A 72,089-nucleotide genomic window follows, 5' to 3' on the forward strand; every position below is an offset into this window, starting at 1 on the left:
TAAGAAATTAGTTATATTTGAAATCATTTGACAAAACATTTAATAAGACTTCTACGATAGATGTACTGATGATAAAATCTTAAACATGGAGCTCTCGTTTTTCTGTCATACTCAATATGTCCTTTGTGAGCAACACAGAAAATATTTTATGGGGCCTACATTTACTTAATTTTTGAATAAACTCATTTGTTTTGAATTATTAATGAAAGGCTTTGGGGAATAAGGGGTACTTACTAAACGCAAACAAACGAAATTAAATATTTACTTGTTTGAAAACACCTACCTACGTAGTTGTCATTTTCAAATACAAAAAAAGAACTTGAGTGGATGTTCAATGAAAACTAAGTCTTCCTATCAGCTCCTTTTTGAAAAGTATCAGAAATAACCTTAGATAAGTACAAAACAAAATATAAGAATTAGTACATTTTAAATAGTGAAAGAAAATGTCTGGACTATACTTTTGCTCGATAGCAGAGTAGTTAGTTAGCATTGAAAAAAAATCTACGGACTATCTTAAATGAATTTGAATGAAATCATGGATCGATAAGTGTTAGACCACCAATGAAAAACTGGGAGTACTGAATGGTCGTTCCGTCCTGGTGTGGAACTCCTGACATATGACTTAATAATCATGTGAATATTAATTTATTTGGGTTCCAACTACTTTACTGATAATGACCCCCTACATAAAGTGAAGTAAGTAAAACATAGTTCAAATCTGTAACCTAGTAGTTAAAAGTTCAAAACTTTTAGTAGTATTTTAACAACAAAAATCTACAGTAAGTATAAAAATATACTACGTAAGTGGGGTATTAACAAGTCAAAGTAGGTAGATATCGAATTTCTTTATATGTATTTTTCATAGTTGAAATCATGAGTCAATTGAGGCTAGATCACCATAGAAAACCTGAAAGCACTGGACGGCCGTTTCGTCCTATTGTGGGACGCCTCAGCAGTGCGCATCCACGATCCCGCCTCACGAGATTCGAACCCAGGACTAACCAGTTTCGCGCCAGAGCGCTTAACCACCAGACCATGTTTTCCATGTTGGTCTAGCTTCAATTGACTAATGATTTCAACTATGAAAAATACTGAAATCTCTACAAAACTCCTTCTGATTCTTTATATGTATTTCTTTCCTATGAGAACTTGAATAAATACTGACATTTTGAATATCAACGTTTTTACCGGATCACAATACTCATCATATTGCTTAATTCATGAAATCAACGTATACACACAAAGAAATGTACATAAAATTCAATGTAACTCAATGAACAAAACTATACAATAGATGATATAATATCTATCGTAATAAATATTCATGGGAAATAATTGATAATGTTACGTCATTTAGAGTATTGGTATGATATGTTATACGTAATAATAATGTATTTATCAGTATTTATTGCGGTGAACACTTTTTACAAAATATCAATAATCTGTCCAATGTTTGATTTTTGTTCCATCTTCATTTGAGTAATTTGCCTACGCATATACGTACCCACGTATTTAGCTATCTTTTTTATTATATAAAAATGTATTTCTCTGTTGATCTCCTGTAACTATGCAATTGCATTCTCTTCAAGTTACCAATTGATATATGAATTTTCAAATAATCTTACTGAAATAAAATACAAATATATGAAAAAATTAGTTCGTTAGACAGCATATCAGATAATAAAGATTAAAAATAAATCAGAATTGTGTTATTGATACAGTTAATTGTAATTTTGTGCAACAAAAGTTGCTATTTTAATGCCTTAATTTTTAACAAAAACAATCTCATTTTTTAGGGAAAATATAGACGTAATTAGATTATGTATGATGTTACTGGAGTTCTTCTTAATAACTATTGCGGCCTGCTCGAATATCTGGGCTACCTGTTCCTAACATCTAGATATTTCAAAACGTCATCTGTTTTTTGTTCGTATAAACACATCATTATATCTATTAATCTCATAACCTATTCAGGTGCGTTTATGAAATGTTTACGACTTATCTCTGTAAGAGTTACAAATAAGTACAATCAGAGACATTGTGGTGCCTCGCAATATGCATTGAAAAGTATGAACATTGTTCAGATGTCGATTCTTGAACCGCTCACATCTAACTGGCGATCATTCCCTATTTATCGTCGGGATCGATCAAGAAATAAGAGAAGGAAACTTGTTGAAATACCTTATGCTGAGAATTCTTTATTGTACCAAAAATATAATGTTGAATAAAGCCACTTATAACAATAATGATAATAATAATAACTTTAAAAAAACAATACAGGGATTTAAAGAACAAACAATGAACAAAGTGTAGGGTCAGTGAAATGTGGCTGAGTCCTAGACAAGCCATCCGGTAAGTGGGTCACTGAATATCGGACAGTACGTTGATCCCCGTCAACGTCAAGGACAACCAACGCCTACCATTTAATTACACACCATGGACTGGCCCATGTGGTGATGATCACACTTTCGCTTGTATCTACTTTAATTAATATATTTCTGTAATAACGTCCTTTGTGTTATACGGTCTTCAAAGCAGCAATATTACCTTGATACGACAAAGGGGTAAATCTCGTTAGGTGCTGACCGTGAGGTGTGATTTTGAAGTTAGCTGTTAGTCACACTATTCCCATCTAACTCGAGTAGGTCCCCAATTATTCGATATAGATGATCTAAGTTAGTGATCTACAAAAGAAATAAAATAATGTTTTTAAGTCAACTCTACCCATTGGATTAGTGTGCTTTATTACGTCAAATTTCTTACTTGTATAAATGTGAACAACAAGGATATGAATAGACATAGGATAAAGAAATAACACATTATTTAATTTATTTCGAACGGCAACATATTGAATTTCTGACAGATTTGATAACCCATTTGTTAGCAAAGTTATTGATAAACGAATTAAATATTTCAATGGGATTCCTAGGTTCAAATGGATATTTATTTAGAAATGTTTCAATTTACTGGTGTCTCGACAAATAATGAGACATAAAATTAGAAATCGCAAAACGGATCTTCTTCAAGGGCCATTCTGAAAGGATTTTATAAAGTCTGTTTGATCAAGTGCATCTTGATAAGCGTTTGAACATGAACTTTACCACTGGCTACAGATTACAACAGAAAACGGAGTGCTACTCTCTTTTAAAGTTCAATTTATTTTAAATTTTGCTTTTCATAAGCTTGAAGCCATTCAGCATAAAAATTTATACCAAGAGAACATCTTACTGAATAAACGTTCCATTTTGTTGAACTGTGAGTCATTATTTAAGAAGTGTTGTTATGTATTGTAGATTCTCTAATCATATGACTGATATTGTACAGACGAGTATACTCTTATATTCATACTGCACTAAAACCAACTTTATGTTTACTCTTATCTTTATCCTTTAGTTAACATAGAAGATGGACAGCTTAGCTTCAGAAACAAAGCCATTATCGTTTAGCTTTGAAGTTGACTAACAGATTTTAGCGCTTCTCTAAACTTGTCAGAGAAGAAAGTGAAATACATCGATCCAAGTAATTATGTTTGCATGTTTAGCAAATAGTGGGTAATGAAACTCTTAACATTGATATTGCATCATGGTCCTTTATATCCACTCAACATAACGAGAAGTCATAGCAATCCACAACTTGTATCACACAGTATACTACCCATTGTTTGCACCTAGAACCTTTGAAATAGTATAGGCGTGCAGCAATCGAATCCCTGTTTAAAAAGGTGTTAAGATATTTAGACACAGGTAAAGAGGAATATCACACTCATGATTTTCGTTGATTATCCGCCCACAGTACAACTACGTTGGTTAGAGCTATTCATTTAATCATGACCTGTAATAAATTAGGACTTAGAGGGTTTGAGGAGATTGTTGGATACTATTGAGATTACAAACCACTCTAAGATAGATCAATAACAGCTGGGAGATGCTGGATAGTTGCTTCTGTCTCGTATGGGAATACCCAGAATAGCAAATTCACGACCACACCTTAGATCGGGCTCAGGACTTTCAGGTTTCCCGGAGGCAGAGTAACGTTTCGAGCATGATATTATTAAAAAGTTACACATTTGAGACAATGGAAATTGTAGCGTAATATTGTGAATTGACTGAAGCTAGATAAATCAATCACTGGATGTAGCCTTAGTGCTCTAAAGGTTAAGCTCTTGCCTTGAGACCTGAAGATTCTTGCTTTGCCACCTGGTAGGTGTTGTGGATGTTCATGACATATTCGTTATCTTTCAGTTAGGTCAGTGAGACTTCACGAGCTCGGTAAAGAAGTTCAAAGTTCATAGATGAACGGTATCGTAGTGACAAGCCGTTTTTCCTACCGAGTGGTTATGAAGTAGTATTTACGCTATCGATTGGTTTATTAAAAAAAAATAAGACTTATTACATACATAAACATATGAAATCAATGAATTCAAGCATTTTAAACTTCTACTCTCAAACCGAAAATCTGAAAATATTATTGATTTATTTGTACTTTGTTTAATTTATGATTAGTTTATGTGCATAACATGAATAATGAAGATATATATCGTGTCATTTACAAGATAATAATTTTTGTATCTCCAGTCTTGTCTTCAAGAACAAAACTTGTATAAAATAAGCCTACTTTGGAATAACATCAGCTCAATAACTAACTAGATTCGGTTTTCGTGTGTTAAGACTGATTGAAGCAGTGTCTTCTAATAGAATATCAGTAGCCCAGAAGTCAATTTTTCGTCAAGAGACTAATTATACCATGTCAGATTCCTGGTTGAGTCGTACATACATACTGCTGAGGAGTTCGATTCTAGGACGGAACAGGTGTCTAATACTTCCTGTCTTTCGGTGGTCGTTAAATTAAAATAAGTCTGTGACGTAAATTTTGAAAATTCAAAAATCTCCACAAGCCCTCCTACACAAATACCATTAAATTTGTTTCGTTCGCACCTGAAGAACATACTATAATTATTAATGAATATTTATGAAAAGAATAACAGATATCCAACATGTGCATTATAATTTCAAGACTAAGAATTTTCTAAACTACATATTTCATCGATGGCTTAGTGTGACTGAAGTTAACCTACAGTAGACAAAGAAATATTGTTCAAAGACATCTAGATATGAAGAACTTTTTAGTGCAAACATATATGTTTAGTGTTTAACGCTAATGTTTCAACTCATTGGTTATTGGTTTGCATTAACAAGTGATGTCACACTCTTTAGTCATAAGTTCAAGATTCAAAAAGAAAAATGTTCGGTAGGTCGATAATAAATAACAAACTTGTAATGAAAACTACGATGCTATCATAAACATCTCATTTGTTTAATTAGTTTCGTTCTTTATTATTTATGTGAAATACGTTTCCAACTTTAATTGATTCGCGTTATAACCCAACAAATATCCAGTATGAATAATGATACCTGTCTCTTGCTAAATGTGGTTGAGCTCCGTTATTTTTAAGTGAGGGTAATGTTGTTGTTACGAAACTAGAAGGTCCTCGATTCGAATCCGTGTACGGTTTTGAGTGTTTACTGCTAGAGTCGCCCTTATCCATAAGAAAATTGCTCTTTGATGTTCCTTGGTTTTCATTGGTTCTCTAACTGATATCATTTGGCCGTGAAAGGAAACTTTTGCATGAGTTGGTTGTTTAAGGATATATTTTGATATAGACCAAGAAAGTAATGGCTTAGCTGAACGTATATGCATGTGTTTATTCGATTATTAGGTGAGAAATAATTAAAATTGCTTGCTTCATGTCTCTTGCGCTCTAATGATAAACAATGAAAGAAGTTAGCAGTTGCATCGATATCAATCCTCATAGTTTACGTGGGAACCGATTACATTGAATATGAGAATGGGTCGTCATTATTACAACTGTTGATCGCCATTGAATATTTGCACCTGACTAAAGTTCAAAACTAGACCCAGCTTAGTGATATCTGGTAACATAGAACTTATCAGATCTGCAACACATAAGAATAGCAGTATCCAATGCTCTTGTATGTTTAACCTACTATTCACTCCCCATCGATTTGTATGTAGTGACTAAATGATGTCAACATTTATCTATTTGTTTCTCGTCAAGTTTATGCTTAGTTAACCTGTTAAAACATTACTACAAGATTAATGCAAACCAAAAAACTTAAAAATATTCGGTCGTCACTCACAAATCTTATCATGGTCATGGGAGATAATTCAAAGTCTCCCTGAGTGTTATTCAACATTGAAATAATAATCAAAACTTTCTTCCAAATATAAAAAAATAACCTCATCAGTATAATTTTGATCTCATTACATCGGTCATATAATGTATCTGAACATGAAGAAATAAATATTTTGACTTTTGGATACTTTTTATTGACATACTCCAACGAATTCCCTACGTTTAACCTTGAAATGTTAGAAATCTAGGTCAGTATGAAATAACACTCGTATTTATGCATGCTAATCAATGAAATCATGTGACTGAAAACAATCAGTTAACTTATTCTAGATGAATTCATTTGATTGTTGATAATTTTTTGTTGTTCTGTTGTTCTTGTTGTTCACGTGTTTCTTTCTCTTTTGTCGTTTGTTATTACGCATTAATTCCTAATCAAATCTATTCAATTAATTATAGTCTATGCTCTTATTCTTACTCTCAGTATCCGTATAAATTGTGAAAAAAAGGGGAAAAATAGTGAGAGAGTGTTGAATAATTTCCCATCTAGGTATCTGATAACCTGAACTGTCTTTATTTTAGAGAGTGAATGAGAATATTCAGTGTTTTTTGAATAGTGAATTATTTGCTTACTGTTTCATTAATTATTTGAAAAGTAAAGAACTGTATGTTTGATAGTTTCTATGCAAAGATTCATACAATAACTGTTAAACGCTTTTTCAGATATTAGGAACAGTATCACCTCTGATCTTGCGACTATCCGTCAACAGTTCAGCGTAGTCAACTTTGGCGTTCAGATTATTATTAAAATAATTCCTTAGAATTTGAATACAAAAATGCTCATGTAACTTGGTCAATATATGATAAAGAAGGTCTGCTTCTGATTTTTTTTGTGTGTGACAATATTGAAATGTACTGGTGTGGAGTAACAAATATATGATGTACCATTTATTTAATTCTGCAAAATGTTCAATGACTAATTTTCTAATGACAAAAAGTGACTTTAAATCCTTTGAAGTGATTAATCCCTTTGATAAATTTGGATAGTGTAATAAGACGACGAAGATTATTAGAACTATGTGATGATAGGATAAGCGCAATACATTTCGAACAAGCTGATCATACATATACTTGTTAAGAACATTTATACATAAAAATAAAAGGTCAACTAGACTAGAAATGGGTGGAGGTACAAGAAGACAAAGATAAGAATAAATTCTCTCTAATGTTCTACATAAATTTATTCTTTAATAAAAAAAACTGTATGTGTTATTACTAGTATTTTTTACAGAGTTGATACTATGAGTAGTGTAGTCAACAAAACACGACTGGGGACAATCGAATGTATTTAAGAACAAATTACAGACTATCTCACTAAATTCTGATAAGCATACAACAAACAGTTAATTTCCAAAATAACAATCAATTGTCTCAATTTTAACTGTTCCTTCTGAAAATATCAGTCCGTCTTCTCTGATTTCATTGTTCATGCATTTTCGTGCCGACAGCGCTTCATTCTTGTTCGTTCCTTCTCGACCTTTTGCCAAAATACATTCTATGTCTGACATCACCATATATGACTTCTATGGATATAAGTAGACCACACTACACTAGTATGATTTGATTTATTATTTGCGCATTTTTCTTAAGAAAAAATACACTAACAATTTACACAAAATAATCATTCAAATATTGGATACTTTTATTAAAAAAAATATAAAAATCTTTTAAATGATTGAATTACAATTATTTTTTTTATTTTTTTTTCTATTCAAACTCATAAACAGTTTTTTCAATAGCATAAATTCACACTTTCTTTTCAATTAGCTGTATCACGATGTTGTTGTTTATCATGTCAAGATTATTATCAGAAGGGGTTTTGTAAAAATCGAAGAGGTGGAAACATTCAAGTACCTGGGAAGCATCATTGATGAACAAGGAGGATCTGATGCAGATGTGAAGGCGAGGATTGGCAAAGCAAGGATCGCATTTCTACAATTCAAAAACATATGGAACTCAAAACAACTCTCAACTAATTTCAAAGTGAGAATCATCAATACGAATGTCAAGACAGTTCTACTGTATGGAGCTGAAGCATGGAGAACTACTACATCCATTGTCAAGAAGGTACAAGTATTTATAAACAGATATTTACGCAAAATACTCAACACTCACTGACCGGATACTATCAGCAACAGCGTTTTATGGGAGAAGACAAACCAGCTTCAAGCTGAAGATGAAATTAGGAAAAGACGTTGGAAGTGGATCGGACATATATTAAGGAAATCACAAATGTGCATCAGGACTCAATCCCTAACTTGGAATCCGGAAGGGAAGCGGAAAAGAAGAAGGCCAAAGAACACATTACGCCGGGAAATAGAATCAGATATGAAAAGGATGAATGTTAACTGGAAAGAACTGGCAAGGATTGCTTGGGATGGAGTTGGATGGAGAATGCTGGTGGATGGCCTTTGTCCTCCACGAGGGGTAACAGGCGTAAATAAATAAGTAAGTACGTTTTGTGGATATTATAGTAATTTTAATAGTTGAGATCATGAATCAATTGAAGCTAGATCACCATAGAAAACCTGGAAGCACTGGACGGCCGTTTCATCATATTGTGGGACCCCTCAGCAGTGCGCATTCACGATCCTGCCTTACGAGATTCGAATCCAGGACCTATCGATTTCGCTCACGAGCACTTAACCTCTAATGTCTAAGTTTGTAGAATTTTGAATAAAATAGTGTGACTGAATATTTACTTTTAGATAGATTAAAATTAAAAAATGTAAATAACGTTATTGGGATAAATAGATTTATTGTGTTTTCAGAACAGTTACTTCATTAACAATGCAATGAAATTATTATTTCTAAATATGAAATTAAAGAAAATACATATATTTATGAGATTAGCAGTTGTTTAAAGTATCAGTTAATATTACATGTAAGATTTTTTTTTGAAGATTCATTTGGATAGGGAAATATGAACTCTCAGTTGTTATTTAACTTTTCGAATCAATCGACTGGAAAACCTTGTACCAGTTCTTAATGCTGATTTCATTTCATCGACAATAAGTGTCTACAAATTTTAGCAGAATTGATGCTATTGTAGACCATCAACGTTGATGATCTATGTCGAATGATTGGAGGCCTACTCGAGTTAGACGGGAACAGTGTAACGAACAAGCTAACTTCGAAGTCACACCTCGCGGTCAGCATCTAGCCTGGATTACCCCATTAGACGTATTAAAGTACTATGTTTGCTTTAAAGACTGTATAACATAAAGAGCGTGATTACGTAAATATATTAGTAAGAATGAGTACAGTGATTTTAATGAGACTACCACCGTATGAGTCAGTCCATGGTGTGTAATTAACTGATGCGCGTTTTATTGTCCTTAACTTTAACAGGGATCGATGATCTGTTTGATATTCTGTAACCCAACTCTCAGATGATTCGGCTAGGGCTTAGTGACATTTCACTGTCCCTACACTATCACATTAAATTAAAACTGCATCACTTAGTGATGAAGTCAAATAATTTACTGTTGAAATACTTAACTTTAGGTATTTGTCAATAATGAGAAGGTAGAAACAACGATTAACTGTTACTAGACGAATACCGTCTAATAGATAAAAAATAGTGAAGTCTTTTTATGATGATTGTGGATATAAAACCAAGAGTAATAATCAAAAAATAAAAACGTAGGCGACGTTACTAAGAGAAAACAAGATGAAGAACATCTAAAGTGAATTACGTAATAAGTTATGGGAAAATGTAAAGATATTGAATATTTCCATTAGAGAAAACAACAAAAATAAATTAAAAACGTATTTCACTTGGTAAGCGGATAGAAAAAAATGACTTTCGTCATTGCCTGCTCAAGTAATATATACCTACTGACATCATTCTACTGGGCAGGTATAATAAATATTTTAACTAACTAAATCAATATTTCCCATTGCCTTACAAAACAATGTTGGCAATAAAATTAATGCTTCCACTTTTGATATTTTATCAATTAAATATTCTCTCTTCAAATGTCTGTCAGTATGTCGTGACTAGCCAACTGTGTTTTAACTCTATTATAAATAGTTTTTTGAGAATAAGCAAAAACAAGCTTCAATGAAATTACTTATAGACAAATCTGTGGATAATTCATTATTCTGAATTGAACTTTATCTGTATATTGAACTATATAGAATATCATTGAAATTCAGTTGCACGATTAAGAAGAGTTTGCTGAAAGTTTTCAAGGATTTGAATGAATTTCCATTTCGATCAGATATTATTTAGGTTAATGAAAATCACATTGGTATGTACAGGCAATTGTAAAAGTATTCGCACAGTGATTTTACCTAGATGAACTATTTAAATACAGTTAGGATAGCTCATTAGCAATGCTTCATATTACAACGCTGAGAACTTCAGGAGTTACGTAGATGTAACCAATGATTTAACGTTGAGAACTATGAAAAGTAATTGTCAGTCTTTCAATAAACTACCACCAAACATCCACCATCTGAAAAGTAGTGATGATGATAATCTTCAGAATGCGGTTGTGGAGATTGTAGAATATAACTGAAATCATGAACCAATCAGTGTTAGACCACCATTGAAAACCTGGAAGTACTGGACAGTCGTTCCGTTTGTGGCATCTTCATTGGTTAGCCCGACGTGATCTGGCACACCAACTTACAAACTGTAAGTCTGTTCCTTTTTGGAATTTCATAAATCATTGCTTTATTTTAATTTAGACATTAACTCCATTGGATTCTGCCTCAGCGGTCTAGAAGTTAAGTGTTCGCGAGTGAGACCAAAGGTCTTGTGTTCGAGTCCTGTGTGCAGGATCGTGGTTGGGCACTGGCGAGGAGTGTCATACTAGCACAAACTGGCCATCCAGTGGTGGTGATCGGACCATTGTTTCAATGAAGTTCAACAATTTCTACAACCTCATACTGAAAATAAACAATCGTTTTAGTTTACTAGAAACTCCAACAATTTCACTAACCTCTAATCATAAATTTACCAAGCATGACTCATGTAACACTAGTCATTTATCACATGATATTGATTTTATGATCTAATGTTAACTTCATATTTTTTAACAGAGTTCACTCATAGATTTTGACCTTGAGTATGTTGCACATAAGATCTCTTTATCTGTGTCAATGGACAAATCTTTCGTATTCTAACCCTTTGGTTATAAATGATATTTGCATCTGATTACAGGGTATAATTCTGTTATAGTTAAATACCTTTAGTTATTTGCATTGAGATGTTTAACCTAGTGGGCACGTTAATAAAATGTACTTTAATATTTCGTAACTATAGTAATTTCTATCGTGTAAAGATATTTGTTGTATATGACATATATTGAAACTTTGAATACATATTTATCAGTAAACCAGTTTATCGATTATTTTTGTTCATAATATTTTGTTATATTGTGTTTTATTTTCTCTCTTTTTATTTATATTTTAATAAAAATAGAATGTTTTTACTGTTATTTACTCCACTATCTAACCATCACTACTACCAATATCATAATGTCTAGCTGACGGGTTCCAAATAGGGCGAAAGGCCCGTCCTGAACTTCATTACTATACACTATTCATTTCTACTTATGTCATAACAGTTTAACAAAAAAAATAATACATACGGTACAGTTATCCCCGATATTATTTTAAATTAAGTGAGGCGCTGATAGAAAGAATTACATAAATAGCGATTTACACATCGATTCAATATTCCAGTTACTCTAGTGATTGGTACTATTGAAACCATAAAATAATATAACATTTTAACCGTTGTTTATGATTTAGTTAATCTAATTGGAAACTCACTTACCAACATACAAAGTATACTATGTGGAATAAGTAATAGTATTGAACGTAGTATATAAAATAGAAGACCTAACTGAAACATTCTAGCATGTGCGAATAGAACAGGGTTTGAATATGTCCAAGGACTGTGAACTTACGTAGAGTTGTACCAGGATTAGAATAAGGTAAGTTACAAACCATGTATCGATTTAAACAAACACATTGTCAAACAGTAAATGGACATTCGAATTTTTGTAGTTCATTTTATGAACCTTATGAAATTTTATTAAATGTATAACAAACTCAGAACTAAACGTAACATCTGTATAATTTAGAAAAGGCTTATTAACTTCTGTTTTGATGATAAAAATCAGAACAAATTTACCTGTGTTCTAGAAAAATTTCTAATTGGTATAGTGTTTACTGTAGCAGAATCATTGAAATTCAGTATGTTCTTTAGAACGCTTCCGTAGATGGCTGGATATCATTTCCATAGCACCGTGTAACCTATGTAGACTACAATTCATATTCGAATGTGATGACCTAACCCTTGATAGTTTTTTGAGTTTGTTCAACGGTAGAAGACTTATGTGACAGAAGGAACTTATCTGATCCTCCCTTTATATCTTGGGCTCGATAACTGTCAGAGTTTTAGTTGTATACAGATGATAAGTTTGGAATTATTACGATATAATGATATATCACTTAATTATCAATAACTTTTCTGACATAAATTGATTTCGATTGTATTCACATTAATATTTTTGTTGGTTTATTTAAACACCTATCTGACTAAACGGATATTTATCCTGCTAGGTATAAGCTATTACTATTATTAATGATGGTTGCAAAACAATTTACGGTAGATGTTCTTCATTGAAAAAAATTTTTCTTGTTTTCTTTATCTCAATATGTATGTAGGGCCAGTGAAATGTAACTGAGTCCAAGACAAACCATTCAGCAGTCGGGTCACTGAATATCGAACAGTTCATCGGTCCTTGTCCAAGTCAAAGACAACCTACGCTCATCAGTCAATTATACACCATGGAATGGCCCATGAGGTGCTGAGTATTTGTATACAACAAGTAATCTGTCATATATCCTTTATTTCAAACTGACTAAAAAGTGTTTTTAACAATTTGATCTCTTCTTCATAACTTCTGTTATTTTGCTGGCAATAAATCATTTTTAGCGTTATTTTGTTTTCATGAATTAAAAAATATACACGATGTTCGTTCTAGAAGATTTAATTTGAATTCTATGAAAAATTGACTGTTTGTTCAGTTTTCAATCTATTCATCTATCAGCATAAGGTCAACCATATAAACTATTTCTGAAAATCTTTCACAATGTATCTAACGTGTAATAATAAAAATTTCAATTACTTGTAGGGTCAGTACAATGTAACTGAGTCCTAGCCTAATCATTCAGCAGTTGGGTCATTGAAAATCGATCCCCGTCAAAGTCAAAGACAACCTACGCACATCAGTCAATTACACACCATGGAATGGCCCATGAGGTGGTGGTCTCACTAACTTCTCTGTACTCATCCTTACTAATATATTTACGTAATAACGCACTTTGTGTTATACAGTCTTCGAAGCGGCAATAGTACCTTGATATGACGAAGGAGTAGTTCGCGTTAGGTGCTGACCACGAGGTGTGATTTCGACGTTAGTTATTGGTCACATCATTCCCTTCTAACTCGAGTAGGTCCCCAATCATTCGACAGTGATAATCAACGTTGATGATCTTCAGGTATATTATGTTTATCTAAAAAGAAAAATTTGCTAAAATCAGTATTTTTGTTTTTCATTATTTTCATTATAAACTGAGTATTTTAATGACTGATAGGTTTTGGGTTCGAATCTCGCGAGTGCGGGATAGTGGATGTGCACTGCTGAGGAGTCCCACAATAAAACGAAATGGCCATCCATTACTTCCAGGTTTTCCATGGTGGTCTAGCTTCAATTGACTCATGATCTCAACTATCTATAAAATAACTAAAATCTCCACAAAACCCCCTTCTGAAAATATTATAAACAATTCATCTACTTATAAATAAAATTTTTTGATCTGATTATTTTTTGATTTAGTTTTTATTTATGAGTAAAGAATATTAATGTTTAAACAAGTTTCCTTTGTTTAATTCCTTTGTTTATCTGTTACACCTATTAATAATGATGATGATAATAATAATGGTGATTCACAAATGAACGTCTTTGTGTTCAAGATTTGAAAAAAAAAGTTAAACAGAAGTTGATGAAACCAAAACAAAAGAAACATCGAATTGTTTGTAAAAAATTGTATTGATTAAGTTTTCGATAAAATAAATAAAAAAATTTTCTTTTCTTTCTATTACATATGACTAGTTTCCATAGAAGGATATTGATCTTTATGGATATGTTTGTTATTGATAATGACGAATATCTTGAGAAAAAAAATTGTCTTTTTCCCAACTGTTCAATAAATAAAATTACATATACTCGGTTTCTTTATAATACTATAAACATTATAACCATTAAACTCATTAGCTCAATGGGTTAAAGCATTATTGTGAACCCCAGTAATAGGATGAAGGCACATCCAACTAGCGAGTGTCAAATACAAAATGTGAGTCTTGGATTTGACAATTAGCCATAATTCTAATCTACTAAAAATTATGTAAAATAGATCTATACCGAGGCAATTTAAATAGACTGATATGATTTTACCCCTGAAGTTTAATAATACGATAATTCAAACTAATTAAGAAATTATCAGAAGGGGTTTTGTGGAGATTTAGTAATTTTCATCGTTGAAATCATGAGTCAATTGAAGCTAGACCACCATAGAAAACCTGGAAGCACTGGACGGCCGTTTCGTCCTATAGTGGTACTCCTCAGTAGTGCGCATCCACGATCCCGCACTCGCGAGATTCGAACCCAGGACCTACCAGTCTCGAGCCAGGGCCCTTAACCGATAGACCACTGAGCCGGCATCCAACGGTGTTAATGTCTAACTTCAACTGATCCACGAAGTTAAGCTACTGTTCACCAATTGTCTTCAGTGAGTTGATGGTGGTCTAGCTTCAATTGACTCATGCTTTCAACTAATTAAGAAATCATATGTTCGGAATAAGATTACATTGAAAATTGTAGCTACGTTAAAAGAAACATCAGTTAAATATGTACTGATAACAAGTTTCTCAGTAGTAAATATCAGATAATTGTTGTTTATTTAAAACAATAAGCCTGATAATAAGCTATTTTTTTGCTTTTATTCACCGATAATAAAATCAATAATCATTCCTTAAAAATAAAATAACATGAAAAGAGTTATTAAATCACGAATTTTCTAAACTCTAATCCTATACATATCTATCTAAGTTGTTTCAGTAAATCCATCCCTTATGTTAATTTGGTAGAAAATCAATAGATAATATTTGAAACCTAATCGATCAGTAATTTGATCTTAAACTATTAATAAAATAATAACAGTGTGAGTTCTTTTAATTTAGATGAGTTACCGACAAACAAATTTCCTAGCCATAGAGTTAACTAATTCCTAACTCAAGTTGAAATGAACTTAGAAACTCTATATTTTCAAGTTTATCGACTTGCCAAGTTCAGTGTCTAGAAGCCATAGAAGAAATCCTATTCACATAATGGAATCAACGACATAAGAATGAAAATGTACAAATTAACTAGAAAACGTCTGATCAAAAACATGTGGTTGATGTAAACGTTATCCAATTACAAATGTCATAACAATTAAAGTTTGTTAAAACTATATAGTAATGATTATATGTTTTGGTCGAAGATATTTTTATAGATTGTAGTATCGTAGTAAATATTGTTATGATGAGTAAAATAGCGCAAAGGAGATACAAATAATTTCAAACCTATTTATTAATAACTATTTACATTCTGATGATATATAGGTTTGAAGGAAATGTGTATGTGAATGAATGATGAAAGTATAGATGAGATTCCTTAAATTTGATGTAATAATGGTGAAAAGTACATTCCATATTTCAATAGGTAATGTTATAGGACAAATGAAATTTAACAACGAGAGTTATGCTAAATACTAACCGATACCATATTGCTCATTAAGTAAATTTAAGTGATGAAGGTCTATCGACTAGTTGTTTTAGTTCTTAACAATCAACGAGCCCATAATTAACCGTGTAATCGAATTCTAAGCGAAAACGCCTGATTTATTATAACAAATCCAACTTTCGTTTAAATTACTCCAAAATCTGTGAATAGCATATCTAAAACGGAAACCTGTATAGCTCAATAAAATCTGAAGTAACGAAATTCAACATCGAAATTGAAAGTTCTATTAATTATTGCGAATATCTCAATACTGATGATGTCTTGCAAACTCTTGGCAGGTGTTATCTTATCAGATACTAACCATCCGCTTCATTCATATCTTTCTGCTTGTATAACTTCTGGTAGAACGAGACGTAAATACATTAAGATCCATACACGCAAGCAAGTCTATAAAAGTTCTGTAATACCTTACTTAGCAAATTTACTTTGTGACGAACAGGCTGTTAGAGTTGACCTAGTAAATAACCTGTCTTCTTAAGCATATTTCAAATTTGATAATTTGTATAAACTCAGTTTTTCTTAAACCTTTTTCATTCCTTTTCTGTTTTTTTTTGGTTTTTTTTGTTTTTTTTTGGTAAAAAACTTGTTGAAATAACTCGTGCTGAGAATTCTATATTGTACCAGATTATAATATTGAATAAAGCCATTAATAATAAAAATAAATTTAGTTGGTTAGATACTTACACTATCATTGCAATAAGTCAGTACATCTTAAAATTATCGTTTATACATGGTTGTTAAGATTGTGTGGCTCCACCTATACTAACAAAATTGATCACTTATACATCAGCTGTAAATCATTGAAATAAAATTCATGAAGTATGATTTACATTAAATGATTTATTCATCCTAGCAAAAGCAAAAACCTTCTTCAGACAACATGAATTTTCAATCAATTTGACTGCTTTCTAAAACATTCTGATCATGAAAACTGAATATCATGGTGAGCTTATCATAAAAACCAAAATCAGATACATTTTATCATACTAATTACATTTGCGATCGTATCAATTAATGGAATTTAATGCACATACATCGTTTTGTTTGATATTCATCAGTTTTATGGGCACATATCTTAAGGTTCATGTTCCAAATGAGATATTACTACATTGTTTCAAACAACAGTTCGTCAAATGCCATTTTTAATAACATGACACATTTTTTACAACTCTATCAACATTAGAATTTTCATAACGAAAATCATAAATTGTAAGCAAAGATGGATAGTGGCTAGCAGTGGAACCCATGACTCGCGTTTCGTCCTATTTGGGACTCGTCAGCTGGATGTACTTGTATCTCAGAGTTGATGTTCACTCTGGGACTCGGAACCCAGTTCCTTTTCCTTCAAACGCCATCGCGTTATCCACTGATCTACTGAGTCCTGATAGCCACTTGTTTGTGCAGTGGGGTGAAGTTTAAATTCACTTAGTATTGTTTGTTTGAATCTTCCCATTGATGTTTAGAACTGCAACTGGTCATAATTTTATTTTCCCTAATTACTAATCAGCTAGAAGTGATTTTATTTGATACAAAATTGTTATGGTAAGATAAATGAAACATATAAACGGAAATTTTCCTTACTTTCGTTTTGTTTGTTTGTTTGTACTTTATTTTACTTCACAATGACAGATAGAACTTTATGTAAATAATTTTGTTCTTCGGTAAAGTTTGAACGTATTTGAATATAAATCATTAATATATATGTATGTATGTAAATAATTGTGAGAAGATAAATTTTTCTAGGGTAAGAATATTTACAAATGAAATATTTATCATGTGATTATTTTATTAAAACTTTCATTAAAATCACTAAGGTAACTCTAATCATGTTAATTCATACTACACTAACTTTCCTGCTAATTCATATATTGAATTATAAATATTTATGCATATATTCAATGTAAATGATCATGTTTAGTAGGGATTTTTTCAACGGAACAAATTCATTAGTAGAATTCTTGTTTTTGAGAAAGTGGAGAAGATATGTAGCTCAGGTGGATGATTTTGATGGAGTTTTGTTCTCTGAGCTCGGATGCTTTGGTCGTGAAGTTTTCATCGTTATTCTGAATAACATCATCAGCATAAACTTAAGACTTCAGATTTCTATCTGAATGTTGTGCTGATGATGTCATTTAGAGTAACGATGAATACTCCACGACCAAACCATCCGAGATCAGAGAACAAAACTCCGCCAAAACGTCTTTCGACAAAACTACTTCAGTAAATGACAACCGAGACAAAGCAAACCAATAGATTTGGTTTCAGTTGTCAATTCATGAACTCATATTGGAAAAGGGGTCCTAAAATCTAAAGTGAAAAAACTTGGTTAACATCCCTTAATCTCTAATGATTTCATATGTGGTGTCAGATCATGGTGAAAATACCTACAAATAATATGAAAATTTTTCACAAAAATACCTCTAAATCTTTCTTTTTAGGCTATACAAATGTGGAATTCAAAGAGACAGTTTATAAATGGAATTGTAGATAACGAATACTTCCTATATTAGTGTGTAGTTCACCAATATACATGATTTACGTCGAGTGGTTGGGGACCTACTCAATTTAGACGGGAATGATATGAACAATAGCTAACGTCGAAATCACACCTCGTGGTCAGCACCTAACGCGAACTACTCCTTCGTCATATCAAGGTACTATTGCCGCTTCGAAGACTGTATAACACAAAGTGCGTTATTACGTAAATATATTAGTAAGGATGAGTACAGAGAAGTTAGTGAGACCACCACCTCATGGGCCATTCCATGGTGTGTAATTGACTGATGTGCGTAGGTTGTCTTTGACTTTGACGGGGATCGATTTTCAATGACCCAACTGCTGAATGATTAGGCTAGGACTCAGTTACATTGTACTGACCCTACAAGTAATTGAAATTTTTATTATTACACGTTAGATACATTGTGAAAGATTTTCAGAAATAGTTTATATGGTTGACCTTATGCTGATAGATGAATAGATTGAAAACTGAACAAACAGTCAATTTTTCATAGAATTCAAATTAAATCTTCTAGAACGAACATCGTGTATATTTTTTAATTCATGAAAACAAAATAACGCTAAAAATGATTTATTGCCAGCAAAATAACAGAAGTTATGAAGAAGAGATCAAATTGTTAAAAACACTTTTTAGTCAGTTTGAAATAAAGGATATATGACAGATTACTTGTTGTATACAAATACTGAGTCTTAACTCAAGAATAACCAATACATAAAACTCTGTAAAGTATCTATTGACAGTATATATTGACTATAGACAATGTATTTTATTGGAATCAGAGAATGTGTGTGAATTGATAATTCTATACAAAGTTGACATAAAAAGAGGACATGTCCTTATGTACACATGAAGCAGTTAGGTGCTTACAGTTGTTTATTATTCTTAATCGAAAGTTACATAACTTTCCATGCATTCTTCCAAACCCCTGTGTTTATGTCCAGTTTAAAATGCTTGATTTATTATCTGTATTAGACATGTAGAAGAATAAATAACAGGTTTTCCATGGCGGTCTAGCTTCAAATGACTCATGATCTCAACTATTAAAATTACCATAGTATCCACAAAAACCCCTTCTGACATTAACCTATATATATATATATGACAATATTTTTAGTGACTGTTGAGTAGTGAGATGATGAAGGTATACATCTTAAGTGAACACTCTAGGAAATGTTGCTTTATCTGAGCTAAATGACTTAATTGCGAATACCTCAATTAATCACATATTTAAACGAACATGTCAGTTAATAGGAATGCAAGGACACATAAAGGTAGTAAGGTTTGAGGTAGCAACCAGTCACAAACAAGTTAATCAATATAAAATGACTAAGCGCTGGTGGGATAATTTTCAAAAATATTCACATTTACTTAGAGTAGGAGTTGATAATGTTGACCATAATGACAGTTACAGCCACGAAACTTAATCGTTCAGCTCAGTGAATACGCCTAGTGTACTTTTGGTTTCTATCTATCACGTGAGGCTGTACTACAATAGACATGTTCATAGCAAACAGTTGAGAACAACTTCAGTCGTTTGATGTAAAGTCTTTAATGAAATATACTCTTCTGAGGAACATTTACCTATTGAATGAATGGAAAGATGACCGGAAGTGTTGGATGAAATACACCTAGTGGACATTTAAAACTTGTTGATTAACCTTAAACAAGCAGACTTATTTCGAAAAGCTGGATATTTTGGAAATTCATTATTTATTTACATTGACTAATACAATTTGAAACATGATTAGTGCTATTCACCTCTGTAAAACCTACGTCTTGGTGACATCTATCGAAAAAAAAGGTTGGGCACCATACATTTTATCATTAATTTTAAACAAGTTTTAAAAAAATTTAGAAATAAAGTTACATCCTTGTATAACTATTTTTCAAACTGACGTAGTCTTAAATAGAAATTTTTGTAAAGTATTTGCGGTCTACATTATCTGATCGACTGACGTTTATATCTTATCGATTATTAATGGGGTTGTAAAAGTATGAACATATAAAAGTGTTCTTTTTCTACTTTAAAATGTAAAGAATAGGAATATCATTATATTTTACAATGAATATTAATAAGTGATAAATATTACAGCAAAAAACTCTCAAGCGATAACTGTTATTTTAGCTGTAAAATGATTGAATACCATGAAGAAAATCACAAGGATAGCAACAAACGAACAGAATTCGTTAGTAAACGGTACATTTCAGTCTGGTTCGAAGAATGTTAATGGGTAAAAAAGGATACATTGTTGTACGAAATTCCGTTACACTATTTGATGAAAGATGATGGGATGTAGTGCCGGACATCAACAAAGGTACTAATTATTTAATGGAAGCGTATAATGACTTTGTATGTCTAATTCTGTTTGGATCATCAATTGCATACGAGTGAGATCTTGGAATCGTTTGTATTGACTGAAATGTATCGACTTATTAATGTTTGTACTGAATGATCTTAGATTGTCGGCATGAAAGAGGTTTATATTATGAATTAATTTGTACTTATTCATTGCAAAAGCAAGTATATATATATTTATGATTAATAGAAATATTGGAATATTTTCGATTTATACATTTAGTTAAAGAGTTCAAAGGTTTGTATAATAATACAAAGTATAAAAACCACATACAATCTCCGTAGTTAACTTTGGAATTTATTCATTTATGATTATTTGGTAAAACCTAACATGCCTGAAATAAATCACAACAACAATAATTATTTTTGATGAACATTAGATTACAAACTACTGTAATTATGCACACAAATTTATCATACTATTTTATACCACTTTAAACTGCAACTTCCAACCATCTATATTAATGACATTTCGAAGTTAGTTCATGGTACAGAGTGGGCACTACGAAATCTGGTACATAAACACATATGAGAAAATACCTCGGAATTAATAAACAAATTCGAAGAATTGGGAATACTAGTTATTGAACGATACTGTTCACTTGGGAAAATGATTTTACTGGATAAGATTGAAGTCTTATTTATCGACGATTTACTGTATATAAGGCACATGTGGACGAGAAATCAGTTAAAAATCACGTTCCTAAAATAATTCAAACTCCTTCGATACACGACTATTAAGAGCATCACAATGTTAGTATTGTGTAGTCCTGAAGTGTAGGACAGTAAGTAGATTGTCGAAACATGTATCATCTAGTTCAATGAAATAAACAACACTTAGTCACTCATGATGAGGTTATGAATCATTTTATTATTGTTAGACAAGTTACACAATTCATTTAATGGAGAGAGATCATTTGATCTTACACCGATTGATAGAATATTGTACACCATGGTGTGTTTCCAATATGTAGCTTTGTAAGCAACAAAACAGTCCAACTTATCACCAATCTTAATATCATGGAGAGGCGAATTCAAATATTTGCACATAACCCCATACCCACTGAACAAGTTTGTATCAGACCATCTGGACATGGTATCTCATTACATGATGGGTTTTTATTTGAAGATGAAGGTGGTGGTGTTTATTCTGAATGTGAATATCACTACTGGAATATAGCTGAATTTGGTTGAAACGATACTTTTATTATGGTCTCCATTGATAGTCGCATGACAAATATAATATAACATTCAGTATAGATGTTCATGGTTTTTTACTGATCACATGAAAACAGTTATGATTATGTATCATATTGATTTTGTCAGCCATTTATCTCATTCTTTGTTTGTCCATCTGGTCAACTTACTTATGAAAACGTATATTCGTACACATACCATACATAAATATGCGAATAAATTAAGAATAATTACACTTTATATTAATAATCAACCTTAAATAATAATGTTTGTTTATCCTCTACACGTCTATCATTAAAACGCTTCAATCTTAGATACCAGAGATTCATAGATACATATGTTTTAGTGTGTGCGTGCCCTTTTCACTATCCTTTTTTTAAATGAATACGAAGTAAAGAATATTAAAACAAGCACACACCGCGTTAACTAATATATTTATTATTCAATATATGAATAACAAAAGTCAATTGAAATACCTAGGAAGTATTTTCCAAATGTTTATCTAGTTTTCGACATATTTACATGACTTTCTGTAAGCATAAGTTTAATTTTAGCATCTTTAGCTCGAATTGTAATGATTATCGTAAGGAAATATCTAACTACTCTAGTGATTTCATATTTTGATCCCAGAGTGTTTATATTGAAAAGACAGTGATAAAGTATAATGAGAAGAAACCACGTAGATTCTAAATGTTGTACAGTGTGACAGTTAATAAGCATTATTCTTTGAATGTTTTCATAATAATTAACAAACATAGCGATTCAAACGTCTTTAATTACTGAAAGATACTAGTTATTTGAAGGCAAAGACCGAAGTTTACAGCTGATAGATGAACTCCTTTAACAATAATTTCAAACTTATTTTTCCAACTGTACTATCCAAATTGATCAGATCTAATTATTGAAACATCTATATAATTTCCTGTTCATTGGATGTTAACTTTGTCTTTGACTTAATATCTTGGACTTTGGTCTTACAATGCCGTGCTTAATTTTGACTTTTCCCTAGAGAAACGGTTTTACAGAAACTATTTGATTATATAAAGCATTATAAATTCTATTTCATCTAAAGTTTTTATTTCGAGTTCACTAATGAGATCATTTTTCGGATCCGTTGGCCAGACACTATCAGCAACAATCTACTGTGGAAGAGGACAAACCAGATTCCAGTGGAGGAAGAAATCAGGAAGAAGCTCTGGAAGTGGATAGGACACACATTGAGGAAATCACTCAACTACGTCACAAGACAAGCCCTCACATGGAATCTGGAAGGTCAAAAGAGGAGAGGAAGACCAAAGAACACACTACGCCAAGAAATGGAGACAAGCATGAGAAGAATGAACAAAAACTGGATAGAACTAGAAAGGAAGGCCCAGGACAGAGTGGGTTGGAGAATGCTGATCGGCGGCCTATGCTCCATTGGGAGTAAGTAATGAGATCATTTTAATTAATCGAATCTCATGTAAATGTTCTACATCGTTATCTTTCATTTAGTTGTAAACAAGGTCACTAAAAGTATCATAATTTTTATTGCATTCAACAAAACTTAATCATTTAGTTATACTAGAATTGATAGACTGATAAAATAAAAAAAAGAAATGTCAGCAAATAATTTTTGTTGTTAAATATGAAATTAGTTATGACGTTACTAATTAATCTATTTGACGTCATATAAACAGTGATTAATTTATATAAAATCTATCAGTTTTATTTTGTTTTAATCTCCAGGTTACATTTCTCTCTTATTTATTTTGAACACTGGTTTACTGCCATTGTTTAGTTTCCTTTTTATTTATAATCAGTTGTGTGATTTAGATTGATTTTCAACAACAACAAAAATACACACCTTTTTCTACTCACACTGACTAAGAGCACGACTAAACATGTTTCAGTGTAGGATCAATGAATGAATGAGTGAATGAGTGATATGTATGATGGATGAATTAGTAAGTTTTCATTGGATGATGGTCATAGTAGTTCAATTCATAATGCTGGTATTTTTTCAAACACAATCCATACAATTCCTAACTAACAATTAAATAGATGATTTGAAACACTTTGCTATGTTACTCTCTGTCCATTAGAGCATAATGGAAGTGATTGATACGAAATGGATTATAATATTTCTGTCGAAAAGATGTAAAATGATTTTAAGCATTTCAGTAGCGGTTAGACAACTATTCAATACAGAAAGCTACAAATATTATTCTGTTCAATTATATTTTTTATTGTCTACTGGACTGTAACACGAAATGAAATTCATTTAATGTTGGTAACTACTAAATTAGAAATTAATTTTAAACGCTTATTGGGAAAACTATTTATTACAGCATGTAATGTTATTTCATGAATCTTTGTGATACTGTAGCTTAATTTGTGACATATTAGAAACTTGGTGGTCTAGCTTCAATTGACTCACGCTTTCAACTATACTAGAAACTATATAACATTAAAGATAATAATTATGTACAAGCCATAAATTCAACGTGCCAGGAGGTTCTTGGTCCTAAGAAGCATCATTACAAGGAATGGATCTCTATGGGAACCCTGAACAAAATTCAAGAAACGAAGAACAAGAAACTAGCAATTAACAACAGCCGAACACGAGCAGAGAAAGTCAAAGCACAAGCAGACTATGCAGAAGCAAACAGGGAAGTGAAGAAAAGCATTAAGGCCGACAAACAGAAATACATGGGAGAACTAGCAACGACGGCGGAAAAAGCTGCAAGAGAGGGGAATATGAGACAACTATATGATACAACGAAGAAATTGGCAGGGAGATATAGTAAACCAGAGAGACCAGTCAAGGACAAAGAAGGAAAGACAATCACTGAGACTCAAGAACAGGGGAAAAGATGAGCAGAATACTTCGAGGAACTGCTGAATAGACCAGCCCCATTGAATCCACCGAACATCGAAGCAGCCCACATTGACCTTCCTATAGATATCACTCCACCAACGATCGAAGAATTCAAGATGGCCATCAGACAAATCAAAAGTGGGAAGGCGGCAGGACCTGACAATATACCAGCAGAAGCACTGAAGTCGGACATTGAAATAACTGCAAACATGCTTCACCTTCTATTCAAGAAGATTTGGGAAGAGGAACAAGTGCCAATGGACTGGAAAGAAGGATATCTCATCAAGATACCAAAGAAAGGAGATCTGAGCAAATGTGAGAACTACAGAGGCATCAGTTTGTTATCAGTACTAGGAAAAGTTTTCAACAGAGTGCTGCTGAATCGGATGAAAGACGCAGTAGACGCCGAACTTAGGGATCATCAGGCTGGATTCCGTAAGGATCGGTCGTGCACAGACCAGATTGCGACACTATGGATCATCGTTGAACAATCAGTTGAGTGGAACTCATCACTATACGTCAACTTCATTGACTATGGAAAGGCGTTTGACAGTGTGGATAGGAGAACATTATGGAAACTTCTTCGACACTATGGAGTTCCTGAAAAGATTGTCAACATTATCCAAAACTCATACGATGGACTACAGTGCAAAGTCGTGCACGGAGGACAGCTGACAGATGCATTTCCAGTAAGGACAGGAGTCAGACAAGGCTGTCTACTCTCCCCATTCCTCTTCCTTCTAGTGATTGACTGGATTATGAAGACTTCGACATCTGACGGGAAATACGGAATACAATGGACTTCTCAGAATCAATTAGATGATTTGGACTTCGCAGATGACCTAGCCCTCCTCTCTCATACACACGAACAAATGCAGATGAAGACAGCAAATGTAGCAGCAGCCTCTGCATCGACAGGCCTCCAAATTCACAAAGGAAAAAGCAAGATTCTCAAATGCAACACGGAGAACACCAACCCAACCACACTTGATGGCGAAACTCTGGAAGAGGTGGAAACATTCAAGTACCTGGGGAGCATCGTTGATAAACAAGGAGGATCGGATGCAGATGTAAAGGCGAGGATTGGCAAAGCAAGGGCAGCATTTCTACAATTGAAGAACATATGGAACTCAAAACAACTCTCAACCAATTTCAAGGTCAGAATCTTTAATACGAACGTCAAGACAGTCCTACTGTATGGAGCTGAAACGTGGATAACTACTACGGCCATCATCAGGAAGGTACAAGTATTTATAAACAGTTGTTTACGCAAAATACTCAACATTCATTGGCCGGATACTATCAGCAACAGCGTTTTATGGGAGAGGACAAACCAGCTTCCAGCTGAAGAGGAAATTCGGAAAAGACGTTGGAAGTGGATCGGACATATATTAAGGAAATCACCAATGTGCATCACGACTCAATCGCTAACTTGGAATCCGGAAGGGAAGCGGAAAAGAGGAAGGTCAAAGAACACACTACGCCGGGAAATAGAATCAGATATGAAAAGGATGAATAGCAACTGGAAAGAACTGGAAAGGAAGGCTCAGGACAGAGTTGGATGGAGAATGCTGGTGAGCGGCCTATGCTCCTGGACGAGGGGTAACAGGTGTAAGTAAGTAAGTACAGGCCATAAAGTCGAATTTCTTCAAGTATATAATGAAAAAGGTTTTAGTGAAACAAGAAAAAAATGTTAAATATCTCTGTGGTTAGAACTGGATCCCAATACATTGTGTTTACAACTTACTAACAAGATTCACGTATATTAATTATACTAGATCTTGGTACTAATATAGAATTTGCAGCTTAAGACTTTAAACCATGTCAAATTCGATTGGACTGTCACGTAAATGTGTACAAAAAGATTGAAAAAATTGTCAGGCATTGTCTAGCCAGTTTCTCAATACAAACTTTTATTTAAAGTTACAGTTTCAGACCGACATAATGATTTGGATTACATTGCATTCATTGAAATTATTTCCATTGTTGGTTCACTTAACTAAATTAATGAAGACTGCATAAGCTATGACAAAATTAGATTCACTGTTGAAATAGCAGAAGTTACTGAAATAAAGATCGGCTCTATTAACCATCCAGGAAGCATACCTAAATTTATTTTATAGTTCACAATTGAAATTTAACGAAACATTTCGAATTCAAGCTAAAAATCTCACCAGGTTTAATAGCACATTCAGAAAAAAGATAAAAAAATCTTGTGCAACTAGTGGACATTTACCATGCGTCAATCTAATTTTACACAAAACATCTTGCTTCTTAAAAATGTAATTTGATGGTCCCTTCACATATCATTTGTAAACTTAAAAAAAACCAGTAAGTTTGAACTAAAGGTGTTGGATTTATGGTTAAAAAAAAAGAGTGAAAAACTTAATGTTTTGCGATTTTTTTTCTGTTACTAAGTGCCAACTATGAATCTAAGATTATAAATTGCAGTCAAAATGATGATATTTTCTTCATTAAAAAAAGTTCAACCAGTTGTACAAATGACTAACTATTAGCTGAAAACAGGAAGATATTCACCACTTCTAAACGGGAATATTTTTCCCCTTAAACTGAATGATAAAATGAACCATCGAATACTAAATTTTGATTAGTATAGTGTTTATTTTGATAACTTTATGAATAAGATCCGAAAACTCAAATGACATATGAACTTGCTTGCTCATTTTCTCATAATATCCACCTGATATAGTAATAAAACAACTCATTTTGGTGTTGAATAAGAGGTTTTTACCTTAATGAAACCAATTGATTCAATCGATAAGTCCAGAAGATTGCCATTTCTTACCCCAATATTTCATAAGAAAAAAAAATCAGAACTATATCACAATCCTTAAAGGGATTTCTATATCATCCTTAATTCGATTATAGTCTTTTTTTCGATTTCTTTCATTTCATTTTGTTCGTTTTCACTCTTTCCACTCTTTAATCCGTTAGTATGATAAAAAATAATGCTGTTATATTTTAGATTTGTGAGATTTATTATTTTTAAATTTAGTTGTTATCCGTTGATAAACGGATTTTCAATCATAAAACCTATTACCGGTTAACCATCAATGTGACTGATTAACTTTACGTGATCTTAACCATTTAAAAATATAAAAACCAGTAAGATTAAACAGGTTATTGAAATTGTATATCACTTTGTTTATTTGTCCCACTATGAAATAATTATTAATTCAATGATGACATATTTATTTTGACATAAATACAGTCAGCTGAACGTTTTTGGGCCATCTACAAACTAATTAATCATTGAAAAACGGATATGTAACCGACGATAAGTTAAGTTGTTCTCACTTATTTCATTATATCAATAAAGGAGTGTATTTGTGTAATAATATAAGCTTCGGGACATTTTCTTGTAATGTTGAACTTCAAAGTATTGAAACTGGTTTCCGAAAACTCGACAATATTTCTTGGAGTTACAAATTTACAATTATGTGTTTCTATATCCAAACAGTTATTGAAGAGTGTATTCAGATAAAACATAACAAAAATATTATTTCTGTAAACTACTTTCTGTGCATTTTCAATTGTTTCCATATGAAAGAACGTTTAAAATGCAAACATATATTGTGAGCGATATCCGTTTTTAAACATATACGGAATAGCTCACTTTAAATAAAAATAAATATTTTAAATAAATGAGATACTGCCGACAATATATTTATACTAGTTTTACATTTATCCAGAGTTATTAAAGTGTCCATTTGATTGTCAGAATTACACTAATTAAAAAGAAAGTCTTATGTTTTAGTTATACTCAAAGAAATGATATAACTGAAATTTCAATCTATTATTTATTGGCTAAAATAGTTAATTTATTAGTCAAATTCATGGGTCAATTTAAGCTAGACCACTATTAAAAACCTGGGAGTACTGAAAGGCCGTTTTGTTCTAGTATGGGACTCATCAGAAGCGCATAACGACGATCTCGCATGTGGGACTCGAATCTTTGGTCTTACGCGCGAACGCTTAACCTCCAGACCACTGAGCCGTCATCCAATTGTTTAAATGTCTAACTTCACTCAATTCACGGTATTGCGCGACCATCTTTCATTATATGAGGTAGATACTTGTCTCTACTCGACACGGATTGGGCTCCAGTGGTCACGGCTTTCGATTAGAACTCCAGGAAATTCATCTTGAAGCCAGTCACTGGTGTCCTAATGGCGCACTGCTGAGGAGTCCCATACTAGGACGAAACGGCCGTACAGAGCTTCCAGGTTTTTAATGTTCGTCTAGCTTAAATGAATTCATGAATTCAACTATAAAAGTTACTACAATCTCCATAAACCCCCATTCCGATAAAATTATCATTGCTGATTTGTTATTAATAGAGGCCCTACATGTTATTCAAATTCAATAATAATATTAACAGTCAAAACATACTATTACATCATGACGTCTAGTTATTGACTGAAACATTAATTTCACTAGATTGTGGACTGCGTAAGCATTTATCATCCACCGTAACAATAAATCAATGAATTATTATTATTTCTTCAATCTATCCATGCATTATCTGAAGGAAGTTTACGAACTTATCATGTCGGAACAATGCACAAATAATTAGATGCATAAAACTAGATTCAAACAAAATATGAGTTTATCTAGTTATGGACGTTACTATTAGGGTATCAGTTGAAAAAAACATAGACAATCAATCGATTGTATATTTCTGGTTAGGAACAATGATTTATAGCACAACTAAACAAGCAGTATGTTTATCAAACTAACTAATAGGAAAAATTTAATAGTTAAATTCATGAGTCAATTAAAGCCAGACGACCGTGGAAAACCAGGAGGCACTGGACGAAAAAAAACTGAACACCGATAATACAATAATATATTCAGTGTTCTATGATATTTGTACTTATATCTATTTGCATTTAATCATTTGTTTTTTCTATATAATTCAATAATATAAAAACGACTAATTTGAATTTCTTTTAAACGAAAAAACACCTATAACACAAATACATAGATACATACACATAATATACAAAGAAAGAATCCCAAAACTGGTCGCGACAGTATCATCTACGTAAACACTTTTGAACATACTGAGTATGAAAAAAGCATTGAAATCTGATAGAATTGTTTTATCATAAGAGTATCTGTAACTATTAATTATACTAATGTGACGTTTCTCAACGTATCATGCTGTCGTAGTGAACGAGAACACAGGCGCAGATAATCAAGTATATTTCAGTACAACATTACAGAATATCTTGATAAAATCTGTAAAACATATAGTAATACGTCATTTGCAAAATATTCAGACTTTGTTGTTCCTCCGTTTCCATACCAATCATTCTTTGTTCTTCTTTTCTTCTCTTAGATTTTCTCAACCTTCTGCCACCAGCCATTTCACTCTCGATTGTTGACACAAACTACTTATATCTATCGACACCAGTAGCACTCAACACAATCGTCCCACAATTTTAAACAGTCATTCTTGCGGTGGTTCTGCTCGCCATGTCACTTTCTTCTAACCTGCGGTCTGTGCCAGGCTCACTGTCAAAATGTCTAGTCTGTGGCCCGCCGACTTTCATAGCTCCATCGAAATTTGACGTACATCCAGGATCCGGGACGTCCAACACCTGCGCTCTAGCAACCTGCTGAGCCATCTTCACCCAATGTCCACCCAACAGCCTCACGTTCCATCACTTCTCTCCATCGACATCAGCCTCTTCAGCCAACACCGCCCCCACCAAACTGTTACAAGTTTACATGAGTAACATGTATAAATATGCCTGTTTGACTTCAGTCAGCTATAAATGTTTGAAAGATAAATAATATAAATATCATCACATAAACTCTGAATATGAAATAAATTCTAACTCTGATGATTTATATCCTTCTTCAATAGTTGTTTTTTGAATTATTAATCTTCAAACTAGTAAGGAAACAACAATAAAATTGTAAATAATTTCAGTCTACAATGTTCAACATCATTATAAAGATATGTACTCAACGGTTGTACATTATCTCTGAATGGAAAAAAAGACGTTTTTAAATGTAGAAAGCCAGGGATAATGTTTGAAATTAGTTCAGTGTTTTTGTACAAGGAGAAAGGAAATTAATTTTAACAGAAGGAAGCTGTACATAAAAAAAGCAACGAAATATCAAAAAGAATGTTTCTTTTCATATATGCGAATCATTTATTCTTTTTAAAAAAACATAAACTCTAATTGTTTTACACCTTTGAATTATGGAATACAAGTAGAAGCAGCTGTTTCTATGTAAAATCTACCGAATTTCTTGATTTGTTACATTAAAACAAGAAACGATAATATTTAATTTATTTCAAATCATGAAGTGAATTCAATTCAAAGTAGAAATATATACGATAATGCAGTTGTTCCTATAAATTATATACAGTGAATATTATTTTCAAAGATAATACAATATGAAATTTATTTATTAATCAATGTTTAGCCACTGTAATCTATCGAAAGAAAGTAGACTATTGATACCTATAAAGTATATAAAAAGTCTATGTTCAATCGACAGTATATGTAGTGATTGGATGGAGGTACCCTGTATAAACGGTGACTTTCATTCTAAATGACTGACATTTAGTGATATTGCAAACATAACAATAGCTTGCTAGTCTGTGAGTGATATCATACGTAGAAGTTCGCGACTTATCAACATTATCAGACAAACTAGGCATACACAAAAGTGATTTCAGGGGTCACTGTTAGAACAAACAGCTCAGATGTGGTACATATTTAGTGTTAGAATGTTGCGGCATTCAAGCTTCAAGTCAGGAATACAATTTCATTTTAAATTCGAACATCAAATTTCATAAAAGTGATAGGATTTGTAAAGTGTTAGGTAGCATATTCAATATTTGTAAATAAACTATCCAATATACACTAAGATTATAAAACTGTAATTTAATACTAATTGGTTACTAAAGATCACATCCATCAGGACTCTACGTATTATTCAACAATTGGAGGACAACAGATCAGCAGCAAGAAGGATAAACTGTAACAGAATTAATCAGAATCATAACATGATGGTCGCTATCACCAGTGAAATTTAAACAATACTCAATTTATGACTGTCACACGAAAATCTGGACCACAAATGCAGAAAAGTCAGTGTCGCATTCAAACACGTATACATACACGTATATATATATATATATATATATATATATATATATATATATATTATCCCAATGAGCAGAAGAATTGTATTTCTGACGTTTCGTGACTTAATGTAGGCCACTTCCTTTAAATTTACCCCGAAGAAGCGGCTTACATAAAGTCACGAAACGCTAGAAATACAATTTTCTACTCATTGGGATATAACAAAAATACATTTATTATTAAATCTCTACCCAATATACAAATAATTTAAAACTATCAAGTTCAAGCTTATTATTGGTACCTATACATTCTTACATATATTTAAATGGACATCAGATAATTAATTTGTTGGTTTTGAAGAAATATTAATTTACAAGTTAAATAGAGAACAGAAAACCATAAGAAGGACGTTATTCATGTAATTGATTTTCCAGTGATATGTAGAGAGAATGGTTTCTAACGTCTTCAACAATAATGATATTAATGACAACACTTGAACACAGAATGAATGATGAAAATAACAACACAAACTCATGTGATGTCTTTTTAATAGTTTATATGCAAAAAGATAAGATTTATGGTGTTATTATCATTGTTGTTCTTGTTCAACGTGTGATGAAATATTTCATAAGGATAATGCAAAATATATCATTTTGTTTAGAAGACAGCTATCGTGCAAAATATTCAACGTAACCATCAATACTCTTAACATGTGAAAGAAACGTGCTATCAGTATCAGTAGTATTTCCGAGTTACGTGTCAGTGTGATTCACACAACACGGTAGGAGTTCCAAGGTCATGTCAACGAAATAAAACACCGTTGTCAGAAGTGAAAATTTAATCTTCGTAATTATGAGTCAGTGAGAGAAAATCGAAGCCAGATTCATAGAATATTAACTGTTCATCAGGCACATGTGAATGAAAAATCAGTTGAAATCACATTCCTAAAATAATCCAAACTACTTTGAAACCCAACTATACATATATATATATATATATATATATATATATATATATATATCCGTCAGTCATGAACCACTGTATATTACAAAACGTAATAGTTCACTTTTTACTACTCGTCTCAGATTTTTCTATCGGTGTTACCTCTTTCTTAATATTTTTGGCCACGAATAACTATATGTAAAACTCAGTAGCACAATATATGATTCCACAATAAATCTGTGTCCCACACGTAGTCTCAGTAAACTCAGTATGTCAGATATATCTTACCGATTAGTGTTTTCTGTTGATTGCATCCAACTATTCAACCATTTTTAGATATCGTTTAAAGATCCCCATCATATTAAAAGAATAATATTTAATATCTTTAGATATGTTGTATCCGGAGTCAGTTTTCTGATTGGCGATTTGTCACGTGATATTTTGACGGGCTATAGGACACAACAAGGCAAGTGACTTAATTATGTATTAATCGACAGTTTTCAATCAGTTCAATAAGGTTGACCATCGAGATGTCATTTAACACCTCTTGGTCTATAAGCTCAGATAATGTGTTTTTCGAGTTAAACATATCACTTAAGAAAATCCTAATCTGCTGGTTCAGTCACTAATTACTTTAGAATGAGTGTACATTTACTGTTGTGAAAATAACAACGATATAATTGATTATTTTCTTGAATATAAATAAGAATAGACGATATATATATACATATATATGTATATATGGTTTAACTGTTTGCATGTGGACATGTGTTCATTTATGCTTATCTGTGGACAATGATGTATATTTATTTATATACTCACAGATATATGATTTTTAGATTTACGTCGACCAGAAATAATACAAAGCTACAAGAAAAAAAAATAAGCAAAACAATTGTCACATAAATAGTAAGAGAATTTTTTTCAATTTCTTTGTTTATTTTTTTTATCAAAAAGTGACGATTCAAAATTTTTCCCAATCAAAATATATCTATAATCTAAGATGGATAGTGGCTAGCAGTGGAATCCAGGACGCGCGTATCGTCCTATTTGGGACTCGTTCGCTGGATGTATCTGCATCTCAGAGCTCATGTTCACTCTGGGACTCGAACCCATTAGCTTTCGCTTCAAACGCCATCGCGTTATCCACTCAGCTACTGAGTCCTGATAGCCACTTGCTTGTGTAATGGACTCAGTATCTGAGTGGATAACGCGATGGCATTTGAAGCGAAAGGTACTGGGTTCGATTCCCAAAGTGAACATCAACTGTGAGATGCAGGTATATCCAGCCGGCGAGTCTCAAATGGGACGAAACGCGCGTCTTTGATTCCACTGCTAGCCACTATCCATATTTGCTTATAATGCTTGTGAATTAAGGCAATATCGAGGCAATATGTACAGTATGCACATATGCCAATTAGAGACTAACCAGTTGCAGCTCTAAACATCAATGGGAAGATTCAAACAAACAATACTAAGTGAATTAATCTATAATCTATTTATTTGTTCATATGAATTCCTATATTTGTAATATCATAATCTATAAGAATGAAGACAGTATTAATTAAAATTCTCATCTCAACTTAAAAGATAATCGATCATACCACAATGATCTGTTCAATAGTTACCTGTTGAATTCTGAAAATTTCACTAACATCAGTGATTTGAAAAAAAAGAAACACGGAGGTAGAGACTAGATTATTATTTAAGTGAACTACTAACTTACATTATATCAATTAAGGATTCAACTAAATTCAAGTACAATTAGAAAAGAAATTATGAAAATTGACTACTGTTTCTATCATGTAAATGAAGTGAAGTAAAATGTTTAAAGTATTTGTAAACTATTTTTCAGCTAGATGGATGAGAGTACACTATTGGAAACGGATTGAATGATTATATAATTCGTCATAGTTTCTGTAACATAATAGTTACATTTCACAATGACACAACTACATTCGAATCTGGCTAAATAAAATAAATAAACATCATTATAATAATATTTACAGCATAATAATTCGTTTAAATACATAATCTATTCTCAATATTTTATCTAGTAATTAAAATACCATAATAATGATATTTTGAAGGTAATAAATCCAAACCCAAAAAGTGGTTACGCAGATGGGAAAGACGCCAGTACACTTGAATTCTTTTACATTGAATTTACTTCAATATGAGAGTATATACACATAACAAGAAAAAAAGTATATCAGAAAATTATAACCATAAGTACGCCATTATCATATAGATGTTAAAGTGAATCCAGATTTTCTTATGCACAGTTCTAGATATAACTTGAAAATAGAAATTCAAATTTACATATGAAGACATAAGGGTTTACTTGAGTTGAGTTACTTATTTAGATCAGAAGAAGTCATAAACTGATTTCACAGTCATTTTTATGACTTAAGTAGTAATGGTGAACAATTTGAGCTTCGAAAGTAGTTTGCTCACTGCAAAGCCGGAAGGTTTGGCGTTCCATCACTGTGATGAACATGGGTGTGGAATGGAGAAAAGCCTCAAATCAATACAGAAAGCTATTAAATACTTAACGACTGTTTAGCAGTTTTTCACCTAATACCACTCTGTGATAGAGAATTGGTTCTAACGGCAGAATAATTTCTAAGCTAGAAATTCTACCAATACAAAATATAATACTTCTCTATTCTAAGATTTTATCTATGTAATGAAAATCTGAAATTTTTAAATATAAAATAGTATTTGTTTTCGAGTGGATTATCAATTCGACTGAAAAAAGGGGATTAAAGAGGCTTTCTTAATAAATATACCAATAAAAAATCAGGTTAATTCGTAAACATACCAAATATTTCGTGAACAGAGAAAAAGTAAAACAATTAGAAACTGAACAGAAGGGATACCTAGTTAACCATTTATCATAAAGCACAGCTAAAAGGTTTTATTGAAATGCTTAATAAAAAGGAAACCGATTTCATTGATCATTGTACTACATATTTATTACAATAATATTGTAATATTTGAAATGACAGTGTTTGTATCTAATGGATGTCAATGATTAGACCAATGAATACTAATGGTGTAATTTACTTCTCAGGTGATTACTTCATTTGATTTATATCCAATAAAAGATATGTTTTTATGTGGGGATATTTTTTGCTATTGATTGAAATGAAATGAATTATAGTATCAAAGTCTTTCAGACATGAATTATTGCCAATATTGGATATAAGATAATCGCTTATAATTGTATTTTCAAACAACTCTTTACACATCAGAGCTGGAGATGATTCATTTTTTTATATGAGTAAAAGAAAAAAGCGCGTTTGTATAAAACAAAACTTTGTTGAATTGACTTACAATTATCACAGGTTGAAATCAGCTTAATAAGTATTAAATTCCAAAGAGCGTGAAACATCTGTTTCATGCTATATCAGGATTCTTCAGTGTTGCTTACCAACTACTTAACGTAAGACGTAACTTCAAATATTCATATCTACAAGTACAAACTAATCTTGTAGTTGAACTTCCCGAAGTTCTTATAGAACTTAGTCAGGTTGGAAGTGACACAATAACTCGTTAAAAAGGTCGGGTCAATATTATTCTGTATAAAACATATTAATTAAAGTTGACAACACAGACTAATGGATTCATATCCAATGGCTCAGCAGTTTGTTTTTATGAGCAAACCATCGAGTGTTTTGATTTAAGCCCTCTCTCGCGTTATAAATACAAACCATTAATCAGTCCTTATTATCGACTAAATGACATTCAAATGTTCCTCGGTTTACCCTAGTTGGTTTCAGTTCGTGATGAAAATTGCTTTCAACGTGCAGATAGTTTCTATAAGACAACCTTGGTGAATGGAGAAGAGGATATTTTTCGTATATTTGGGACCATTTTAATCTTAATGATCAATGAATAAACCCATTATATAACCAAAATCACTTCAATTTAGGCAGCATTCAAATATTTATCATTACGTATAGGCATAGGATAAGGTCAATAATTGTTAGCCATTTTGTTTTTCTAAATAAAAACTACATACTACTGGTTATTTTTGTTATTTGTAACATTTCACCTAAATGTTTGTCTTGTGATAGTCTAGATGTCACATGACTGCCTCATTTTATCATTGTTTCTTGATTCCTGTGTCTGGTAGACTACTCATCTGTTATGTGAGTGCAAACTTTATTACTTAATAGTGTGGCTTGTAGAACATATTATCAGTGCTCACTTTTTTTTAACCTTATTTTTATGACGTCAATTTTAATTACATTCAGTATGAAGAAGCTCAATTACGAGGTACCAGGTCTACCTTCTTGAACCCTTGTTAAGTGATTTTTAAATATCTTATAGTCAAAATTAATACTCCAGCTTGTTGAAGGTAGGATCTTATAGATTCGAATTAATTTCATTGGTTGTTGACAAAATTTCCTACAATTTTAATTTTCATCAAATCTTGATTTTCTAGAGAGTTTAACAGACTTTTATTGTATTCGATTGTGTGTTACAGCTGCAATCTTCAAGGAAATGAGAAACCGTAAATTTTTGGTTACTTTAATCTAAAGATTTTCACAAAAGAATAATTGAGTTAATAAAAACATGCACAATTTCACCATGCACGTTTTGAATTTTGTTCCAATTTCTGTATACCGTCTAACTTATTATGCGATGAATATTCTTCTTAGGCTCTGTCAACTTATTTTCCAAATTAGTAACCGTCTCATATGAAGTTCTGTTTATTAACTAAATCATTTGTATATCATTTATTACTGACATATCCTAGTTAAACTTTCAATTTTACTTAGATGGTTAATGTGTATGTAGAATAATCTGTATCAATAGTATTTGTTATCACTTGAGTATTTAGAGTTTATGGTTACAAACAATATGCAAATCATATTTGTACCAGTCATTGAGTGAAAAAAATTATCTGTTAGCACAATATTGCCATTCTGTTATTAATTTGGATTTTCTACAAAACCGAATGTCTTTTTGTTAGACAATTACGGAAAACCAGGAAGAATTGAATAGACGTTTCATCCGAAGATGATCTGATTTGTTCCAAAATAACAATATGAATCTTCAGGTAATTAAATTGTTTTTACTAGTACAACTATACAGGGACCAGACAGATTATGCTCATCCATTAGTTGTTACAGTCATATGGATTAAAAAGTTCAACAGGTCACCATAGTTATTTACCATTAGTACAATCAAAGAGAATGAGTCTTAACTCGTCGAATATACTTTTCGAAGTACAAACCATAACTGTTTTCGTAATCGACATATATGTTTAGATATGTTTCTACGTAGATCTGTATAACATGCAGATGGTATCTGTCATAGAGAACTGTTTGTTCTGAATAAGAATTGCCATATACAGTTAAGTATTCAGAGATACTAAAATAAGCATTGACATTTTTACTAACCTATGATTATGACATAATACGTGCTCTTTATTTTGAAGTAATAAATAGAATTACTCTAAAATAGTTACGTATATTTACTGAATTATCTACTAAAAAGGGCACTACTGAAGTATTTTAAGAAACAGATCTACACATACAATTATGTTATCTGTATAGAAGTTAATATGTGATTTCTTTTAATTATGCTCACTATGATAGGTCCTGTGAACATTGTTATTGCGTATTTCAAAATGATCAATAATCTAAGTATTATGTTAATCCGTCTCTAAGACTAAATGTCAGGAAGACTAGACAAGTACCACCAGCTGTTATGAATTATTAAGATTTTAAAACTCATGTGATTATGAATAAAAAATACAAGACCATCATGCATTTTGAATAATTAAATCTGAATAAGTACAAAACTGAGACATTTATGATACAAAACTCAGCAACAGGTTAACAACTAATAAAGGATGATTTTTAAACTGAAAGAAATCACATAACAGACAATTAGTTGACTAATGCTTACAGTTAAGAGAATATAAACATTTCAGAAATCGATCGGTTAGAAATAAATGTTTAAGAATATCCTATATACTCTTTCAAATTTTAATCAGTTTGAAAGTGGCTTCCATTATTCATCTATGTCAAGTCAGTAGTCAATAGAAATCAGAAAACGAATTTAAAATGCATTAACTCTCAATTCGAACTATTTTTTAGTTTTATTATATCGATATACTATGTTTCTGGCATTGTGATACTTAGGAAGTATACCCTGAGGCAAATTTGAATAATCAATTATTTTTCAGAATAAATATTCATATTCCACTGTAACATTTCTCGCTAATCTATCTCTTCTCATAAATCCTTTACTATTCTTTAACTTTCATTGATTATTTTATTTATACATATATATATATATATATATATATATATATACATAATATAGTTGATAATTTATAAGAATAAATTATTCAGTAATCTTATTTTACCCATAATCTTTTCTTTAAATGGGAGATATAATCAAAATAAAGAAGTAAAAATGACAGGTTAATGGTCAACAATAATCAATCAAGATCGAGGTCTACGGGATAAGCTGTGTGTCATATGTGGAGAACTTCGATCATTCCACTTCTACCTGAATTTTTTATTGATGATGTCATTCATAAGAACGATGAAAGCTCCATGACCAAACCATCCAGCTCATAGAACGAAACCACCAAAATTTTAAAATTTGTTTTGTAACTTAACTCTACGCATGATTTTTAGTAAGAATATATTTTATATCAACTTTCTCACTTCTTCAAAATACACGATTTTTTTTGTTTAAGTTGGTGCTTTAGAGTTTCATAGTCATTTTACTATTGCTAAAACAAAATGTTTACTTCATACTTTCACTTACAGAAAAACAATAATTTATAGTTGAAAGCATGAGTCATTTGAAGCTAGACCACCAAGGAAAACCTGGAAGCACTGGACGGCTATTTCGTCTATCGGATGCCGGCCCAGTGGTCTGTCGGTTAAGTGCTCTGGCGCGAGACTGGTAGGTCCTGGGTTCGAATCTCGCGAGGCGAGGTCGTGGCTGCGCACTGCTGAGAAGTCCCGCAATAGGACGAAACGGCCGTTCAGTGCTTCCAGGTTTTCCATGGCAGTCTATCTTCAATTGACTAATGCTTTCAACTATGCAAATACTAAATCTCCACAAAAACTGATCATAATTTATAAAATAAGGAATAGTGATTTTATTTTCACTTGTTGGTAGGACTCTGACATTTTTATTCGTTTGGTTAAATTTAACAGATAGAATATGTTTTTAATCTAAAATTTCAAAAGCCTTGTTAACTGATGTTTCTTAATGTTGAAATTTAGAATATTTTGTAAGCTTGTTATAGCATTTGAATTCAACTTTTTGCATGGTATTAATAGTTATTGACTTCCATATCTCAATATGAAACTTTTTATATGTTTACAGTTGATGCCAGGATTTTATCGCAATTATCATATTATTATTAAGGTAGATTGGGGTTTCTATTTAAACTGAGATATACTCTGTGATATATTAAGATCTATCAATCATATGTTCAAGATTCAGCTTCAAAAAAACTACTGTTAATAGGAATGTAAATGTATTAGAAAATAGAAAAATATCTGAGATGATCAATCATAAACAAGGTCATCAAAATGAACTGTAGTAATTTTATCAAGTTTTAGTAAAGCTACCTATAGAATTTCGTTTAAGGAATAACAAGGAGGTAGATTTTCTTGGCGCAGATGTTATTTTCACACCATTGAAAACATTTAAAATCAAGCAAATTATATATATATCTAACTCATCTTTAAGCGAACCGAGAACCTTAAGTCGGATATATTTACTTATATAATATAATAATGCTAATCGATTAAATCTGAGCCTAATTTCTAAATGATTGGTATTTGTTATCATCTTAGTAACCCGTATAATAAAGCTAAGTCTGTGTATCTTTTCTATTATATGTATTTACAATTTAATATAAGCCTTTTGAAAATTTCTCTTCTAGCTCACTAAATTTATTAAGTCCTTGTGAGGGTTCTAACTCCGCCTGTAGCTCCTCCAGGGGCTACTGCCGGTCCCAAGCCCGGGTAAAGGAGGAGGATTGGGCATGGGGTTAGCGACCCCATCCCGTAGAAAATCAACTCGCTAAAAAAACGCTAACCAGAAAAAATCATTCAAACCATTCAAACTCTGCCCTGGGAGTAGAAGGAAAAATGACGTCTCATGATGAAAGCCGAGTTCCTTCGAAGTCATGAGGCCGATGCACCTTCTTACAACCAGAGCGACAATTTTTGTAGGTACATGGAATGTCCGGACAATGTGGGAGACCGGCAGAGTCTTCCAAATTTCTGCGGAAATGAGGAAATACAACCTGGAAGTGCTTGGAATCAGTGAAACACATTGGACGCAGGTTGGACAACAACGACTGTCTTCAGGGGAACTTCTGTTATACTCCGGTCATGAAGAAGAAAATGCCCCACATACACAAGGAGTGGCACTGATGCTGTCTAGAAAAGCACAAAATGCACTTATAGGATGGGAATCTCATGGACCGAGGATCATCAAAGCCTCCTTCAAAACAAAGAGAGAGGGCATTACAATGAACATCATCCAATGCTATGCGCCGACCAACGACTACGATGAAGACGCTAAAAACCAATTCTACGATAGGCTGCAGTCAATCTTCGAGAAGTGCCCAACCAAGGACCTGACCATTCTAATGGGAGATTTCAATGCCAAGGTTGGAAAGGACAACACTGGATACGAAGACGTCATGGGACAACATGGACTGGGAGGAAGGAACGAAAACGGTGAGAGATTTGCAAACCTATGTGCCTTCAATAAACTGGTCATAGGTGGCACCATATTCCCACACAAAAACATACACAAAGCCACTTGGATTTCACCGGATCACACTACACAAAATCAAATCGACCATGTCTGCATCAACAAAAAGTTCAGGAGGACGATGGAGGATGTGAGAACCAGAAGAGGAGCTGATATAGCATCCGATCACCATTTGCTGGTCGCCAAGATGAAACTAAAACTCAAGAAGCACTGGACAATGGCGCGGACAACATCACAAAAGTTTAACACGGCCTTTCTTCGAAATGCTGACAAACTCAACGAATTTAACATAGCCCTCAGCAACAGGTTCGAGGCCTTTCATGATCTATTCAATGGAGAGGGAACTACCATGGAGAGCGTCTGGAAAGGTATCAAAGAGGCAATCGTCTCAACATGTCAGGAGGTTCTGGGCCAAAAGAAGCACCATCACAAGGAATGGATCACTGTTGGTACACTGGATAAAATTGAAGAAAGGAGGAACAAGAAGGTGGCAATCAATATCAGCCGAACAAGAGCGGAAAAAGCCAAGGCACAAGCCGAATACACAGAAGCAAGCAAGCAAGTGAAGAGGAGCATCAGAACCGACAAACGTAAATATGTGGAAGATTTAGCAATGACGGCGGAAAAGGCTGCAAGAGAGGGAAACATGAGACAACTGTATGATATAACAAAGAAACTTGCTGGAAATTACCGTAAGCCAGAAAAACCAGTGAAAAGCAAGGAAGGCAAAGTAATCACCGACATGGAAGAACAACGAAACAGGTGGGTAGAACACTTCAAGGAACTCTTGAATCGACCAGCTCCACTGAACCCACCCAACATCGAAGCAGCACCCACAGACCTCCCAATCGATATTGGCCCACCAACAATTGAAGAGATCAGCATGGCCATTAGACAAATCAAGAGTGGCAAAGCAGCGGGACCAGACAACATCCCGGCAGAGGCACTGAAAGCAAATGTAACAGCAACTGCTAAGATACTCCACATCCTCTTCAGTAAGATTTGGGACGAAGAATATGTACCAACAGACTGGAAAGAAGGACTTCTCATCAATTTACCAAAGAAAGGCGATCTCAGCAAGTGTGACAACTACAGGGGCATCACTCTCCTCTCAATACCAGGAAAAGTCTTCAACAGAGTATTGTTAAACAGGATGAAGGATTCCATAGACGCTCAACTTCGAGATCAACAAGCTGGATTTCGTAAGGATAGATCGTGCACAGATCAAATCGCAACTCTACGTATCATTGTGGAACAATCAATCGAATGGAATTCATCACTGTACATCAACTTCATCGACTACGAGAAGGCATTTGATAGCGTGGACAGGACGACACTATGGAAGCTTCTTCGACACTACGGCGTGCCTGAGAAGATAGTCAACATCATACGGAACTCCTATGATGGACTAAACTGCCAAATCGTCCACGGAGAACAACTCACCGACTCGTTCGAGGTAAAGACCGGTGTTAGGCAAGGTTGCCTACTCTCACCCTTTCTCTTTCTCCTGGTGATCGACTGGATTATGAAGACGTCAACATCTGGAGGAATGCACGGGATACAGTGGACAGGCAGGATGCAGCTTGACGATTTAGACTTCGCGGATGATCTGGCTCTTCTATCACAAACGCAACAACAAATGCAGGAGAAAACGACCAGTGTAGCAGCAGCCTCAGCAGCAGTATGTCTCAATATAAACAAAGGGAAAAGCAAGACTCTCCGATACAATACAATATGCACCAATCCAATTACACTTGACGGAGAAGCTTTGGAGGATGTGGAAATCTTTACATATCTGGGCAGCATCATTGATGAACACGGTGGATCAGATGCAGATGTGAGGGCGCGGATCGGCAAAGCAAGAGCAGCATACCTACAGCTGAAAAACATCTGGAGCTCAAAACAATTGTCAACCAACACCAAGGTTAGAATTTTCAATACAAATGTCAAGACAGTTCTTCTGTATGGGGCAGAGACGTGGAGAACTACGAAAGCCATTATCCAGAAGATACAAGTGTTTATTAACAGCTGTCTACGCAAGATACTTCGGATCCGATGGCCAGACACTATCAGCAACAAGTTACTGTGGGAGAGAACAAACCAGATTTGAGCGGAGGAAGAAATCAGGAAGAAGCGCTGGAAGTGGATTGGGCACACTTTGAGGAAATCACCCAATTGTGTCACAAGACAAGCCCTCACATGGAATCCTGAAGGTCGAAGGAGAAGAGGAAGACCAAAGAACACATTACGCCGAGAAATAGAGACAGACATGAGGAGAATGAACAAGAACTGGAAAGAACTAGAAAAGAAGGCCCAGGACAGAGTGGGTTGGAGAAAGCTGGTCGGCGGCCTATGCTCCATTGGGAGTAACAGGCGTAAGTAAGTAAGTAAGTAAGTTGTGAGGGTTCTATAAAATTCTAATCACAGCAAATATTGTCTGAATTTAAAGAACTCATAACTACAGTTAACAGCTAATGAAAATTATAATAATATGACGTTTTTTTGCTAACATAGCATAGTATATCGTACGAATCTGAAAGTAGAAAACTTTCAGTCAACTTGTAACGCAGTTTCTAATGCGTTCAAATCTTGACAAATATTTTTACTAAAGTCAGCATCCATCGAACAAACATCATAAGTTAGATACGACTTGAAAATTATTTGTTCTAATTTTAGTTTTTCGTATAAATCGGTATTCAGTAGTGGCAAGATAAGGTCAGATCTTTATGTTAAATAATTGCTACCCTTAATAACTATACATAAAAATAATCACTTTGAGAGAGAAACATTGGTATTTGTGAAATAGGTATATAAATCAGACAGATCCTTAAGAAGTTTCAATTTACAGTGTCGTAACTTGATGTAATCTATATTCTACATAAATAACATATATACAATCACAAACCTTATTTGTTCATGTGAAACACCGTTATATATATATATATATATATATATATATATGATGTAAATGGTCGTAGTTTAAATCAATACGTCTTTCATATATTTGACAAAATAATCAACATTTTTTTATCGGAACGCAAGTACTGTGTCTATAAGTGTAAAATCTGAATTATTTCCCAAGAAAGCATGCAAATATATCGAAAGAAATGTTCACCCATAGTTATACTCATATGATGTTAAAAATACATTACAGACTATCTCAATCAATTCTTTCAGTTGAAAAAACATAGGTTTGGAACTGTCTTATGATGATCTGCTATCTATAAAAGACAATTTTCAAAAAATATATGCCATGAAACATATTCAAATGTTGGCTCATAAACTTATAATCTAGAAATGATCAAAATACTTATCTAGAGATTAGGTGGAAGAATTCAAAATGTCTAAACTGGTGAGCCATACATAACACACGTCTTAGGCTGACAAAAGCTAAATAGGCTTTTTGAATGAATGCCGAGATTCGGTCCGGCCACAACTCACGTGGACAGATGAGATTTACGAGATAAATGAATTGATTTACACACTCATTTAATTCAATCCCTACCAATAGATCAGGTGTTAACGCAATTCAGTCTTAATGTATATGTTCTCATTTCGAAGGAGAAAAATGGAATTCAAGCGTGATCGGATCGTTATTTGGAGTCAAAAGATTTTGCGTTTTTTCAGACTTTTCAAAACTTGACCATGTCATCTGTGCATTATAAGCTAAGAAGCGAATCTCTTGGATGGCGATCAACTGAACGTTGTGTCGAGAAAGTACGAGTTGTAGGAAAGTATTTGTGATAGGAATAAATAAAAACGGAGTAGCGGTTAATCGTAATAAACACTATTTAAAATTGATAATTCTGACAACATTTCACCATGAGCTCTGACACGACCAACAATGTATGAGTAGAGAGCTTTCATAAGCTTTATTTCTGCATATAAGATACTGATATCCTGGTATAACTAAACAACTAAATTTCATTGAATGTCATCTGAATTTCCAATTCTTAAGTTATCTTCATGGTCAAATATTCTTCAGATTTTTCTGGATTGAAATCGATTTATTTTTATTGATTGTTTGACGCTACCCTTTTATGTTATGGACTGTAAGTGATCATTGAATTTCGGCATATGTATATCCTGCGCAAATTACTTTGATATTCCCGTTAGGCCATAAGCATTTTATGAGTGAATTCACAGTGTAGTGATCGAAGAGTTGGTACGGGTTAACCACTTTACTGTTGAATGCAAAATCACACAGTGGTTCAGCAAAATGTGGAAATAATACCTGAAATACAAATAATTTTACTTATAAAAATATATGGTCTTAAATATTTCGCTTTATTTATTTTGACGATCGCTGACTGTCGTCTTAAGTCAAGACTAAATAGATATCTCTTCAAAGAGCAGAAACCGTACAATACAACTGTGCAAGAAGATTTATCCTGAATCGTATCAAATAACTATGTTACGACAACAACTACTAGTATTATTGTTGCCAATAGAGTTATTTTTAACCAAAATAAAAATAATGAATGAGAAATAATGAACCTATTGACTTTGTTAACAGAAGTTCATATAGTATTATTCATCGGTTTGTGCATTTATTCTTTTTGTTTGTTTGAAGCATGAAACAAAGCAATATGAAACACAGTAATAGATAGTTGATGAAAAAGTATATTGTTTTCTGAACAAAAATTTTGATGTGTAGTTAAACTTTACTTAATTTCTATTTAATGATGTTTTATTACTGATTTCACGCATATTCATCAGTAGTTTGTATGAATGTATGTATTTATATTCGTGGACACTTTCAAGTGGGTGTGTATGTACGTCGGTGTATAATTCTGTGTGTGTGTGTGTGTTTGAAGAAAGATACCATTAAAAATGTGTTTATCATCTAAACACTAATGAAATATAATACATGTTTATATTTACTTTATTGTTGATTGTACAAAATTAGACCAGAAAAAACCATTCACCTGTAATCATTCTAGACAAACAAAGCTTGTCCCTAAAGGCGTTTTATTTTCCAATTCCCTGACAAACATTCTATAATTTCGTGTGTTCGTTTTTTTTTACTTTCTATTAACACTGCTACTTATATCTATTGTTTTGTTTTTTTATTCACTTCTGTTTCACTGTTATTCCAATGATTATTACTTTACTCAACATCTTTGTTCATAGAACAATCGTATTATTGGAAAGAAAAAAACGTTTCAGAAAACTAGATGAAAAGATTTGAAAGGATAAAAAAACAGAATGTGCCAAAGTTTAATCTACTAAAATGAATGAATACCTAGATAGATTTATTTTTGTTAATGATAAATGGTCTGTTGACCATTAGTATTAATCGGAAAAAGCAATGACATTTTTACATGTATACTTTGTTCTAGTTATAGACTCTTCAATCAATTTACAATTTGGATTACATATAAGTTTAATTGAGAACATAAAATTTATTAAGGTAAATTAATAATAATGATTAAATAATGTCAAGGTTCACTTTACAAAATTTTCATTTACATTGTATTATTAGTTTACTAATACTAACGACTAGTCCAAGAGATTAAGACTTATGTTATATGTAAGTGCATTATTAGTAAATCTATGAACTGAAGGTGTTATGGGATTGACATTTATTACTGATAACTTTGAAGTGAATTAAAATGCGAATTGTTGATTTATTTTAATGCTGATTAGAAAGCAAACATCGTTACATTATAGTTGAGTCTTAATTCTTTGAAGAATCATGAAATCAATGTTCTGAATAACACTTATGATGATGAATTTAAATAACTGGAAAATCATTTTGCAGAAAGATTTTAATAAAAAAAACAGTGGAAACTTTTGATTTCCTTGTAATTCCATCGTCTTATAATCTAACACAAGCTGCAAGAGAAGGAAACATGAAACAACTATATGACACAAAGAAAAAAACTAGAAGGGAAATATAGTAAACCAGAGAGGCCGGTCAAGGACAAAGAGGGAAAGACAACCACTGAAATTCAAGGACAGAGGAACAGATAAGTAGAGCACATCGAGAAATCCTTGAATAGGCCGACTCCATTAAATCCACCGGATATCCAAGCCGCATCTACAGAATTTCTTGTAGATGTCACCACTAACGATCGGAGAAATCAGGATGGCTATCAGAAAAATCAAGAGTGGGAAAGTGGATTGACCTGACAATATACTAGTCGAAGCCCTCAGATAGGAAATATAAGTAACGGCGAACATACTACATGTTCTATTCAGGGAGATCTGGGAGGACGAACAAGTGCCGACAGACTGGAAAGAAGGACACCTCATCAAGATACCAAAGAAAGGAGATTTGAGCAAACGTGAGAACTACAGAGACATAACACTACTGTTAGCACCAGGAGAAGTTTTTAACTGAGTGTTGCTGAACCGGATGAAAGACTCAGTAGACTCCCAACTTCGAGATCAACAGGCTAGACTCCGTAAGGATCGGTCTTGCACAGACTTTGCTCTTCTATCCCATACACACCAACAAATGCAAGTCAAGACAGCCAGTGAAATAGAAGCTTCTGCAGCATTTGGCTTCATACACAAAGGAAAAAGCAAGATTCTCAAATACAACACAGACAACACCAACCCAATCACACTTCATGGAGAAACGCTGGACGATGTGGAAACGTCCACGTACCTGGTCAGTATCATCGATGAACGAGGAGGATCAGATGCAGACGTAAAGGTGAGGATTGGCAAAGCGGGGATAGCATTTCAACCGTTGAAGAACATGTGGGACTCATAACAACTGTCAATCAATATCAAAGCCACAATCTTCAACACGAACGTTAAGACGGTTCTACTGTATGGGTCTGAGACTTGGAGAACCACAACAACCATCATCAAGAATGTACAAGTATTTGTAAACAATTGTCTACTCAAGATACTCAATGTTTGTTGACCGGATATCGTCAAGAACAACCTACTATGGGAGAGAACAAACCAGCTTCGAGATGAGAAGGAAATTAGTAAAAGACGTTGGAAGTGGATAGGACATGATTTAGGGAAATCCTCAAACTGCATCTCGAAACAGGAGCTAGCTGAGAATCTTGAAGGCAGAAGAGAAAGATTCAGAGGAAATGACTCATTACATTGGGAACTGAAGCTAGACATTGAACAAATGAGTAGCACTTGGCAACAACTGGAAAGAAGAGTCCAGGACAGAGTTGGTCGAATGCTGCTTGCCAGTGGCCTATGCTCTATGAGGAGGTTAAAGGCGTATGTAATAGTAGATAAATTATTTTAATTGAGATAATGAACCGATCAATGTTAGACTACCAGTGAAAATCTGGAAGTACTGAACGGCCATTTAATCCTAATATGACACTCTTCAGCATTAAGCACCCATTATGTCTCAAAAGGGACTCTAACCATGAACCTCTGGTCTCATGCGAGCGCTTAACCTAATTTTGTTAATGTCTGACACAATCATTCCACAACATTGTGTGTGTGGGGTCACGGATAAGCACTGCTGACGAGCCCCGCGCTAGGGCGAAAACGCTGTCCAGTGCTTCCAGTTTTTCAATAATAGTATAACACTGATCAGTTCACGATCTTAATAAAACTCAACAATCTCGATAACCCTATTCTGAAAATTAATTATTGTTGAATACTCAAATTAGGCCCCGATTGTTTTAATATCTCTACATAGAACAGGAAAAAATATATTTTATATATTGGGCAGAATGTTAAAGTTACTTTTGTAATAGGATAGTGATTTAATTCTAGCAAAAAAACAAACATTACATAGTCGTTTGAAGAGGTATTAACAGCTATTTTTAAAGAAAAACCTAAGGACAGCTTTCATTAATTTTTCTTTACCTAGGCCCAGTCAAGTTTCTTTTATTTAGCCATGTATTTGCATGTAAGAAGTTAAAGTCAAAAACATTTTAGATAAAATTACGTTTGAAAATTTATTTGTTGCTACATTTGGTCTTCATAGTTTAAAAAAAGTGGTTTGTCACCTATGATTCGAAAACATCCCACCATTTGATTACATACACAAGAAGTGACCAAATTATTATGTAGAATTTATCGTTTGCAGTCGATCAAAGATGAAATACCACTTATCTAACTTAATTTCACCTAATAGGTAAACTATGAACATAGTGTTTTGATCAACAGAATTAGTCAGAGATGGTCACATAGTGTTTTTTCTTTCAAAAAATATAGTCTACTTAAATAAGTAAGTAATATTAGACCACAATATTTTATTCTAAGCATTTTATGATACTAGCAACTTATTGAGTTGGAATGTAACCCTATAGACTTATAATTTCAGTCAGTTTTCGAATATTTAATGGAACAAGAATAACTTGTTAGTCGTGGCTTCAGAATACTCTAGATTTTGTTTTTTATTAAGTCTCAGGTGATAAAAAATATTTACACAGTATTATATTCTTTCTGCTAGTGATTGAGATCATTAAAATTGTTAATAAAATAGCTTCTTGGCAACATTATGAAAGTGTTTCTCACTATGTTAAACAACAACCAAATAAGTCTAAATGCTTAAAAGCATGTATTTAATCATCCGAAAAAGTACTATTAATTTATTGAAGATAATCAATAGAAAACCATGGGCCTAGGTTTCGTGTTTGCTGATACTTGTCAACAAGGCACTTATGTACTAATAATTTATGCCCATACTTTGATGATCATCATTAATTCATGCTTCGTTCTGCTAAAAGTATGTTTGTTGTCCCAATACCTGTGTATTGTTCTAACTTGATTAAATTGTAAACTAGTTTAAGGTCACAAATAGATTGGAGAAATAATAATTCATTGATATCGTTATTATAAATGCTATCTGTTTACTGTGCTAATATAAAACCATTTAAACATGTACGATTACAGGTTAAGCTGGAACAAAGTGGTGAAAGCAAATTTTTTTGTGACAAGATCTTAATCATAGATGGAATACTAAATTTATATAAGATATATATAGAAATCAATGGTAAATAGAGGTGGGATTTAGGACGCACGTTCGGCCCCACTCATGACTCTCCATCTGGGTGCACCTGGATTCCACAGCAGATTTTCACTCCAGGACTCGAGTCTAGTGTCGTTCACTTCATAGGACGAAACGCGCGTCCTGGATCCCACTACTAACTACCGTCCATCTCTGCTTATAACGCTTGTGACTTAAGGCTGTATCGAAGCACTCCTCACAGGATGCACAATTACCAATAGAAGAACGATCAATTAAAGTCCTAAGCGCCAATGGGAAGATTCAAAAAACCAATGCAAAAAAGTATATATATGCATGATTATCTGTGCTTGATGATTAGTACCGTATGAATATATATTGATCTGTTTATCGACAGTGTATATATTAGTTTGTAAAAATGGGTCAACTAAGCTGATAAAATAACAGTGCATCAGACAGGGACAGACAACAATATCAGTTTGGTGCATGATACTAAATGTCCTGATTTGATCAGTAAAAAGCATAAATATCCACACTAAATATTAACGAAACTATAATGTAAGTTTATTTTGATCAATTATACAGTAATTTATTTCTATGTGTGCCATTCGATGGATTATGATGTTATAATGTCTTTCGCAATCTTCTGATTACTATTGTTGGTACGGCTGTCTTTTTTGAAACTGAGGAAAAACCTCTGTCTGCTACTTGTTCACTGATACAAGATTGAGATGACCATATGCAATGAAGAAAGCGAGATTGTTAAACAAAGATTGATTTATGTATCAAATACTGATTCAAAACTTATCAAAATACATAAGGTTGTATATCAGCTTAAATGTCCTATCAATTGATAAATGAGAATGTATTGAACTATCAGTAATTAATATTAATTAATTATTAATTCAACGTAAGTTTAGGACATACAAAATCAATAGATTAGCCACATTAGCTAATCAATTACATAACATAACTGAGTTTCAGATTTCGCTTCTTCCTAACAAATTTGTCAGAAGAATTTCACGTCATTTCATGCGTGATGTATTGTATAATTGGTATCGGATTTTTGAGGGGTAAAAGGATTTACATAATGTAGTTCAGCTTAAAATGAAAAGTGCAATGTAAGCATTCGACAAAGTTTGCTTCACCACAGGTATTAATAAACTGGTTTTTTATTTAGACAAAATATACTTCATACATTTATCACCTGAATGTCAGATATATCACTATAATGTGATTTCTTCAAACCCGTACACTAAACATATCTGTCTTTTGTGACGAATGAAATGATATGTGTCAGCAGTGTCATTCGAGTATAATAGATTGTGAATGTTTAAATTTAATGTTCTAGTCGACAGCAATAGACGATGATTTATAATGCATTATATGCATACAGAATAAGAAGTTATTTAACATTTAATTTTACCGAAAATATTATACGTCATTAAACTTCGCAAATTTATATTATCGAACTAGAATTCAATAACTTATGTATAATTGATAGCCCTTTTAAAGTTAATATTTATAAGCAATAATGAGGTGTTATGCTAACCACACATGAAACCAACACCGATGTAGGAAATTACTAATTAAGCGATGCGCATCTCAGACTTATTAACGATCTATGTATATGTATTCTTAAGAGTCATTATGGTATGCTAAGAAAGTGGACAAAACGAAAAGAAAGAACACAACTTGTCATTCATTTTATCATGTGAATACTTATTTTTATCAATTCTTTCTTCAGTACTAACTCTTTTTTACTGGGACAGTTTTAAAGTGTTTTCTACCACTAGAAAACAAACAAACAAAAACGATCGTTCATTATGTGGGCCGTCATTCAATGTTAAATAAAAATGAATGTGCTAAAGTGGATGAAAAAAAATACTGAAATGACAGTTTCAGTAACTTAATAAAAATATCGTTATGAATTAACAGTTCATTAAAAAAAAACAATATTCTGTAGTCCCTTGGAAGTATGTATTTTAGCTGTAAGTTGAAATCGTTGATTAAAGTTTTCATTGTAGAGACTGTGTAAAGAAAAAGCTTTGTTATTTTATATGAACAACAGGGCCTTTCGTTGATTATTTTGTCCAGTTTGCCATTTTTTATGAAAATACCTATAAAATTATTTTTGATGCCATTTAAAGAATCCTGTCCAGGATACTTTATTAATCAACAGCAATTTAATTAGTACTAACCACTGATTTTCCAAAAAATAATTATGCTCATTCAATAATCAGATGCGTCTATCAGTACGGGAACTTGTGGAGACTGTAGTATTTTGAAAGTTGAATTCACTAGTCAATCTAAGCTGGACCACATTGGAAACCTTTGAGAACTGGACGACTGTTTCTTCCTAGTATTGAACTCCTCAGAAGGTAGACATTAACACCGTTGGATGACGGCTCAGTGGTCTACAGATTAGGTGTTCGCACGTGAGACCGAAGATCCTGGGTTTGACTCCCGCGCGTGCGATCGTAGATGCTCTCTACAGAGGAGTGACATACTAGGATTAAATGGCCGTTCAGTACTTTCAGGTTTCCAATGGTGGTCTAGCTTAAATCGACTCGTGACTTCAACTTCGAAAATACGTCTATAACGAGAATAACTTGTTTTTTGTTACTTTATCAACAAAATTTTTCAAGAATTCAACCAATCAGTCGATTGTAAATATATATATATATATCAAATGTTTTATCAAGATATAACAGTGGGTTATTTGAATCATTAAAATACAATATCAATCTGCAAGACTGATAGAAGTAAAATCATTCTCCCAAGTGAACAGTATCGTTCAATAAATGTTATTCCCAATTTTTTGAGTTCGTTCATTAATTCCTAGCTATTTTCTCATTTGTGCTTATGTACTAGATTTCGTAGTGCCCACTTTGTACCATGAACTAATTTCGGAATGTCACTAATATAGATGGTTGGAAGTTGCAGTTTAAAATGGTATAAAATAGTATGATAAATTAGTTTGCACAATAACAGTAGTTTGTGACCCAATGGTCATCAAAATATATTCTGAAAACTTTTGAATTCTTTAGCTAATGGGGAAAATCTAAAATGATTTAAGATTCACGTAAATCAAAAAATCAGCAGCCACTTGATTAATCCTCAAATGGTGCATGATGTTTCACCTGTGTAATCCTTTGGTGATGGTCGAATTCAATTGACTCTAGCCATTTTTCACTGACCGATCAATTATGCACATCTTAGTCCTACTGTAGGTCAGTGGGGATTCTAATAGTTCAGTGATAACGTCTCACATGCTAAAGCAAGGTAAAACGAATTTGATCGCCTTAGAGAACATTAATTCACTCAATATTTCAGTTTTCTCTTGCTGATGCATTTCTCGATTATTCTAATATCTTAAAATAGTTCACACGATGTCAAGTTACTCTTGCACTAGTGATTACAATGCAACTTAATCGATATAATTCAAATTGCATTAAAGGACTAGATAAATATGATATTGGACACTGTTCATTGTTTATGAAAGTGACCAAAAATGATTGGCAATATAATTTAAATAGTACGTGAATAAAGTGGTCTATATTCGAAGACATTCATTGGTAAAAGAAGGTTGACATTATCCGTAATGTTCCCAATGTCCAGTAAATCGTTTTCAACACTTTCAGGCATTTCCTAATTAATTTATCGGGCGGTTACCGCATATAAGTGTAATTTCCAAAAAGAATTTCATTTCAAACGACTAAGGTTACCTAAAACCGCTATTTATGAACACCGTATTGTAATGCAAATTAGATGTCCGGCAAAACGCACAAAAATGGCGAAAGGTATAACTTTAGAAGAAAAGCCTAGTAGAAAATAGACTCCAATATGAAGCACACATTTATTTATTTATTTATTTAAACACATACATATTGGTACAAAGGGCACCGGATACATATGCGCCACACAGCTGCAAACGAACGGAAAATTGATTGAAGGTGCTAGACTTGACATTATTAGGCACTAGAAACATTGTGGATGACCTCAACAATAAATGAAAGAGTTGTTACATGTCACTTGGTGTTGTTTACTTGTATCTTCCCATTGTTATTTAGGACTGCAATTGATCAGTCTCTTGTTGGCATATGTGCATACTGTGCGGACTGCCTCGATATTGCCTTAATTCACAAGCATAGTAAGCAAAGATGGATAGTGGCTAGCAGTGGAATCCAGGACGCGTGTTTCGTCCTATTTGGGACTCGCCACCTGTATCTCAAAGTTGGTGTTCACTCTGGGACTCGAAACCATTACCGTTTGCTTCAAACGCCATCACGTTATCGACTTATCTATTGAGTCATGAGCCACCTGCTTGTGCAATGGGGTGAAGTTTCAATTCATTTGGTGTTGTTTACTTGTATCTTCCCATCGTTTGAAGCGAACGGTAATGAGTTTTAGTCCCAGAGTGAACATCAACTATGAGATGCAGGTGCATCCAGCTGACGAGTCCCAAATAGGACGAAAGGCGCGTCCTGGATTCTGTTGTTACATTTCGTCATGGAATTAATATGTTACGAAATATAATGTAAGAGAAGAAACAAAACTTGACAAGTCAAATATTAATAGCACTTACTTAAATATATAGAGTATTGTACTTTTGCGACAGCAAAGAGCAAACAAGAAATTTAGAAAATCATTCACAAAAATGACAGTATGATAAGTCATTTGGAACCTACTCTAGTGTTGGCTATTTTGATGAACAACGTAAGGAAAATGGTTGTAAAAGTTTCTTATGAATACTGATGCCAAATTTGTTTAGGTAGATGTTAGTAGCTTCAATTATATTTAAAGATGTACGCTTAAAATATTGATTGAACTTAGTGGAATCCGGTAGATGATTTTAAAGGCTTTTTGACAGATTTGCTCAATGGTTTCATTGATGTGAATAGCTTCACAGAGAAGCCATTAAATCTGTTCTTGTACATGGATGGTGCTGATTCAGGAAATTAATTTTTATTTCCATTGTGATTTTAGAATGGTTGTTGAATAGGACCCATATCTTAGCTGCGGTAAACTATTTATGCAAAGATTTTTTTGTACGTTGTGTTATCAGCTTACTGATAGTCTGTTTTAAAAAGTGTAACTCCGTTTTTTAGAATCTATTATCTCAGACCTTGCCCTCGCCCGTTTCATAATGCTTGTTGATAAATCTTAATTAATTTGTATTAATGGAAACTTTTAAATTTGTAATTTGTATTATCTAAAAAACCAACACACGAACTTTATCGATCTTATTATTAATGTTCAACATTTTGTTGGTGTATACCCATGGTCAAATACTAGTGGAAAAGATTTATTTCCCCTCTCATTTCATTTTTCCAAGGAGTATCTAGATGGGAAATTTCGGTTCAGAGTTTAATTAATTGCATATCGTTTTCTGTCAGTTTCCTCTAAACTGTTTTTAGCTTTTATCTTCTTTTGTGTATAATATATGATGCTTGAATGTATTTATAAATGACGAAAAATGAACCACTAGGACAGATACATCTATCAGCATAGAAAACTAATGAAAGTTTGAAAGGAAGACTATCGTTATTTTAATTAGATAATCATGTGATAGAGACTTTAATCGTCAATGTTTATGTCTCTACTAAATCATTTCTTTGCACAGTTGCTTACAAATAAACATCCAATCAATTTTTTTCTATTCATATACGTACAAAATTTAATGAAGTACGTAGTTATTCAAAGTAAATTGAATCTGTCAATGTGAAGGAAAAAAAGTATAAACAAATAAACAAACAAACGAAAGTTTAAAAATGTTTTTGTTTACGTGTTATATTTGTCTCACCATAATACTTTCGTATTTTGATAAAATCATTCCTTGATATAAAGTAATTAACCCTAGATAATTCCATGTGATTTTTGTTATAAAGGCAATAGTGTTGACAAAAATACATAAAGAGGGTTATTTTGTGAAAAATGTCAATTGATGAAGTGTTGTTTAAAATGATGTGGTTAACTTTGAGTGGAAACAAGATGCCTGGGATATCTGAGTACATAGTTAATGAGTATCAACTGAAATAAAGTATGGGAAGCGAGGTTCACTGAATATTCGTTTAAATTTGAAATATAAATGATGAACCTTGTTAACATATCTGCAGTCATACATGCTATATCAATAACAATATATGAATATAAATTCTAAGAGATATTTAGTTGTTTTATTGTTATGTATACCTCTAACCAACTAAATGATGTATTAGTTGTGAAATGTCTACAATGAATGAAGGAAACGTTATTTTTGTTTTGCAGTTGTATTGCATTTATTCACGTTAGAATAGGTTAATTTTTCGTAAGACGAGTATCAACTTAATACTGTGACTCAATCTGAAAAAAAACCGTTTTGCAACAGTAATCGATTATTACTTTAAGCTTATATTTCATTCAGATTAAACAGTGGATATTTTATTCTTAAGATAGGCGCATATTGTTTTCTTACACAGTTGTTAGGGAATTGATTATCAAATTGTGGAACAGGAATAATATTAACAATTATCGTTAACGTCTAACTTCAACAAATCCATGATCTTGTGCAATCCTTCATCCATTGCCTGAGGTAGATATCTGCCACACTACTGACACGAATAGCACTCCACTAGTAACGGCTTCTCACTAGAACTTCAGGAGTTACATGGTTGATATCACTATTGGAATTTGTGGAGATTGTAATATTTTTATGTACCCACTATTGACTAATTTTGAGATGTAACTCATGGAGTTCCAGTAATAAGCCATGACCAATGAATCAATTCCGTGTCGGGTGAAGACAGTTATCTACCTCAGACAGTGGACGAGGGTAGCGCAAGATCATGAACCGATTGAAGTTAGACACTGTTGGCTATCGTCTCAGTGGTCTAGAGGTTAAACGTTCCCGCGTGAGACCGAGGTTCCCAGACTAGAGTCCCGTGCATGGAATTCAGGGTGTATACAGATGAGAAGTCGATGCTAGGACGAGACGGCGGTCCAATGCTTCCAGGTTTTCATTGGTGGTCTAGCATAGATCGACTCGTGACTTCCACTGTGAAAACACTACAATCCCTACAAATCTCCATATTGATAATTACCTTTAAGTTCGAGTAAACGAATCGGCTTTTACGTACCATTCTGAGGTGTGTTTTTTTATCTCATCATGGGAAAACACAAGTGAAAGACAATATATAATATTTTTAGATAACGGAGTCACTGTTTTCCAGTATCACATATATAATACTCACCAAAAAAGAACCAGATTGACAGAGTTATTTTTCTGTATTTATTTATTTTTGACTACGAATGAATTCACCTTAGATGCCATGCAATACTGGACTTCTATCAATAGTGGTGAAGTATAATAAAAATAACTGACTATAAAACAGACTGTGGACATGAATAAGCAGACATCTATTGATTAAATGTTCTCTAAACCGTCTTACATGTTACGTTTAACTGATGAAATAATAAACTACTTTACATCAACAACACCTACAGAACACTTTAGAAATATTTACTTCAAAAAATTTCTTAATTTCTCTCTGAACAACAGTTAATATTTATGTAATGTTAACAATGGAATTTACACAATCCTTGTCTGTACATTAGGAATAGATAAAAACGTCAATTACTTAAAATGTTTCAATGTAATTCGACTTCATGTTATTACACCCAACCTGACAGTCGTTTTTCACTTAAAAGTATGAAGAAATAAAAGTTTGGAAGTGAATGTTCAATTATCAACGGGTTTTCATTTATTTATATAAATAACCACTTATTTCAAACTAAACAATGCTTTTACCATCTAAATGTATTCTGTAAAACTGTTATATCGGAGTTTCCTCGTCTATGTGAATGGAACGTTAATTTGCCTTAGACGAATATCTACACTAGATTCCCTGCCAGTGTCTATTCTACAGGACTTCAACGCAACTCAGATCAAGAACACGTGGTTAGCCTGACTAGAACGTAAATATATTTCTACACCGAAAACCGACAACAATCCGACACAATCCAACAACAATCAATCATTATCATTCTCGCCCACACATCAAGAACGCTTATCTTTAGGAAAATATTTAACTATAATACTTTACACATTTGCATCATATGTTTTGATCAAATTGATATTGAAGATGCATAACTCAATGGTATCATTCAGATACATTTTACATTTTGTAAATTCACTGATATCGATTGTCACATACATACGTAAACGTCAATAAAAGTACTTTGTATTAGTGCGTTCAATATATCCTTAACGTTAGCTAATTATGTGTCAACATGTAACAAATTTTCTATCATGTCCTCTTCACCTATAGTCTATTAGAAAATTCAATCTATTCGGTTGTATACAGTTGGACATGAATTGTCTTTTCAGAATTATTGTTACTTGTGTATTGTAATCATTCCGGATAGAAATATTTTGTAAAGCTTTTATCGTGCATTTTCAAAAGCAAATTTTGTATCACACTATTTTTGATATCAGTAGTGTTAGTAGCAGTAATATCAGGCATCGTATGAGTGGATAACAGTAAAGATATTTCATCGTTATTGAAATATGAATAAAAAGAGAGCAAGAAGCAAATTATAGTAAAATATCATAAACTTAAGCGATCGATAAACTGATTTACTATCAAATGTACATATAGTCAACGTTTTAATGTTTCATATGCAACAGACAATTTTGCATAACATTAATTACTATGGTTACTAACAACTGAAGTACATTTTTTTGGCGTGCCAACTACGTTAAACTACTCAAAATATATAACTAGTGGTTGATAGAATTAGACAATAAATTGTTGGTATTTAATTGTGACAGAATTACATCTTGTAATCAGATATAAACATTATCTATAACTGGATTGACTGAAGTGAGACTTGTACACCGTTGGAATCACTGGTCTTGAGCTTAAGCATTTGAACGTGAGACAGAAGCTCCTAGGTTCAGCTTCCTATCACAGGGTCATAGATGTTCTTGCTTAGAGCTCCCATACCAGGATGAAATAGTTGCCCAGCCTTATCAGGTTATCAACGGTTGTTTAATTTAAATCGAATCCTGATCACGACAAAATATCAATAAAGTGTTGAAACACGAAGAATTTTAAGTCAGCATACAGATAGGCAGTTTTTAAGTGTGACATGGTCAAGGCCAATATACAAGTGACACCCGGGTTAGAAATGTGAAGTTAACGATATTCACTGAAACTTTAGGTCATAAAATCAATATCATGTGATGAGCAACTGCGTCATGTGAGTCATTGTTAACCAATGTACAGATAGAATTTAGTAAACCTGTTGGTGTTTGTTTATGATTATCTTCCCAATAGATGCCAACCTCCATAAAACCCTTAATTATTCTTCCGAACATCAGTAAGATTTATATTTATGAGCAAATAAAATTTTTCTCTACTTTTTGAATAACTTACCATAAATTACAATTGAACTATATCATCATGGAAAAACCAAGAATCTATAAATTCCGTTGCCCATACACACATGCATTCTGTGTGATTTAACAGGTGAATGTTATATTACCCTATTGAATATCAATAAACTAATGGCATTATTTTCACTTGATTACTTCAGTACAAAAAAAGCATAAAATTATAAATCCTACTGAGTAAATTAACTGAATATACATTCTTTACAGATAGTTTTATACAAGAATATTAGGTGACAAATAGCTGGATATTTAGCATTTAATTGTTATATTCGACAATGTTTACAAATTATGACTAAAATGAAATTATTAGAAGGGGGTTTAGTGGAGATTTTAGTAATTTCATATAGTTGAAATCATGAGTCAATTAAAGTTAGACCACCATGGAAAACCTGGAAGTACTGGATCGGTTGAAGTTAGACATTAACACCATCGGATGCCGGCTCAGTGGTCTAGAGGTTAAGCGTTCGCGCGCGAGACTGATAGGTCTGGGGTTCGAATCTCGTGAGGTGGGATCGTGGATGGGCACTGCTGAGGAGTCCCACAGTGTGACGAAACGGCCGTCCAGTGCTTACAGGTTTTCCATGGTGTTCTAGCTTCAGTTGACTCATGATTTCAACTATATAAAATTTAATTGTTGATCACGGTACAACTCCTTTGATAGAATTCCCTAATCACTACACTTGTGACAACTAGATATTGGTAATTCCTTATTGAGAAATTAGTGAGAGAATTTGAGTTTACTATATAAATGAAAAGTAGATAAAATATTAACAACCGGTTACTAGGGAGATGTTGATTTGGAAAGTGAGAATGCATTTAGTATTCATTACCTTCATATTTCTATCTAATTAGTTAATTGTTTGGTTTCCAATTTAATACGTTTAAAATTCACTTCCGAATTAACTACAATAAACAATTAAATACTAAACTTGAATAGTTAGATATTTGACTATAATCAATACTAAGAAGAATTTACTTACTTATTTACGCCTGTTACCCTTCGTGAATGAACATAGGCCACCCATCAGCATTCTCCACCTAACCCTGTCCTGGACAATGGGCATCGGTGAGTAGCGAAAGCAAGAGAGATGGAAAAGGCAGCGGCAATAGGTAACAGCAGACAACTGTTCAGACTTGTTATGGAAACGGGTATTAGGAACCCAACTGTTGTAAAAAATATCTCGGAAAAGATGGATATATATTTTTAATTCTCACCACAGGAAATTAGATCGATGGGCAGAACACTTTAGGAATCAGTTCAACTGGCCTTCAGCCACACTTCGGTTTCCCTCGATCTCCAGTCGTCCTGAATGACAAGTTAATGTAAGTCCACCAACTCTTTACGAGGTTGAAAAAGCTATGGGAAATCTGAAGCAAGGAACAGCAGCAAACCCTGACAGGTTTACACCTGAGATTTTTAAGGATGGAGGTCCAGTACTGGCAGCGAGGTTGATTGAAGTCTTAGGTAGAATCTGGGAACTGGATGTAATCCCATCTGACTGGTCCCAATCACTGATTGTGCCAGTCTATAAGAAAGGACAAAAGTCCTCTTGTGACAATCACAGAGGAGTCGGTTTGTCTATTAGAGTGTCTAAAATATTAGATTTAATAATACTTCGACGCCTAACTAGGGCTTGTGAAGAGCAGCCTAGAGAAAGCCAGGCTGGTTTTCGACCTGGACATGGTTGTATAGATCAGATATTCAATCTACATCAGGTCCTAGAACATAGACATATATTCAGCTGTCCCACAATCGTAGTATTTCTTGACCTTAACGCGGCATTTGACTCTGTTAATGGTGAGGTTCTGCGGCAATGTTTGTCACTGAAAGGAGTACCAAAGAAGTACATCAACCTTATAAAGGCTCTCTACTCGAACGTAACTGGTCGAGTTAGAGCTTATGGCGAATTGTCATCAGAATTGACTACCTCAAGCAGTGATCGTCAGGGCTATCCCCTCTTTCCATACTTGTTTAACTTTATCCTAGATGTGCTTCTAGAAATAACACTTCCTTCATCCAAATTTAGAGGAGTCAAACTTTTACCAGGATATTCACTTGTTGACTTAGAATGCAGGCATGTTCGGGATGCGATTGTCCCCCTTGAAATGCAAAATATTACTTCAGGATTGGGTTGCATCAACACCCGAACTAATGATAGGGAGTGCAGTAGTTGAGCGTGTCGACCGCTTCACTTATCTTGAGAGTCTTATCAGTCCTTTTGGTCTAATGTGTGACTGATGAATTCAACTATAAAATTACTAAAATCTCCACAAAACCCCTTGTGATAATAAATAAATTTGTCAATATCATAAAACAAGATTTTTTTATGCATTTACAGTCTATTCTATCCCTTTTCAAATTATTCAGTGAACTATACCTACTAGTCATTTAAATGATCATATTATTATTTATAAGAATAAAGAACAGTAATGAACATTTAATGGGTTATGAAAATCGATCAATATCTTTTTATTGAAGTTTCTTTTTTTTCACATTACACATTCATACTACTAAGAAATATAAAAAAAATCTACTGATAAATGGATATAAAATTATACTGACCAATTTTTTTTATTTTTTCTTTTTTTCAAAAACAATAATAATTTCCGAATTAATAATAAGGAACATAAAAAAAGAGAAAATTGTTTCAATAAACTAAAGCAATTAAGAAATTTAATAAGGCCAATAAAATAAAAAGTTTTTTGGAAATAACATTAAATCATTTATCATATGACTTTATTGATTGACATTTATTAGAAGAGGGTTTTCTGGAGATTTTAGTTATTTTATATAAGTGAAATCATGAGTCAATTGAAGCTAGACAACCATGGAGAACGTGGAAGCAGTGGACGGCCCTTTCGTTCTGTTGTAGGACTCCTCAGCTGTGCTCATCCACGATCTCGCCTCAAGAGATTCGTACCCAGAACCTATCAATCTGGCGATCAAGCGCTTGACAACTAGACCATTGAGCTGGCATCCCACGGTGTTAATGTCTAACTTCAACCAATCCACGAAATTGAGCAACCATTCACCAATGTCTTCAGTGATTTGATATTTCCCAACAGACCTGGTTGAACTCCACTGGTCACATTATATATTCATACTACTAAGAAATATATAAAAATTCTACAGATAAATGAATATAAAATTATACTGTCTAATTTTTTGCTCAAACTTCGTGGATTGGTTGAAGCTAGACATTAACACCATCGGATGCTGGCCAGCTCAGTGGTATATCGGTTAAGTGCTCCAGTGCGAGACTGATTGGTCCTGAGTTCGAATCCCGCGAGCGCGGGATCGTGGATGCACACCGCTGAAGAGTCCCATAACGGGATGAAACGGCCGTTCAGTGCTTCCAGGTTTTCCATAGTGGTCTAGCTTCGATTGACTCATGATTTTCACATGAAAAATACTGAATTCTCCACAAAACCACTTCTGATTTTATTTTTTATTTTCTTTTGAGAAAAAAATAATTTCCGAATAAATAATAAGGAACATAAAAATAAGAGAAAAAATATTTCGATAAGCTAAATAATTAAGAAATTTAATAAAACCAATAAAATAAAAAGTTTTTGGAAATAACATTAAATCATTTATCATATGACTTTATTGATTAAAACATTTATATTAAAAAAAATATTTTTTTTATAAATTCACCTAAATTTTTGGACACTTTAAAGGAAAAATGATTAACATAAATCTATTTAAATGAATTACTGACATATAATAAAGAATATACAAAACTGATGTGAATAGATTGTCTTGTAAATTAATTGATATGATAAGATGTAAGTAGAAAAGAAAAACATGGTGATGATAGACAATGATATAATATGTATTAAAACTAGATCTAGTTTTTGTTTAAACGTGCTAATTTTCAAGGGTTTTTTTTTCATTTACCTTGGTTAGTAACTCGATTAAATAATACTTCTCACATATTGCTACTCATTTATTTGCTACATAAACACAGTTTAGAGACATTATTCTAGACGTAAAGGCTTTAGTTAGGATTATTCTAAATTTTAGGTAGTATTCTTTATGTATTGATCATAGTTGATGTACCAGTGAGAGCCGGGGGATATTGGACAACTATTTTATCCCACTGCAGTGTGCACCCATGACCCTACCAGGGACTAACCCAGGACCTACAGGCCTTGTGAAGAATGCTTAATCGTTAGAACTATCAGATTTGTGTTCTATTTTATATAATCACAATTTCAGTCAATTCACGATGTAATGTGAAGATCATTGAGTGTTGCTGATAACATATGTTTCACTCATAACATAATCTAATCTCCACTAGTCATAAATTCTTACTTCGAGAGGTGATCTCGAAATAAATTACTTATGCATATGGAGAAACAACTTGATCACTTATGTCGCAATAAATTTTATGGCTGCGAAGGAAACTGATAATGACTCAATAAAACGAAAAAGGTGAAAACAACAAATGAGGATTTATTAAAGGAAAAAATAAATCAAGAACTATACATGGAGATACTTCTACCAGACGTTTGTGCTGATGATGCCGTTCAGAAGAACGATGAAAGCTCCACGACCAAACCATCCAGCTCAGAGAAATGAATATACTAATATGTTTGCTTCATTTACACAAGATAATAGTCGGATTTGAACAAATTAAACTGTACAGCATTTTACATCAGTTAATCAAAATATTAATACACACTATTTACAATATTATAGCATTAAATTTCTGTAACCAAAATCTACTCAGTTTTATATTTCATCCCTAATAAAAGCTTTCCCTTTTTAGTGACAAGGGAGCTTGGTTAAGTACTGTAGAAGCTGACGTCCGTTGTAAAAGCTTTTATGTAGTGAGTGCGTTTAAGGACCTTTGTTGCTATGGTTTTGACTCTTATTAGATTATGATTTTATTTTGTAACTGCAAAATATTTGATGGAGAACATAATTAGGTGTTATTTACAACTAAACAATTGAAGCATCTTCCCCAAGAAATGCTTTGAGATCTTTGTCAAACAAAATTATTAATTAGTCAATATCTTAAAGTTTTTCCTTTCCTCCCGTCCCACTCCTCATTCATATTCTGAGTAGATGCAGGGACGTGAAGTTCCGGAGTCTGTGCGGTCACTATTAGCTTTATGAGCCAGACGACAGTTTTATGTGGGTTCAAAAGCAATCACCAATTTTTGTAGCCAACTGAACTCATTATTTGAATTTTTCTGTTTTTTTTCTTTTGTAACTGTAACAACAGAGTTGTAGATTGATTTAGAGTTAGGTTCTAAACACTGATTCACTTAATTGGTTGGGAAATTAGATTTAGACATAACTACTGTCTGAAACTGCTCTGTAAGAGTTTGTTTGATTTATTTCTCGATGGTGAATCCGTTCATTATTTTAGAATAAAATACATCATTTGTATTATTAACTTAATTTATGATTTTTGAGTGACGTCATAAATCCCTTTATTTGATTTCATTTTTCCCGAATATTCAGTGAGTTTTAACCAATATTTAATGGTCTGATTTTCTTTACAGTGGATAATTAATTTCAACTCATCGATGAAATCGACATTTTGTTGAAACTGCTAGCCGAATTATCAACATTGGTTATTCCGTTGTTTGATCAGTCTCTTTTGGCATATGTGGCAGGTATATCCAACTGACAACTCCCAAATAGAATGAATTGCGATTCCTATGTTCCACCGTTATCCACATTTCATATTTGCTTATTATGCTAGCCGAGTCGCCATTCGGTAAACTTATCACCGAAACTCGCAAAGAGAAATCTGTTATAAGTGAAACTAGATTTAAGATATGACTTAAAGAGGAATTTCTAACTTAATCACTTGGCCGATTATTAAACGTTTTGTATTTCAATACGTACACTGACTTTCAAACCATCTTCTAATCCCAAGAATTGTCTAACTCTCAAACCCCAAGCAGAAAACTAAAAGGGAAACGTATCAAAGAAACTTTAATTTGGAGATTAAGTCAATATAGGGAAAACTAGGGTATTTCTAAGCTTAAAAATGACAGGGATATTCTAGGAGCTCCAGAAAATATGCACAGACTGCTAGTAAATTCCGTAAGTATCCCACCAGGATATGTCACATAATTTGTCTCCAAGAATTTTCTTGGGTGGCGCTAACGAACGCTGAGTGAATGAAGTATGTTGAACATGCTTCCAGTTCTTGGGGATATTTTCAAAGAAGCATTGAAACCTTGCGACAATAATGAATTTCTGTATAAACAAATTTTTACATTAAACACACAGTATCTGTTGTATCTGAATAAAAAATGGAATTGTGGATGCTTTCATGCAATTTTCATTTACTTAGTTTGGAAGTGTTATCGTTCTCAACTTCTGTTATGTATATGATGGTTTTTATTTATTCTTGATTGATTTTCTGCCTAAACTGTTATGATAAACAAAAGTGTAAATTTATATTGAATGTTTATGAATAACTATTCTATCATCATGCCAATCACTAATCTATCATTAGGTATTTTTAAATAAACCTCAATAAGCTGAACAAGTGATTTGTCCTGTAAGCAAATATGGACAGCGTCCAGGAGTGGAATCTAGGACGCACGTTTCATCCTATCTGGGACTCTTCAGCTGCATGTGCCTGCATCTCAGAGTTGATGTTCACTCTGGGACTCGAACACAGTACCGTTAGCTTTGAACGTCATCATGTTATCCACTTAGCTGCTGAGTCCAGATAGCCACTAGCTTGTGCAATGGGGTGAAGTTTAATTCATTTTTTGTAGGTTATTTGAATCTCTTCGTTGATTTTTAGGACTGCAGTCCGCACAGGATGTACATTTTCCAATAACAGACTGATCAACTGCAGTTCTAAACATCAATCAGAAGATTCAAACGAAAAATACAAAATGAATTCAGGGATTTGTATTTTGAGATTACAACTAAAATTTTTATTCAACTAAACTTCATTGTATTAAATTACCAAATAATCAATTTATTGAAGACTGAAATTAGAAACGCAAACAGTTTTATGACTGTGCAGATCATAGAGATAAATTTGATGTGAAAGGAGAAATTTTGACGTAAACTGGCGTCAGCTGCAAACTTATCATTAATAAATAACACTGAGTAAATTATTGACTTTTTGGTGGGAAATTATTGCTCAATAAATTTGTCAGGTGGGAGACATTTATCAATTATGAAATTCGGTAACAATCATTTTGTATTGCAAATTAACTTATAAAATTAAACCGCTGAATTCCAATTTTAAACCCTAAACGCTTCACGTGAAACCCTAAGATCTTTAATGCTGAGCGGTCTGAATTCATAGTTAAACGACTGTCTAGCATTCTACTGTTTACTTTCAGCAGCAATTTGGAAGACTCTCTCGGTCTCCTACATTGTCCGGACGTTCCGTTTTCCCATAAAAATTGGTGGTCTGGTTGTTAGAAGGGCATCAGCCTCATGACTTCCGAAAAATCTCGGCTTTCATCATGAGGCGTCATAATTATTCCTTCAACTCCCAGGACAGAGTTTAAATGGTTTGAATAATTTTTTCTGGTTAGCGTTTTTTTAGCGAGTTAGTTTTCTACGAGATAGGGTCGCTAACCCCATGCCCAACCCTCCTCCTTTATCCGGGTTTGGGACCGATAGTAGCTCCTGGAGGAGCTACAGTCAGAGTTACTGTTTACTTAACTCTCTGTTATCTCTAAGATCCACGGAGAAAGTGCGAACTTTTGATGAAATTTCAATTTTTCGACACTTAATCGATTGAACAATTCATCATAGTTTGCTGGTATGCTCGGAAAAATGAAAACATCAAACCTAGCATTATATTCTCGATTAAAAATTAAATTGTGAGTCTTGTCATCCGACAAGAAAGACATTCACTATACTTGTCTAAATATGGGGCTACTGAATATTACACAATGAAGATCGTATATCGGAAAGAACTAAGAGCACAACGTCAATGAACAGCTTCATCGTTATCCAAAGTTATTAGTCTTTTATTTTAAATCATCTGATGAAATAGAAAATATTTATTTAACATCATTGAGATAATTACTACATGAAGGTCTTAAATTGTCACGAATAAGCTGTTAGATACCATGAAATATTGAGTAGTCTTTTAGAAAATATTAGATTTTTATTCTGAGATCTTGTCTTCAACTGTACATAAAGATGTCACAATAAATATACCTTGGAGGGGGTTTTGTGGAGATTTAGTAATTTTATAGTTAAGATCATGAGTCAATTGAGGCTAGACCACCATCGAAAACCTGGAAGCACTGGACGGCCGTTTCGTCCTATAGTGGTACTCCTCAGAAGTGTGCATCCACGATCCCGCACTCTCGAGATTGGAGCCCAGGACCTACCAGTGTCGCGCCAGAGCACTTGACCGATATACAACTGAGCCGGCATCCGATGGTGTTAATGTCTAACTTCAAACAATCCACGATGTTTGAGCAACCGTTCACCAATTGAGGAGCTCCACGATAGGACGAAACGGCCTCCAGTGCTTCCAGGTTTTCGATGGTTGTCTAGCTTCAATTGACTCATAATTTCAACTATGAAAATATAACTTAGTTGAGATTAAGTTGATTAAATACATAAATTAATATCATTGTAAACAAACTACTTAAAAACAGATTGATCATAAACAGATGAAGTAAATTATCACTTTTTTTTATCTTCTGTTACACTTATCTTTATTCATGAAAATGTAAACATATCATAGTTAGTTGTCTTTCCTATTGAGTTTTGTTTTTTCTTTGTCAATGAATAGATAATTATTTCAACTGAATAAATATTTGTTTATTTGAATAAATTTTCTCATGCTTAATCAAGTCTATTAATTATCTATATTATTGATTTACTGGATTACATGGGCAAATGGCTGATGTGAAATGGTTTATTATCAAGCATTTTTTACAGAATGATGATATATATTATAAGTAGTATTGTTATTCTATCCAGAAAACTAATTGTTTCTTACTTATAAGATTTCATTCAGAAGATGCTGAAATTTAGATGGTTGTAAGTGATTACAATCTTTTGTTTGATATTAGTTCTTATAATGTAATTACTTTTATACTGATTGAGTTTATAAAACTAATAATAACCTAACTATTTTGATATTGGGACTGAAATACCTTATTGGTAACATTAAACTATACTGCCGACCTTTGAACGAATCTTAAATGACCTTGAGAAATATTGGCCAATCAGAAGACAGTTAGTATAAAGTAAAAATATATTATACAAAACTCAAAAATTAGAGGGGATATTGTTCTTTTACATGACTTAAAAACTTATCAAGGTTAGATATTGGTTCATAAGTTTTAAAATCATAATGCATCCGATACAGGAACTCATCCATGTGGCTCCATAGTAGTCGACCTCTGGAACCATGATAAGGTCTCAAGAATTCTTTTAGCTTCGACCACATACCTTCAATGTTATTAGTGTGGACCCCAGTTGTAGGGTCTACGAAGTGACGCTTGTGTACGACAACCTCATGCACGTAGCCCAGTCTACTTAGTCACCTGTAGGCTCTCCAATCGTCCGTATATACCGTAGTTCCCGGCAGCACGTATTGTTGTATAATCGGTATTATTGTCGGTGCCTTTCGGTTCCTGACTTTTTAGAAATATCCTTTTCCTAGTGATCTATCATAGATTCCAAGGACCTGTGAGGTATATTTATGGAAGAGGTACTTACCCAATCTTCTTTGATACTGCGGCCACGGTTGAATTTGCGTTTCCTTACGACTGTTTCATCTATTTCAACAATCCTCCCAACTCCTCCATATGATTCGTGTACGCTTGTCAATTTTGTAGCACATATTTCTCAGCAATACTCGTACCACTGAACTGCCGAAACGCCACTTACATCGGAAAATGTGGCCGCGAGTGTAACTGGTGCTTTTATTATCCAATTGGCAACAAGGATCATTATCTGCCTTAACCTTAATTTCGATCGAGCGAAGAAAGTTCCTGCTCGAGCTGAATTTCTCTTCCAACATGAAGAACATCGAAAGATAACATCATCTCGGCAGGTTGCACACTGTACAATGGTCATTTCACTACCACAGTCACAAGTATATGAACTTCTCAATAATCCTTTCTCTTGAAGACGCTCAATTATAACGTCTTCGTTAAAATCCGCTGTAAAACGGTCGTACGTAAGCATTTTGAAACGAAATTAGCGCCATGACCTTGAAAACACGCGAAAGCTTCTGATTGGCTCGGCAGTATAGTTTAATCCTACCACTTTATTTAAAATGTATAAATTTGTTGAACATAAAGTCTGAATCTTTCTAGGATATATGAAAACAGGTTATTCATAGTTCAATTCTTGAAGAATAAAGTTATTAACTTAGGTAAAAACTCTGTGGACATTTTGTAATCACTCTATTATGTATGGATCAATATTATTAACTGTTCATATGTAGACGACGATCCTTTTTGAAATGTCTGAAATATTTAATTGGATGCTTAAAATATCCCCCATTTGGTTTTTATATGCACATTCTTAATTTTTAACGTTTAAAATTTTCTATGCTATTCGACAATGCTTTCTAAGAGGGTTAACATTTCGTGAACTAGATGCCAAATCTATTTATAACTAGTGAACCAGGTATCTTCAGACAAAAATGTATAATTTCAAATTTATTGTACACAGTTGGTGATTTATTTTAAATTCTACAAAGTTATTTAATATTAATTCAATCAGATCGCAGTTAAATACGTCTAATTTGAGGGTATTTTGTGTGTAAGGGGGAGCGTGTGCAGGAGAAAATAGAAAAGAGAAAAGTGTGAGAACCACCATGGTTTTCCATGGTGGTCTAGCTTAAATTGTCAGTTTAAAAGAACTCGCGTGACCGATTTATCTAATATGTAAGCTATAAAAAACCATACTTGTATATTCGCTAAACTTATTTTCATCTTTTAAATGTATTTTGAAATATTTTAGAAAATACGTTAATTGTTCATTATTCAGAATTTCAGAAGGATTATTTCTACTTTAAAGACTTGAACATAAAGTTCCTTTTTTGAATATTCATAAAGTTATATAGAACTTGCTTTCATAGAGTTCTTCATACAAATAACTGTTGTATTTATGTTATTGACTGTGGTGGTGAGTAACATGTATTCTACTATTCGAATGAACACCAATATCATCAAGATTATTCTTGTTTTGTTTAACTTATATTCTCTCTATTGCTCGATTTTTACAGTTAAACATAATTATTATCTGTTGTTTTAAAATAACATAGTTTGTTTCCCATCTATACTTGTCTCTGATCTAAAACAACAATTTTAATATGATATGATATTATCACTTAACTATGAGGTCAATTGTTTTCTCAGAAGAAACTAACATATAATTACATCAAAATCTGTTCCCTAACTATGAGGATATATAAGATAGATACATAGGAAAACGCTAGGTATACATGACTGTATGAGTAAATCACTATTCAGAACACAAAGACTTAATCATTTTTTTAGAAATTACTACGTAAATTGTGGAGCTTATCAAGCTTATCCAGCTCAGAGAACAAAACTCCATCAAAATCATCCACCTGAGCTACAAATCTTCTCCACCATCTCAAGCGAATTATTGTTATAAGCTTTAGAAATATCATCATTAATATTAATAAACCTGGCTTTCAGACTTTATGTTACTATATTTTTAGTACTAAACACAAACTTCTTAAATACTAGATATCAGTTTAAACCAATCGATTGTATAGTGATTAATTTACTTGTTTCCCTTCAGTTTACTATTTGGATGGGAGAAAAGCACTTTGCTTCCCAAAAAGTATTTCCAAGCACTAATCAGCTGGTTATTGGATAAAGAGCACAAATCATTCGCTAACTTCTTACCTAAACTTACATATTAAGCATAGATATTCAA

At 33.1% G+C, this 72,089-nt stretch overlaps 2 protein-coding genes across 2 annotated transcripts; both read right to left on the reverse strand.

Moving 5' to 3' along the window:
• Positions 1 to 2,606: 2,606 nt before the first annotated feature.
• On the reverse strand, positions 2,607 to 6,263 carry Smp_202660 (uncharacterized protein; the record flags this gene model as incomplete). Its single annotated transcript, XM_018796848.1, has 2 exons — positions 2,607 to 2,684; positions 6,159 to 6,263. 2 exons carry the CDS (start codon positions 6,261 to 6,263, stop codon positions 2,607 to 2,609), a joined length of 183 nt encoding a protein of 60 aa, XP_018651948.1.
• Positions 6,264 to 30,479: 24,216 nt separating this feature from the next.
• Positions 30,480 to 30,665, reverse strand: Smp_202670 (uncharacterized protein; the record flags this gene model as incomplete). The annotated part of the gene is made up of 1 exon (XM_018796849.1): positions 30,480 to 30,665. The coding sequence occupies one exon, from the start codon at positions 30,663 to 30,665 to the stop codon at positions 30,480 to 30,482; it is 186 nt and encodes a 61-aa protein (XP_018651949.1).
• Between the last annotated feature and the right edge of the window lie 41,424 nt (positions 30,666 to 72,089).

This window comes from Schistosoma mansoni, chromosome 4, assembly GCF_000237925.1.
Source record: "Schistosoma mansoni strain Puerto Rico chromosome 4, complete genome".
Lineage (NCBI taxonomy): Eukaryota > Metazoa > Platyhelminthes > Trematoda > Strigeidida > Schistosomatidae > Schistosoma > Schistosoma mansoni.